The sequence below is a fragment of the Giraffa tippelskirchi genome, chromosome 8, assembly GCF_054371585.1.
Source record: "Giraffa tippelskirchi isolate mGirTip1 chromosome 8, T2T-mGirTip1v1.2.pri, whole genome shotgun sequence".
NCBI classification, from domain to species: Eukaryota; Metazoa; Chordata; class Mammalia; order Artiodactyla; family Giraffidae; genus Giraffa; species Giraffa tippelskirchi.
Genome location: NC_137282.1, coordinates 19,243,987 through 19,315,427, shown reverse-complemented (window position 1 = coordinate 19,315,427; position 71,441 = coordinate 19,243,987). Strand labels below are relative to the sequence as shown.

Genomic DNA, 71,441 nt, shown 5'->3' with positions numbered 1-71,441 from the left:
TTTAGTGATCAGAATCCTAAGTGGAGGGTAACAGGAAAGACAGAAAGGAAGGAAAGCTAGTTATAAGTGGATGAAGCTGAAAGAAGTCATAAGTCATTGGGTAGTAGTATTGTTCTCATAGCATTTCTGTTGCATTGTTTTATTGTAAAGAAGAATCAATTAAAAAAAAATGATGCTCAGGGCTTTTAATTTACTAAATCTCAAGCAGGATCAAATCTAGCTGACAGTAACCTGACTTTTAAAATGCAAACACTGAGCTCAGATTTATTAATTTTTATGTTATGAATATTTAAATAAGCCTATCCCAATGGAGTCATTTTACACAGAGCTAATGCACTTACATTTTTAATGAAATGAGTAGTCAACCATTAAAAATAGAATATTGATATGAATTGTTAGACTAATTGATTGAGGAAGAAAGTTATTGTGCAGGCAATCAGAGATTTTAGAAAAATGAATAGAAGTCAAACAACCCAATTATTGTTGACCCTTGGCCTTAAGGAAGACTCTATCCAACTTACCTTTTTAATAAATAATTGCCTTTCAAAATACCTAAAGAAAATTATCATTGCAAATCAAGCCTCAGGTAGGAAATCTGAGTCAAAAAATATATGATCTTCAGCAGCAGTGTTTAACTGCTTAGCTCCTGCTACAAAATATGGGAGAGGTGGTCTTCTTTGAAATGCAGTCCCCAAACTTGCTTTTTCCTGGATTCCACATAAACTCTAACAACTCAAACTGAAGGTGTCTCCTCTGAGTTTTAAGACACCCATGCTCTTATCAAGATGTGAACAAATGTAGTTTTTAAAGTCACTTCAAAAATGACTCCATTAAAGACCTTTTGAAGTCTTTTAAGTGGAAGAATTATAGTTTAAAGCAAACCCTGGCATTCTTTCTCCTAAGTATAATTTTCTGTGTTTGATCACCTTTAAGTGAGGCATACCTTTCTTTGAGTTGAAGGTTTAGGCTTAACTGACGAAGACTGCTTATTTCTCAAATTCCTTTAAGCAGCTGAGCCTATAAACGGATGAGCAGTTTTCCCTGCCAGGTTACATTTTTTGTGGGTCAATGAATTCTTAATTCTTATTCAGTTAGGAGTAAACTGATAAACAGAAACAGTGAAAAGAGCTACAACCCATTCAAGAGAAGATTGGGCTCAGGTTTCTCTCTGAATTCCTCTCAGGTAGCTGTTTGAAGAGCAAGATGCGTATTGAATAAACAAAACGGGAGACCTTAGTGTGTTGGCACCGGGTGATCAAAGAACAAGAAAGGAATGGAGGAGGTGAATTGCTGGCATTTTGTAGATGGGAAAGAGAAACTTGAGAAGTGCGTGAATTGAGGATATTGGAAAGAAAATAGTTAAAGTAACACACTAGGGAAGGGAAGTGGAGGGGATGGGGGAGGATATGGCAAGAGCCAGGTTTGGGAGAAGCAGAAACAGTGGACCAAGTGAGGAAGGAAAGTTCAAGAACTTGGCAAATAGTGTCATTTAGAGCAGTGCATCGCACACACACAAATCCCCCAGGGACTTTCTTAAAATGCAGATTCTGAGTCAGTCAGTCTGGGGCAAGCAGGCCATTCTGCATTTCTACACGTTCCCAGAAGATGCCAAGGGGGCTTTGCTCCAGACTGAGATTGGAGTACCAAGATTAGAGAGCCCCAGTTTCATCTCTTAGAACGTGAAGAATGTCGGTACCAATGAACGAATTATTTATTAAGTGCCTGTTATGTACCTAGCAATCTGCTAAGTGCTCTGAAGAGCAGAAAAGGAGATAAGAACCCCTTTGGGCAGGAGTTTAGAGTCTTAGAGAGGAGATAAGACATACAAACACAAAGCCACAGGAGTTAAACAGAGGAGACAGTGTATTAGAGAGCCGATGGGGGCCGGAAGGCTTCAGGAAGAGAGGGGGTCTGTCTAGGCTCCGTGTGGCTGAGACTGGCAGAGGAGTGGCCCGAAGCAGACATGAGCACAGAGGGGAGACTGTGGAAGGCGGGGGAAAGAACTGCAGAGACCTCTGCGGGGCCTTGGTATTCACTCCACTGCAACCCGGATGGTGACTATCTCCAGGGTTGAAAAAGCTAAGTGCTGCAGATGGATCTGTGTTCAGTTCAAAAGGCAGGTGTGTCTCCCAAGCCTCCAGCACATTACTGGACACAGTAAAGATCCCTCAGTAAGAGACTAACTTGTGGTCAGAGCACTCAGTGGACCACAGAGCACCTACCTTGCATGTACTAATATGCCCTGCCATAGGGATTTGGATTCCAAAGATGGGGGGAAAAGTGAATTCCCATTGTAACAGTGGGAGAAAAACATAAATAATTATGATAGCATGACAATCTATGGAAGATATTTCAGTTCAGTTCAGTTTCTCAGTTGTGTCCAACTCTTTGCGACCCCGTGGACTGCAGCACGCCAGGCCTCCCTGTCCATCACCAACTCCACAGTTTACTCAAACTCATGGAAGATATTTAGTTCCCTTTTTAAAAATTTTATTTAACTTAGATTAGGAAAGCATGTGTCATTTTTTAAAAATTTTTATTGGAGTATAATTGATTTACAGTGTTGTGTTACAATTTCAGGTGTATAGTTGAAGACGTTCTTTTCTTATTTGCTTTTACTTTACTGCTGATATTAGATTACATTTTCCTTCTTGCTATCTTCTCAGAAGAACAACCACGAGTTTTTGTTAGGGTTCAGACTCTCTGAGTTTTGAAGTCTTATGGGATCAAACCTCTCCTAACTTTGGGAGGATCTGACCCACTCTAGGTTAGGCTGGAGTTGCTAGAGAAAGAGGACTCTCTGTACCCACAAGTCACGTGGGTCACATACTGTAATGTGATGATAAACATGGGCATCTGGATAACTCAGCCAGGGCCAGGAGTGACAAGTGTGCCTGGAAAACAAGGGGAAGACTTCAGCCAGAAAGGAGAAAGGTCTGGGCTTGAAGGATAAAGAGGAAGCTGCCAGCAGCTCCAACAGATCGGTGGTGAAATCTCTATGTTATGAGAATGATGTGCCGTGGATTTTAGTTGACACCAGGACTCACGAGGGGCTGGGAGAAGAGGTGAGCACGGGACGGCAGGTGAGGAGAAGCTGAGAGGGATTCAGTGCCAAGCAGCAGATTAGATCTTATCCTTGTGGGACACTGGTGTTAGCCATGACTTTTCCATCTTGCTTGGGTAAGGTGTGATCGTACACACATCATACTGCAACTGGCTTTAGACCATGCTTAGGAAAACAATGATATATTTGCTTAAACTTCCATTAGAAATCTTTGTCCTTACTCAGCTGTTCCCTGAATTATGTAGAGATCAAAGAATAAACTGGGACAAGTGAACCACAGGTCAAGTGCTGTGCAATTTTTGTCAAGGAACAACTTCTCTGAGCCTCAGTTTCCCCTGCTGCACTAGGAGGAATGCTTGTTCTGGGACAACAACCTTAGGGATTCTCACAATGACAGTTCCTGTGTGCTTTCCACGTGCCAGTCACACGTATTAAAAATGTACGGTCATTTTGCAATAAATGTATATTAACTATAAATGTATATTTATATATTGTCAAATATATTTTTATAAATGTATATTCATATATTATAAAATGATACATTCAGTTCAGCTGCTCAGTCATGTCCAACTCTTTGTGACCCAATAGACCACAGCACTCCAGGCTTCCCTGTCCATCACCAACTCTTAGAGCCTGCTCAAACTCATGTCCATTGAGTCAGTGATGCCATCCAACCATCTCATCCTCTGTCATCCCCTTCTCCTCCCGTCTTCAATCTTTCCCAGCATCAGGGTCTTTTCCAGTGAGTCAGTTCTTCGAATTAAGTGGCCAAAGTATTGGAGTTTCAGCTTCAGCATCAATACTTCCAATGAATATTCAGGACTGATTTCCTTTAGGATGGACTGGTTGTATCTCCTTGCAGTCCAAGGGACTCTCAAAAGTCTTCTCCAACACCACAGTTCAAAAGCATCAATTCTTCGGTGCTCAGCTTTCTTTATGGTCCAACTCTCACATCTATACATGACTACTGGAAAAACCAAAGCTTTGACTAGATGGACATTTCTTGGCAAAGTAATGTCTCTGCTTTTTAATATGCTGTCTATGCTGGTCATAGCTTTTCTCCCAAGAACAAGCATCTTTTAATTTCATGGCTGCAGTCACCATCTGCAGTGATTTGGGAGCCCCCAAAAATAAAGTCTCTCACTGTTTCCATTGTTTCCCCATCTATTTGCCATGAAGTGATGGGACTGGATGCCATGATCTTAATTTTCTGAATGTTGAGTTTTAAGCCAATCATACATTGCAAAATGTATATATTGCAAAATGATTACCACCACAGCATTAGCTAACACCTTATGATATTGTGATTTATAAGAGAAATACGTATCTGATCATTCACATGACCAAATGTATATTTCTCATATATATTTGGTCTTCATTCACAGCGCCTGGCTAACGCTCCTAAAACCCTTGTAATTTTCTGCCACCACAATTGTGTTCACGCTAATGAAGGTGACTTTTAAATCCTACCCCAAAGTGAGGGCTAGTGGCCAGGAAAGCCAACCTTGTGATTACAGGGTTAGTAGTTACAGTCCCACCCCCTGATTTCTGGGGCTGGAGGTTGAATCAACTGTCATTGGCCAAAGATTTAGTCAATCATGACTGTGTAAGCCTCTGTAAACTTCCAAAGGACAGCTTTCTGACTCTTTCTCAGAGATCTTCCACACTGGAGAAGCAGAACACTTCTGTTTGCCTTTGTGCTGGGTCCCATGCTTCATGAAAACAGAAGGACCTCACCCTGTGTATCTTTTCATCTGACTGTTGATTCATACCCATTAATATCCTTTTTTAATAAATCAGCATTCTAGAGAATTCAAGGGTTTTCCTGAGCTCTGTGAGCCATTCTAGTAAAATTAATGCAACCCAAGGAGCAGGTTATGGGAACCTCTGATTCATATCCAGCCTATTAGAAGTAAGTACCCGGTTGTGTGATGGGCATCTGAAGTGGAGGGTGGTCCCATGGGACTGAGCCTTTTACCCGTGGAGTCTGATTTTATCTCCAGGCAAATAATGTCAGAATTAGGTTGAGTTCTCAGACACTTGGCTGGCATCTGAGGCTTGCTTGTGGGTGTGGGGAAGACCTCTACACAAGTTCAGATTGGGTCTGGGACCCCTTTTCCAACTCCATCCCATCAACTTTCTCATTTTATAAACGGGGCAGTTGAGTCCAAGAACACCTGGTGACTCTGTTCAGAATACAGAGCAAGTGACCCAGACTCCCAGCCCCTAGTCCAGTTCATTTCTATCATCCAGCACCACCCCCCAAAGCTTTGAAATAAATGTCTGAGTGCTTTAAATAGGCATCTGCAGTTTATTATTATAGTGGAAACTTTGAGTCTCCACTATTCCTCTACGTGATTCCAGCAGCAAGCCCAGTGCCAGCTGAAATCACACTGCTGACTCTCGGCCAGGGTAGTTCTGCACTAGTTGGATCCCAGATACTCTAGAACAGAATGGCAACCACTCCAGGAGCTGGACTTCTGGCAGAGTGCGTGTCCAGGACCTGTGGCGGGAATCCGCGTGGCCAGAATTCATGAAGGTGAAAGGGAGACGAGTGTCCCGTGAATGTAGCATTTTCAGAAACTGGGTTCAGCACACTGGTAGAGTGAGAATATTCTTAGTCCACTTCATGGAAATGGCTCACTTCTTCCCCCGCCTTGGGCATCCACCCCAAGGAGATGATTGCCCTTGGAGGCAGAACAGTGAAGAAAGGCTGGGGTCCATGAAGATACCAAGGGGCTCCAGTAAGCAGAACGAGTCTCCAGTGCACAAAATCCTATGAGGATGGAAATGATGGATGTGGTGATCATGGAGGGAAATTGGCTGGGGGCAGAATCGAGCTGAGGGCAAAGGGAGACCCCTTTGGGGAGACATGGGGACCCCTTTACTCCTTTCAGGGCAGTGGAGGTGCTTTAAGCTTTCTAAGTCAGGGACACATGCGGGATGGTGGTCTCAACATCAGACTCTAGTACTTTCTGCACTGAACGCTGCCCAGCCCTGTCTGGTTCCTGAAGGTATCCAGTTCATTCTAGTTCTATTGGTACCTGGGATCCCAAAGCACCTGGCAATGCCTGGGAGCAATGCCACGTTGGTGTAGATAGCAACACAGGTGGTGATCAAAATGACAAACTATCAGGGAGTGGGGAGGGGGAGGCTGAGGGGGAGCCTCTTCCAAGGTTGCAGGTACAGAGTGACCTGATGGTGACAGTAGAGGTCATCAGTGTTTGCAGGAAGATAAGCCTGGCTTCAGTTCAGTTCAGTTCAGTTCAGTCGCTCAGTCGTGTCTGACTCTTTGCGACCCCATGAACTGCAGCACACCAGGCCTCCCTGTCTATCACCAACTCCTGGAGTTTACTCAAACTCATGTCCATTGAGTCGGTGATGCCATCCAACCATCTCATCCTCTGTCGTCCCCTTCTCCTGCCTTCAATCTTTCAGAAGCAGAAGATATTAAGAAGCGGTGGCAAGAATACACAGAACTATACAAAAAAGATCTTCATGACCCAGATAATCACGATGGTATGATCACTCACCTAGAGCCAGACATCCTGGAATGCGAAGTCAAGCCTGGCTTCACAGAAGCCATTTTCCAAGGACTCCCTCAGGTGGAGTCCTGCCCTCTGCTTCTCACTGCCCAGGCATCTCAGCATTCTGGGGGCACAGCCTGTCTAGTAATGTCTTACAAGGGGGTGAAAGAAAAGAGAAGGGACACTTAAAACGAATTCCCAAGTCCTCCTTGGAGAAGCAGCGTGATAGGTTTTGTCCCTTTAAGTCTGTGTGAGGCTGGAGGCCCTCCCCGCTCCGCAGGCGCTCCTCTGCCAGGAGCTGGAGCCAAGTCAGGAGTGAAGGCCAGACTTGGCACGTTGACTGACGGCCCAGAGAAGCACGGAGCTATCTGATGCTTCCTGAGGGCGCCTGCGTGGACCCCTCATGAGAGGAAGGGCGGAACCGAGTCTGCCAGGCCCCCACCCTTGGAGAGCTCTCTGGTGTCTGACCCTGGGGGCTGCCCCACACAGCAGAAGGCAAAGTTAGTTCCTGCTAGCTCTGGCCGGATCAGCAATCCACTGGAGAAGACCCCAGTTTCTCTCTTCTCTCATTCGTGTTCAACACAGGCAAGTAAGCTAACACGATTCTAGCAAAATAGAACAGCTGAAAGAACTTGTTTCTACAAGGAACACAGATGAAGAGAATAGCTATTCACACCACCCCTTCCTTTCACTCCAGGACCTGTACGCTCAGAAAGAAGGCCTATTCTCCAGGGAAAGGAGAGGAGATGGGCAATGTTTTTTGTTGTTTGTTTCAGGGCACAAGAAAACTCAAGAAGCCTGATCCAACTATGAAATGTGAATTTTCTTACACCAATAAATCTCATTTTTCATTTGCCTACTCTCCAACCCAGAGAAAGAAGAATCCAAAAGCATCAGCTCTAGATAGCCTGTCTCTCCAAAGAAATGCAAAGAATGTTTAAAGGATGCAAGGTTTCCACCATAAGATGCTCTGAAAGTCAGAAGCAGGAAAAATGGAAAAGGATGAAGCAATCCTTAGTAAAAATCGCCTACCCAGACTGCTTCTTTATTCACTGAAGCCCTGGATGGTGGCTGAAACGTGAGAAGTAGTGAGCATTCATCTCTTTTTGTTCCCACCTTTGGCTTAACGGGTCTCCAGGGATTGAAGACTCAGGGATTAAAGTACAGGCAAATTCCCTCTAGAAATTCCACACAGAACGGGAAAAGCCAGTACATTCTGGAAGAATTTTCATCATGTCATCTGGGGTTACCTCCATGTTGCAAGTTTTTATGGAGTTTTCCTTTGCTTTTTATATATTTTTTTTCCAGATTGTTTGAAATTTTTCTTTATAATAAAACTGAACTATGTCATAATCAGGAACAAAGTAAAGCATACATGCAGCTGTGGTTTTCTCCTTCTTCCAGAGACCTCAGTAAAATAAAAACACAGGGATAAACTCAACAGTCAAGATAACTGGAAGAGACAGTGAAGGACAGACCCCAACACATTTTTAGAAGAAGGGAATAAAAGCCCATTCATGGATAATCAGATCTCAGAAGCCATATTGCAGAATGGGGATGGGGCTGGGGGATGGGGTGGCAGAGGAGAGAATTCCAATTTTCTGCAGATGCACCATCCAGTTGGTGGTACACTACAGGCTCCTCACCCACCTCTGAGTTTGGACCCTTGACAGCCAAGCAAAAATCAGAGCTCCCTCTTCTCCAGTTATTGGCATCCTTTCTGAGAAGTAGCACTTTTAGATGCTGGAGTAAACACCCCCCCAGTTTTTGACCCTTGAGAGCCTCCTAGCCAGACTCCTCTTTCTCGTCAACCAAAGTGACGCCTGCTTGTCAACAAGCCCCATAAAACAACCGCATGATGGCACTGTGAAAGGGTCATGAATGGAATCCATTTAATCCAAGAACCTAGCACACGCTTCCTGATTTGGGGACCATAGTATCGACAGAATATTGGCTCAGTACCTGCCTCAATGTGTATGGGAAAAAAATTGATTGATGTATTAATGCTTTCAGTTTATATTAACATAAAGTTGACTGGTTTCCCACCTTGAGAATCAGCCTGATAGAACACAGAAGACTTAAATATGGCTATAGGAAAAAATGTAATATGATCAACCTCAACAGTGTAAAAACAAATACCAGCTGTCAGAAAATGAGAAGAATATGGGGAGAAGAAGGGTGTAGTGCTCCTATCTTAATCTCATTTCGCTGGGGCTCAAGAGGCACCTTCTATGTCAATCGGTGCAGCCATTATGGAAAGTAGTATGGGGTTTCCACAAGAAATTAAAAATTCAACTGCTATATGATCCAGCCATCCCACTTCTGTGTGTATATGCAAAAGAAATGAAAAGAAGATCTCAAAGAGGGACCTGCTCTCCCATGTTCATTGCAGCATTTCTTTTTTTTTTTTTAACAAAAGCCAAGACAAGGAAACAAGCCAAGTGTCTACCAGTGGATGAAAGGATAAAGAAGATTTGGTGTATATATGCCAGAAATAGAACTCCTGCAAGTGACAAGAACATTTCAGTGGGTTAGTTTCGGGTGCTTGGGTAGTTTGATGGGCTATGATTTCCAATTTTCACTGCTAAGCTTTCAAATCTCATTAAAACAGCTCTTTGTTGCTATTTGCTGAGTTCAATCAGCAGAGATTCAGCAAATAAGCAGACACAGCAGGTTCCCTCTTGGCAAGTAAAATCAGGGACCTCCAAAGTAGACGACTGAGAAGGAAAAATGTGGTTTCAGAGCTAAAGCATGGTGAACACCTTCCTAAGGATTGTCTTCTGTCGATCTTAATTGATCTTTAATACGTGAATGGTCCTGGAAGAAAAAGAAGACTCTCTTCTCCCCGATGGTTGCAGTGTTTGCACTGGCAGCAGTCCGGGACGAGTGCATTGCCCAGGAGTTTGGAAATGTCTGTAAATGTCTGATGCAACCTGGTGTCCTGAAGAACATTAATTTAAAAAAAAAAAAGTTCTGGACTAGGAACTGTCTCTTTTAGATTTAGAACTGCCTTTAATCCCCTCGCTGGCCCTTACCTAGGTTTTTTAAAGTTTTTCTTAGCATCTGGCCAGAAGAATCATGAGAAAAACACTGCAATGGCTCCAAATTTATTGCATGTCTCCCAGGGGCAAGGGACTATGTTGGTGCTGAGTCAGATGGAGTCCTTTCTCAGGTGGCTCTCAATCTAAAGACAGAAGTGGGATGCGGCTCTGAGAACTATAACTCAAGGTCCAAAGAAAGAAGGACCCTGAGAAACGCAAGGCAGGGACAAGTCCTACAGAAAGAGCTAAAGATCCACGTGCTCCTTCTGATAAGACTTGCAGATTTGCAACGTGGATGTGTCTAAGAACCCCCGTGATAGTGACAGAGGGAGGTCAGTCAACTTTGGGGTGATCAGAGGAGTCGGGGACTTGTATGAGAATGCAGGGGGAGACTGGTCTTTAGGGTTGTTTTTTTTTTTAATTTTTTTTTATGTGGAAGGACCATTTTTAAAGTCTTTATAGAATTTGTTACAATACTGCTTCTGTTTTATGTTTTGGATTTTTGGCCTCGAGGCATGTGAGACCTTAACTCCCTGACCAGGGATTGAACCCACACCCCCTTCGTTGGATGGTGAAGTCATAACCACTGGACTGCCAGGGAAGGGTCTGGCTGTAGGCTTGAGTCATTATGGAAACAGGACCCGAGAGGACCAATCAAAGGCAGATGTAAAGAGAGCCAGCCCCTCAGTGCAGTGACCTCCCCTCCCTGAACTTGACCCCCTGCCTTTGGTCTTCATGTGTATCTCGAGTGTGCTCAGGCTCTAACTTGGTCAGCGGGGACACATTCTTGCCTGTCTTCATCCTGTCACCTTCTCTGTCTTCCCTCCTGAGCAGCCAGGTCTCTGCCTAGTAAGGACTCAATTACTCAGTGACCCACATGACCAGCTTGGTAATGGCTGCACAGATTTGCCTCTTAGCAACCTGTCTCTAAGAATGCGCCCTGTCTCTCCACAGGAGGCCAGCAGGAAGACGTTTGAGGGCTTGGACATGTAGTCCAGCCTCTGACCATTTGTGTCGAAACTTCCTAAATCCACCCCGACAGACAGCCTGCCCGCCCCCAGCCCCTCCTGCCTGTGAGTGACTCACAGACCCATCCCATGAGTGTCTCTACCTAGGTAGCATTCAAGAGGATTAAGGTCTGAATTAAGGGCACAAAGCCCCTCTTCTCTTCAGCCCCAGGGCGGCTGGGTTGGGTAGGGTGGGAGGGGGCTCCTAGCATCGGGGAGACCTGGCCCAGCATCAGCAAAGAGAACAAGCCACTACTCAGGCTGGCCGGCTGTTTACATCAGGGACACAGGCCCCACACCAGCTGCCCGGGTTTGCGGCTGCTGACAGGCCGGGGGGATAATGTGGGCATTCATCCCCCCAGCTGCTCTGCACAGCTTGCGCTTGGGGCGCAGAGGGGAGCGAACGGTGGGGAGAGGGAAAGCAGAAGGAGCAGGCATCCGACTGCAGGGCCCTGTCAGCTCCAAGCGGAGCCATGGGCTGCAGGGGAGGATGCATTCTCTTGCCTGACCTGCCAAAATCTCTAATGAGGCTAGTTAAACATTCCCAGCATTTCCAAATCATCTTCATGATAGTTTCCCCCAATGAGCTGCCTGCTAAGAAAGGGTGGACAGGCCCAGTACCCTCAAGCCAATTTGGATGCAGTTCAACCTCCTTTCCCCACCCCGTGAAGATGAGCTGGGTCAGTAATTCTGTGATTGCCTGATAAGAGTCCTGGGTGGAAAATGAGGAGAACTGGCCTCGGCACCATGACCATGACCTCGGTGTAGTTATGTAACTGTTCCAAGCTTCTGTGTCCTCACCGTTAAAATGGGCATGCTAACGGCTGCCCTACCTACTTCACAGGGTGGCTGTAAGGATGCAATGAAAGAACAGCCATAAATCATGCCATACATGACAGACCAAGAAGGCCTCGAGACCCGGGGTAGGCAAGCTTTTCTGCAAAGAACCAGGTGGTAAATATTCCTGACTTTGTATATCATGTAAGGCCTCTAGTGCACAGTCTTGTGTGTGTGTGTGTGTGTGTGTGTGTGTGGTTTTTTTTAAACAACCCTTTAAAAATGCAAAAATTATTCTCAGCTCCTGGCCTGCAGACACACACACAACAAACAAACAAAAATCCTGGTTTGCAAACCTCTGATCAAGACAAGCCGCAGATGAGGACTGGAAGCAGGATCAGCCTTCAGTGGCTGTGATAAATATAAATATAAATAAATATTAATAAACACATGAGGATAGTCTGTGAAAGTGATTGTCACTCAGTTGTCTCTAACTCTGCAACCCATGGTTGGTAGTCTGCCTGGCTCCTTTGTTCATGGAATTCTCCAAGCAAGAATACTGCAGTAGGTTGCCATTCCCTTCTCCAGGGGACCTTCCCAACCCAGGGATCAAACCCGGGTCTCCTGCATTGCAGGCAGATTCTTTACCATCTGACCCACCAGGGAAACCCTGACAAGTTTGTGAATATAAATAAATATACATCTAGGAGTTCTTAAACAAGATGGCCAATGGGCTTAGGTTCAATTTATTTCACTAATAGGGGCCACAAGTCAGAAAATACCATGAGGATGTATATTTATTTGATAGTCTGTGAATATAAATAAATAAATATCCTCATGGTATTTTCTGACTTGTTCAGTTCAGTCACTCAGTCGTGTCTGACTCTAAAGAACCAATCAAACTAAAGACAAGTTCTGTGTTACTTGGAAGAGTTGTAACCTCTGCAGCCCACGTTCCCACCTATGGAAACAATGAAGACATAACACTCGCCTTGCCCACCTCCCAGAGTCCTTGTTAAGGTAAAATAAAACAGCTTCCATCCATTTGTGTGTGTGTGTTAGCCACTTAGTCGTGTCCAACTCTATGGGACCCCATGGACAGTAACCCACCAGGTTTCTCTGTCCATGGGATTCTCCAGGCATGAATACTGGAGTGGATTGCCACGCCCTCCTCCAGTCCATCCATACAGTACTAATTTCTATGTAAGTTCTAAACTCCGGGGTAGTGTATTTTCATCTTTGGACCTTCCAAATTACTCAGGCCAGTGACTTAACACTTAGCTCAGTTCAGTTCAGTTGCTCAGTCGTGTCTGACTCTTTGAGACCTCATGGACTGCAGCATGCCAGGCTTCCCTGTTCATCCCCAACTCCCAGAACTTGCTCAGACTCATGTCCATCAAGTTGGTGATGCCATCCAACCATCTCATCCTCTGTTGTCCCCTTCTCCTCCTGCCTTTAATCTTTCCTAGCATCAGAGTCTTTTGTTCTTTACATCAAGTGGCCAAATTATTGGAGCTTCAGCTTCAGCATCACTTGTGGCCCCTATTATAAAATAACTTGAACCCCAGCCCATGGGTCATCTTGTTCAAGAGCTCCTGGAATATCTTGCCATTTACTGAGCTATTTGTTGTCTAGACTGGAGTATCCACGCTCATTGCTTAGTGGTCTTAAACTGGAGGCCAACCTTCAGCCTCAACTTGGCCCAAGATGTTCACTGGGTCCTCATGATGAGACCCAGAGCAGACCACCCTGCCTCCCCAAGCCAGTGCTGCCTGGGTGCAGCTCCTGCAGGATGAATGGGTTAAGACCTTTATTTGGGGATCACTACTGCCCAGGTAAGAGGCAATTAATGTTACTTGTGACAATGAGCACATAAACAGTACTTTGTTGACGATGGGTTTTTAAGTTGTGTTGTCATTTCTCCCACAATACCCTAATAAGGTAAGCTGGCTTTGTCATTGTCATCTACAAAGGGGAATATTGAAACATAGTATTCAAGGCACTAACGTCCACTTTTATGGGGCACTGGTTTCTGGCTCTTCCTCTCTCTGGTGAAGAGTCACATCCCTGTTTCTCCATGTATGTCTCTTTTTATGTTTCCTTGTCCTCACTCCTTGTTTGAAAATATTAGAAGAGGCTCAGAATAAAGCCAGGATGAAAACAGGAGGGAACAAAGAGTCTGTCTCATGGTCTGCACTTGGAAAGAATTTTCTAAAAGAGAAACGGCAGATCAGTACCATGATCTAGACTAGAATGATAAAAGCAGCCAGATTCAGATATACCCATACAAGAGGCAGCACTGATCTAGTAAATGTTGCTTTTGTTCATACTGTATGGAAATGTGATGAAATAAATGCAGCACTTTAGAACCAGATTCTTAGATAGAAGAACCTTCTTTTTTTTTTTTTTTACTTCTACTTCATACCTTCTTTCTTTTTTTTTACTTCTTTTTTTTTAATTGGAATATAATTGCATTACAGTTTGTTGTGCTAGTTTCTGCTGTACAATAACGTTAATCAGCAGTAAGAATACATATATCCCCTCCCTCTTGAGCTTCCCTCCCAGCCCCTCATCCCAACCCTCTAGGTCATCACATAGCACTGAGTTAAGTGCCCTGTGCTATGCAGCAGCTTCCCACTAGCTATCTGTGTTACACACGTGCTTGGTCACTCAGTCGTGTCCAACTCTTTGCGACCCCATGAACTGTAGCCTGCCAGACACTTCTGTCCATGGGGATTCTCCAGGCAAGAATACTGGAGTGGGTTGCCATGCCCTTCTCCAGGGGATCTTCCCAACCCAAGGATCGAACCCAGGTCTCTGGCATTGCAGGCAGATTCTTTACCAGCTGAGCTACCAGGGAAACCCCATGTGTTACACACAATAGTGTATAAATATCAGTGCTACTCTCTCAGTTTGTCCCACTCTATGTCGGTAAGTCCATTCTCTACACTTACATCTCTATTATTGCCCTGCAAATAGGTTCATCAGTACCATCTTTCTAGATTCCATATATATGTGTGTGTGTTAATATACCATTTTTTTTAACTCAACCATAAAAAGGAATGAAATTGAGTCAGTTGTAGTGATGTGAATGAACCTCATACCTTCTTTTGACAAGAAGGGCTGTGTGAGCCAGAAAGGGTGGGAGCTTTTCGGGAAGATGGCTGGTGTACAGAGCTGAGCCCGGCCCTGCAGATTCTGACTCCAGACCAGCCTGTTGTCTGCTACAGCCTGTGTTTCCCAAGGTGTCAGCTGCCACCATGGCCACATCCCTGCACGGCTATGGTTCATGTTTGTCATTTCATTGTTGTGGTCTTGAGAAATCTTTTCCCACTTCAGATGAAGAGCGCTGTCATTTCTAACTGGACGCAATGTTTTTCCTCTGAATGATTATTTCATTCTGTTAGTGCATAGAGCTAGAAGGTCAACACTACCATTCCACTGCACTGAGTGAAAGTTCTATTGTGGAGAGGAAAGTTCTAGTCTTTGAATTTAGACACCTCAGACACGGACCAAAGATCTTACAAATGTCTGACCCCAGTCACAAGAGGGAAAGCATGGAGGTTCAAGGTAAGTTTGGCATCCTCCTGGGAAAAACAACCCAAAGGACCCATCATAGAGATGGTGACCATTTGCACCATTTTCACATAGGAAGGAAAAAACTTTAGAAATGAAAACCTAGCTCAAGACCAAAGTAGTCCTCATGAAATCTTTTCCTGACTTGCAGGCCAAGTCATTTCCTTTCCCTATTCTCCTTTTGTGCAAACTTTGATGATAAATATGGCTCTCCAGGAGTTATTTACTTAAGTGTCTACCTCTTCCACTGGCTTGTAAGCTCCTGATCTGTTGGGGCTCTGATTACTTATTATTATGCCCTTAGCCTAGCCCCATGCCTGGCCATCGTAGTCACTAAGAAATATTGAGTGAATGAATGAATGACCTGGGACTAGGTCTTAGAAGGCCTTGGTTACCCAGCAAAATGATGCAATCTCAGCCATTGTCAGTGATGTCCACAGTGGGGTATGCAAAACGATCCATTGGAAGACAGGGAAAAAAACATTAGAACTGCTATTTGTGCTTGCCAAAAGATGAACAATGAAAATAAGCTTTCCTAATATTTTCTCTGAATCTAGAGTAGTAAATTGATATATACATTAAGAACGAGGGTATGCATTTAAAACATTCTAGGCTACTGTTACATACAATAAGAAGTCATTGAAAAATTCTGAACAGGGAAAGACCATGAAAAAAGGGAATGTGTAGGAGAATTGATCTTGTAGACTGGAGGGACAGAGGGCATGAATTGGTATGGAAAACACTACAGAGGTCTCTGCACATGAGATTAGAGACAAGTATAGGGGCCATAGGAATAGGTGGGGGGAAATCTACTAAAAAAACTACTTCCGTTATCATTATCTTCATTATTATCATTGCATCAGCAAGATGAAGTTTCATATTGGCCAACAATAAGCAGAAAGCCTTAGAGATTCTAAAATACAGTTGGAACCTGGGGCGGGGGTCGGGAGAGTGGGCAGACAGAACTCCAAGGTAGACATAGAAGGCTTGGCCCCAGGCTTGGAGTCTTGTAAGTGACACTTTAAATTTTTTTCTCCACTTGTTTGAAGGGGCAGCAAATAAGGACCGCCCATCAGGGCTGCTCAGTCCCCAACGTGGCTTCTTAATAAAGACTATTTATAGCCTCAGGTGGTTGCAGTAACATTTCGCAATTGCTGCGTGGGTGGGGAGGACGGCGGGTCTGGCGTGGCTGTGTGCTGACAGTCTCCTGGCTGCTTCCTGCTGGCTTAGGAAAGAACAGAAGAAGGTGTATTTGTTTGTCAGTTGAGCAACCAGCCATCACCTGGGCTATGCCTCACTCTGTTCCTTTAAATATTAACCATCTTTTAAAACATTTGGATTCCATGCCCAAGGCCAAGGGGGCCCCCAATAGAAAGGAGAGGAGAAAAGAGTAGAAGAAGAGAGGAAAGGGAGGAGGAGTAGGGTTTGCTGTATCAACAACTTATCTATCCCACAAACAGCAGTGGAGCATCCACCCTGACACAGGGTTGGAGAGCTAAGTAGAAACTGATTCCCATCCTAGAGACCCCCAGTCTAGCAGAGGATTCAGACGGGCAGACACAAGACGACAGGGAGAGGCTAAGCCCTGCCCTGCCCGGGGCCTTCTCAGCATCTCCCCGTTCCAGAGACGCTTCCATAGGAGAGAGAGAGGACAAGATCAGAGATGTACAAGTTTCCAGGGTCTATGTTCCCAGGGCAGTGATTTTAAAACTTCATTGAGCAAAAAGTGACTTGGAAGCGCTATTTAAAAAGCAACTCCTGGCTCAGCAGGACTATGTCAAGGGCTCTGGAACGGGGCCCCAGGACTCTGCATGGGTCCAGGTCTCTGAGTGAATTCAGATTGAGGCGGCCCCTGACCACAGAGGGGCGCTGCCCTTCCAGGGCAAAAGTCTGGGCCTGGTGCTGTGGGCCTCGGAGCGAGTCCCCCAGAGGGTGATGGAGGAATCTGGAAGAAAGGAATGGGAGCAGTAGAGATGGTTAAGGCAGCAAATGGAGAAAGAGAAAATCCAGCTTTTAAAAAAAAAATTTAACCTTTTCTTTTGTATTGAAGTATATCCGATTGACCGTTTCAGGTCAACAGCAAAGGGACTCAACCATACATACACGTGTCCCTTCTCCCCCAGACTCCCTTCCCATCCAGGCTGCCACATCACATTGAGCAGAGTTCCCTGTGCCCTACAGGAGGTCCTTGTTGGTTATCGATTTTAAACATAGCAGTGTGTACATGTTGATCCCCGGACCCAGTTTTCAAGAGAGAAAAGGACTGTCTCTCTAAGGAGAAATGAGCGAATGCTCCCAGGGGCCCTGGCACTGCTCAGCTGACTGATGTCCATGTGTTAGCCATGATTTTGCTGCTAAGTCGCTTCAGTTGTGTCTGACTCTGTGCGGCCCCATAGACGGCAGCCCACCAGGCTCCGCCGTCCCTGGGATTCTCCAGGCAAGAACACTGGAGTGGGTTGCCATTTCCTTCTCCGGTGCATGAAAGGGAAAAGTGAAAGTGAAGTTGCTCAGTCGTGTCCGACTCTTAGCAACCCCACGGACTGTAGCCTACCAGGCTCCTCTGTCCATGGGATTTTCCAGGCAAGAGTACTGGAGTGGGGTGCCATCGCCTTCTCCGAGCCATGATTTTAAGAAAGCACAAAGCATTGTAAAAGGAGCCAGCCCTGCTAGAGCCCTGGGTATCAACAGCACCCATGGAACCCAGTCTTCTCTTCGTCACACCTCTTGTCTTTCTTCCAGGTCTGTTAGCAGCCACATCTTCTCCTCTGCAGGTGCTGAGGCTGAATAAAGCTGGGGGCTATGGAAGGTGGTGAGAGGTGCGGTAGAGGGTGCGGTCCATGTTCTGGAGGAGGTACGCTGACTTGACACCGTCTTCAGTGACTTGCCTGGTTCTCGGGAGTTCTATCTAACTACACCCCGCCCTCTACAGCCCCAGGCTTGTCTACACCAGAGCAGTGTCCGGTGGGCTATCGGAGGTGGCCTCAGTGGACCAGGCTACAAGGAGGTTGAGCCCTGATGGCCACCAGCAGTTTCCGCTGGAGGGTACAGCCCTTGTTCCTCACCCTGGTGGCAGCAGGACTGTTCTCTTAGTGAAACTGGTTTTTGGCCCAAAGCTGAGCCCCTGGGGTATGGCCGGTGTGACCCAAGCACCATTTGGTTGTTTCTTGACTCCAGGCAGGTTGCTTCTGTTTATCCTGGCACAGTCCCTCAGTCAGCTGAGCTGTCCCAGGGCCCCTAGGACTATTGACTCACTTCTCCTTAAAGAGGCATTCCTTTTCTCTCTGGAAAACTCTATTTGGGGATGGACGTGGACGCCCTGCTGTATTTAAAACGGATAACCGACAAGGTCCTACTGTATAGAAACTTCCTCACTTCTCTCCACATGGCTGTCTCCTCCCTCATTCTCGAAGCTTCTGTGCTAGTACTAGCTTCCCAAGGCTCTTCCTTAATGGTCCCCTTTCCCACTGGTGGGGGTGGGGGGTGCTTATCATACCGACTCCTGTTCCCATGCACCCCACCCATCCAACTACAAGTTTCGGGGATCTTTCTCCTGGGAGTAACTGGACACAACGGTTGAGAACTCCCGCTGACCTGAGTCTGAAACACCACCACCTGCCAGCTCTGGGGCCTGGTCACTTCCCTGTTCTAAGTTTCAGTTCCCTTACCTATAAAATGGGCAAACAATGGTACTTACGATTAAGGTTAAATGAGCTAATAGTTAGTCCAGAGCCTGAAACACTGTAGCTCTCCATGAATGATTGCTCTTCTCCTTACTCCTATGGACACCCTCACTTTCACCCTCATCCCCATGGATTTAGAACAGAGCAGATGCTCAGTGAGTATTTACTGAATTTGCAGTAAAGATATGCAAATTCTCTCTGGATCTATTAATTAGAACATTTCAATAAGGACTGGGTAACTCAGTGTTTTTCTTTATTTTATCAGTGTTTTATGGTGTTTCCTCTATTTGAGGGTTTGTTCACTCTATTTGAGTGGAATTAATCTAGGCTCGGGCAGCTTTTTCTTAATCACTCTTCTTTTGCATCCATCGATTCATCGTGTTTTTCTCACTTCTGTTCTCATCCTATTTGCTGTCCACATGTCCAGGATGTGCAGCCATTTAAAAGCACTTTAAACTGAGTCTAAGTTCTCCAGATTTAGAGAGGAAAAAAGCTACAGAATTCTATAAAGTCTGTTAGAAAGTTTGAATTCCGCTTCCCCCACTGTTCCTTTTCCACTTTGTGAAATGAAATGGGAAGAACTAAGTAAACTCCAAAGTCCCTCTTAATTGCAATGGTCTGTGACCTCCTTCTGTGCACAGCTGGATATTTTAGGGTCAAAAAAATAAAGCAACTTCTGTGAACAAACATAGTTTCAATGACTAGTTTGACTCCCTGATATGGATAATCTCAGGAAGGGAATAGATACAATCTCTCTTTGCTGAGCTTCTTTCCTGTTTGCCTGGAGTCACTATTGGCCATGGGCATAGCTGAGCTAAATGTCTGGATGCTTTTTTTAAGTTCCCTTGAGGCCAGGGATTCTGAAGAAAGATAACAAGGGTGGACTGAGCTTAGAATGAACTAGGCTCTTTCAGCGATCTTAATCAAAAGATGGAAGGTTAAATATGAAGAAGAACCACCATAAAAGTAAGTGAAAAGTGGATCAACAACTTAAGAGAATTCCATCCCCATCCAGGAGAAGTTGAACACAAGCCTCATCGATACCAGGGAGGCTGATGGAGGGAGTGCACCCCACCTGACCCCTAACCAGGAGACCCCTGAGTCAAGGAGCCTCTTGCAGTGCAGAAGGAACACCCTCACCCCAGCAGGGAGGCCTAGGGACAGTCCATTGACCTGTCTCTTCCTCAGTCTCTTATCCAGCATGACTCACTTTGAATGCAGTCCTGAGCTACTGTTTCTCATCATCTTGTAATCCAGTCTCCTTTTGAAAAGCGTCTTCTAAAAATCTAATATGACTCTTTCCCTGGAGATTGCAACAGGCACCCACTAGGCCCAGGGCTGTTCCACCCTCATCTGGTGAGGCCAGTGCCAGCTCTGGGGCCTCCTTCTTGCCACTCTCCTTTGACTGCTGGTGAATGGTGATTGGTACACTTGTCTCAACACAGACCCAGAATCCCACAGTCAGAGACAGGTCCTAACTGAATCATCCCCTCAATTAATGCTTCGTAAGCATCGTCTACGTGCCATTCGGCCAGGCCCATGGGGTGTCATGATGGATGAACCAGGGCCCCTGCTTTTCAGAAGCTCCAGAAGGTACACGAACAATTCCAAGAGGATTGGCATTGTCTAAAATTAGGTACAGAGGAGAACTTCCCTGGCAGTCCAGTGGTTGAGATTTTGCCTTCCAGTGCAAGGGGTGCCATGAGTTCAATACCTTGTCAGGGAGCTAAAATTGCCTCGCAGCCAAAAAACCAAAATATAAGCAATGGAAGTAATATTGTAGTAAATTCAATAAAGACTTTTAAAATAGCTCACATCAAAAAAAAAAATTAAATTAAATTAAAAGTACAGAAGACTGGGGGATCCAGAAGAAGGAGTGACTAGGTCTGCCTTGGGGCACTGGCAAGGTTTTGCAGGTGGAGAAAGGAAAACACAGCCAGGAACAGATGGCAGAGTGAGTGTTGAGAGGCAGGGGTTGGAGGACCCTGTTTGGGAAGTGGTGGTGGTTGCAGGGGAGCGGGAACACCGTGCACAGGGCAGGAAAGGGATCAGAGAAGAGCTTGTAAAGCTGGGTCGCTGTCAAGTGTGAAGAGAAGCTAAGGTACTTGGACTCGATCCTGTTGGCAACAGTGTATTCACCAGATAACTTAGCAAGGAACTGAAAAATAATATGAGTCTTAGGTCTTCCAATATAAAATTACCTGTTCAGTCAGCATCCTCATCAAGTAATTAGAGGTTAAACTTGAGAAGGGATCAGTGGGGCAAGAACCTCCGAGGCAGCCATGGGCGTAGTCTTGACTGGTTGAAGCTGCTGTAGAAAGTGGGGATATAGTCACTCTAAATCTTCAGTTTTCTGATTTAACTCCCCCATAAACCAAACTTGTTTCACCTCGCTCCTCAAAGGGAGTTGGCTCGGCTTTCCTGTCACTGTATTCCTGTGAGAGATGATAAGTAATCAGGTTTCTGTCAAGGTGCTTCGGAACACACAAGATGTCCAATAAATACATTGAAATGTAGTACTGCGGCTTCCCTGGGTGGGGAGATGTTCAGAAATTCCAGCCAGCATACATCCCTACGTAGATAACCTCCTTGGAGAAAGTTGTCCCCTTGGAATTTTAACAGGCATCTTTGAGGCGGAAACATCCGGTAGCAAGAGGGGACGGGCATAGCCTATCAGATCAACCGAACCAAATTTGGTGACTGTGAATATTACCATTCTCGCTGTTCAAAATAATAATTGTAAGGCAGCAAAGATAAAGCGTGTTCTATAGGTCTCTAGCTTTCTGGCTTGTTTGGGGGAGGGGGGTCAATTAAACTGGGGTTTTTTTAACAGCAGAACACCTCGGAGCCTTGAATATGCTTCTGAGCGTGTGAATTCAGAGGAGGTTTTAGACACCGTGTCTCTCGAGTTCATTTGACTACCAGCTCCCTTCTATTTCTTGGTCCACATTGCCTGGAGCACTCCCCCTCCCCACCAAGACCCTCAAGAAACATTAGCAGCCACTCTCTGGCCCTGCTGTGTTTCAAGAGGAAAAGGCCAGTTTCGGGGGAAGTTGGAGGTGACCTGTGAGGCAGGAACTAGCAGCAGAAGCCCCAGCCGCAGCGGAGTCACCTACGACCATGAGCGTGTGCCTGGGCTGGAGCCTTTGGGGCTGACCTGAGCGGCTTCCCCTCTTGTTTTTGGCCATGACCTGCTCTGCCCTCCACCTGCCACAGCCTGCGTGACCACCTCCTAGTTACCAGCACTGGCCGGGAGCCACATCCCTAATCCTGACCATTCCTAGGCCTTGATATTTTTAGCCCTGGCGCAGAGTTTGTTACAAGAACTCAGCCAGCGGGACCCAGGGCTACCTCGTGAATATTCTCTCATGGCTGTTCACACTGGCTTATGAAATGTGACTCTCTCACCTCACATTTTAAAGTTACTATTCGGTTCTCTTGGTGAGGAGGGGACAGGAGGCTCTTTTAGGACTCCTTTTGCTCCATATTCTAATTCACAGAGTTAGTAATTATTTTTGTTGGTTTTGTTTGCGTTCTCCAGGGTTTGATCTGCATTGTCTTGTTTTCATCTCAGACGCTTCAGTTATCTTTACCTGGGGGCATAATTTGGTTTTGCTTCCATGTTTAGTGTTAATAAAATGTGGTTTTTTTTTAAAGTGACCTTTGCAGGGGGTCACGGTGAGTTCAGCGGCACTGAGCTGGAGGACTCGTCCCCTTTTTACCAGAAAGAACTCTGCTCTCCTGATTTGGCCCTTCTGGGTTGTCACCTGTGAGTCTCTGCCCCTCTAAAGATACTCCAGAATTCTCTTTGCAAAGCAAAGCTGATTTCTGAAACCTCAGGATCCATTTTAAAAATTAAATCCCAGCTCCTCCATGTGAATAAGGAAGTGGTCCGCTAGCTTCAAGCTTTTCTTTAATCAGTATTAGTTTTATTCAAGTCAAAAATGCTGGTGTTTCTGGCGATCCAGTAGTCAAGACTCAGTGCTCCTGATGCAGGGGGTATGAGTTCTATCCCTCGTCGGGGAACTAAAACCCCACATGCTTGCTGCGCAGCGTGGACAGGAAAAAGGGGGGGAGGGAGCCTCACAAGGAGTTCCCGGGTGGTCTAATGGTTAGGATCTGGCACTTTCACTTCAGAGGCTGGGTTCAATCCCTGGTCAAGGAACCATCCTACATGCCAGGCAATGCAGCCAAAATACAAATAAATAAATTAATTAAATAAAATAAGATTCTTATTGTTAAAAAATAAATGAAGTATTTTAAAAAAAATGTCCTCCTGCTGCCCCCTCCTTCCACTAAGTCTTGATTCCTTTTAAAGCCTCATTTTACTCAAAATAATACACTTTCTTCCATTCTCTTATTGTCTAGGACTATATTTCCATCTGTTTATGGGGAAAAAAAATCTCTCTGGAGGGCCTGTGAGCTTATTACACTCAGTCTGTCCTGAGATAAGGCCCACCACCCTCCCCAGCCCACCCCTGCCTCGCTGTTCTCAGACATCTGACAGCCTCTGCGCAGCTGAGCAAGCTTAGATTTCTCAGGCTCATGGCGTCTTCCTTCTTCCCCATTCCACCCATCTAATCTAGTTTAATTCACTTTTTTTTTCCAATTCTGAATCAGTAATTCCTCTTGCAGGAATGTCTTTCTCTTGCTCCTTTCTGCTGTTGTCATCTCTCATCCTCTCTTTTCTGAACAAGCTCCCTGGTGATCTTTATGAGAACAGCCCCTCCTCTGAATCCACCCTCTACTCTGCTGCAAGAAAGGCTTAATCAGCAATGAGTGCTCCCCTCCCCTCCCCTTCCTATCAAAACCCTCCCACTGGAATCTGGCCTCAGGCCCTCAGCAGTAAATGGAGAAGCAGCCACAGGAGCTCAGGTCTTCTAGAGAACAGTTGCCGGTCACTGTGTATCTGAACCAGGAGACTCTGACTGCTCCTTTACCTGCTCACCCAGAACTGCAGGGGCCTTCCAAAAAGGACCCACGTTCCCATGGATCTGGGGGCCCCTCCAGGCTCTCCCTCTTTCCTGGTTTCCCCACTTTCTGTTCTATGCTTCATATCAAAATCTTCCTGTTCTCCTAGCTCCCAGCTAGTTGTGGCCCAGTAGGACTCTCTGATGAGTTTTGAAGGTTCATTCTTGCCTCACCCCAGGTATCATGGTCTACTAGCCACAGACAAGCCCTATGCTTCCTGGTGACTGGGATGCTGCAAACCAGCCCACTGGTCGAGGGGGTCCAGATGGGATGCTCAACACCATCAGGTTTGAGAGATAAAGTTCACTGGCAACCTTTTGGAATCCATAACAAAGCTTTCTAGTTTGTCCATTCATTGATTCATTTAACAAATATTTATATACAGAAACTTATCAAGTGTCAGGTACCTTCATAGTGTTGAGGATCCAACAGTGAGGGTGTCAGACCAGGCACCTGCTCATGCAATCTCTATTCTGATGCTGGAGGGACAGGGAAATAGATCTGTCAGCTCATACACAGCATCAGGAACAGTCAATGGTTCCCAAAGTCTCAAGCTGTATGATATGCAAGTGACTAAGTAGGAATGGCTATTGAAGACAAGATCTTCAAGGAATTAACCTCTGAGTATTGACATGTGGCACTAGTGGTAAAGAACCTGCCTGCCAATGCAAGAGACATAAGAGAAGTGGGCCCCATAAAGGGGTCAGGAAGATCCCCTGGAGGAGGAAATGGCAACCCACTTCAGGATCTTTGCCTGCAGAATCCTACGGACAGAGGAGCCTGGCGGGCTATAGTCCATGGAGTAGCAAAGAGTCAGACACAACTGAGCAAGTAACACGTTCCTGGAGGAGAGGGGCAATGGGGATGTAGCGAGAGGGTCCTGGGATTCAGGGAGCCTGAAGATGTGAGCTCCAAGGCCATCCTATTGCAGCCCCAAGACAGAAGCAGTCATAGGTTGCAACAGGGGAGCCATGTTGTAGAAGCAAAAATATTCACATTTAACCCCGGCAGGCCCTGCACACACCCTACTATCATCTCAGTTCTACTCTCCTGTACAGTGGACATCCTGAAACAAAACACACGTCTGTTAAAATACATGCAAAAATGGCACCCTGATACTTATGCACAAGTGTCCAGTGTGCTAGTATAAATTCAAACTCCAGGCAAAATGACCTCCTTGACCTTTTTAATGGCCTAATCAGCAAATCTCCCTTGAGAAGGGCTTCCTCCTATCATGATTGTCTTTTTTCCTGCATAACTGTTTTTTCCTTGACTACTATGTAATGGTTAAAAAAAAAAAAAAAAAAAATGAAAGGAAGAAAAAGAAAAAAAGCAACCCTACGAAATAGAGGGCACTTTGAAATCACGAGGACCGCTCCGTTCTCTGTCAAGTCCTGCTACCCTGGCCAACAGTGAGGCTTTGGGATAAAGTTAGGCCTGTATGAAGGATGAATGGGCCCAGTCTATCTCCTGCAGAGCTCTGCTATGTGGATGGGGCCAGAGTCGTCACTTGGTTCATAAGCTTTAATAGAGCGTCTTTCATTCAAAGATCCCAGGACACTTCACAGCTGCTAAAATGATCCTAAGCAAATATTTGTAGCCACACAGTACAGGTGGGTCTGTGGAGGCACCGAGAAGAAAAAAGGACTGACCAAAGACCCCAAGAGTCAACTGCAGAGGCAGGTCCAGATTCCAGGACCTGGACCCATTCAGAGCGCTGTCTGCAGGCCCAGGCCTAGAAAGGACCACTGGGGCTTTGTGATGGAGATGAGACTTGACCAAACAAATTTGAGATCCACAGTAACAGCCAGATGTGAGCCCACCAGGTCCTAACCCTATGTCACTTGAGCACTTGTGCGTGGTGAGTTGGTGAACTGCTGCTATAAGTGGTTGGGAGCTTTAATAATTAAAGCCCTCTAATTAGATTGACAGCATCTGTCAGACTGAGCTCATGCACTAGCGTGTGTTCTGTGTTCCTGGCAAATTCACATTCAGCTTCAATTATCCTCATTTCCTGTGTGCTAGGGCCAAAAAGACCAATGTAAAAAACAATCACACGGCCATATTGCCAAGATCAGGGCAGACACAATACAATCCACTTGTGTAGGCTATAGGCTGGGATCCAAGTCAGGGGGGCAGAGAGAAGATGGAATGTTATGGTCTGAATGTTTAAGTCTCCCTGAAAATTCACAAGATGAATTCTTAACCCTTAAAGCTGATAGTATTAGTAGGTGGACTATCAGCTTTGGCTTCACTGGTGGCTCAGTGATAAAGAACCCACCTGCCAATGCAGGAGATGCAGGTTCAGTCCCTGGGTTGGGAAGATCCCGTAGAGGAGGAAATGGCCACCCACTCCAGAATTCTTGCCTGGAAAATCCGATGGAGAAGGGAGCTTGGCAGGCTACAGTCCATGCAGTCTTGAAAGAGTCAGACATGACTTAGTGACTAAACAACAACAATTAGTAGTTGGGGCTTAAGAGGAGGTGACCAGGTCCTGAGGGTGAAGCCCCCATGAATGAGATCAGCACCCTTATAAGAGACCCCAAGGAACTCCTTTGCTCCTTCTGCCATGTGAGGACACAATGGGAAGTCTGTGACCTGGAAGAGGGACCTCACTCGACATGCTGACATCATGACCTTAGACTTCCAGCCTCCAGAACTGTGAGCAAGAGATTTCTGCTCTTTGTAAGCCACCAGATCTGTAGTATTTCGTTATAGCCACCTGAAGGGACTAGGACAAAGACTGTACTTTGATATGGTCCTTTGGGATGGGTGCTGCCCCATTCTTGCCACTGCTGACCTGAAAATAAACAAAACTCCACAAAACATAGAGCCATGACCTAGGGGCTCCTTCTTTGAACTGGCCACACTGGGGTTGATTAGCTGAATGACAGACAAGGCAGGAAGGATTCAAGAGGAAGGATGGGAAAGAGAGAATGAATAAGGACTCCAAGACTCATGATGGGCTGCCTGACACTAACCGTACTTCTCACCTGATTTTCTCCCCAGAGATTGGTTTGTTCTGGAGCTTCTCTCAAGGGCAGGATCTCAGTTGAGATCCCCCTGGATAACAGGAGCTCAGAGGAGCTCAAAAACGTGTAGGCAACTGCCAGCATGGTTATGGAAGCTCAAAGGCCATTTTGGTACCAAATAGTGGTTATGAACTCAAATTCAGCCTCCTCCATTACTAGCTGTGGGATCTCGGGCAAGTCACATCATCTTACTGTGCCTCATTTCTCTGGGCACATGTAGTATGTGCCTGCCAGGACTCTGAAGGAAGAAATTGGTAGAGTGAAGCATTTAGAGCTTGGTTGACAGTACGAACCCAGCAAATGTCAGCCATTATTATTACTATGATGTAGCAAGCTCAGCATACCCCAGAACTTATTAGATTTCTGGTTCCTCTTCAATGCAGATCCAGTTCGCTCTTGGGTCCAATTTAACTTAGGAATCAGACACATAAGACTTAATTTCCCAATTAAAGGGCTTCAGCCAAAAGACCACATTTGTTGGTGGGTGAGGAAGGAAGCTGGGCTTTGCCGAGCAGTGCTCTTATCACTGATGTTTTGCTGGGCGTCAGCCAAGGCTGGCCCTGGGTACCCTGAGAGACAGGCCAAATTTGCTTACAGGGAGCTGCTCCCCTCTGGTGCCCACCTTCCCAGGCCCACCCAGGATCTATGACCCTGGAACCCCCCAGGGAATGGGCATGGGTGGCAGCCTTCCAGTATCAATCATCAGATTTGCTGTGAATCGGGGAGCAAGGGCCAGCCCAGTGGGGAGACCCGTGGCTTGAGGCCACAGTGGGAGAGGTGGCCAAGGAGAGAGCCAGAACCCAAGAGGGGTGGACCTCAGCGCAGGAGTTGTCTCAGCAGGTCTTGGGCAATGGAAAAGCATTTTGTATATGTAAAGGACCACCCAAATGTTAAGGGGCGCTATTCTATAACTGTTATGACTTTCCATTCAAAAACCACACTTGTTTAGTATCCATGCAACAGGTAACACAGCAAAGAAAGCCTGAGCTCTGGGTGTGCCCCGCCTCCGTGGCTGACACATGTGTGACCCCAGGGATGTATCAAAGCCCCCCTTTCAGAGTCTGACCTGTCCCTCTGTGAAGTCGCAGGAGAACAGAGTCTTTGATGAACAGACGATGACAACATAAAACGTCTGGCCCGTAGCAGAGAGAGTCAGCCGAGTCTGCGGTCCCCTCTCTCTGGTGAAGACACAAGGTACTTTTTCCACATAGAAATGGAACTTCCTAATGTTAGAAAACAAGACTGACCCCAGAGAAGGCGTCACTAGTAAGTGATTTTCACAGCATCTTTTTTTTTTCTTCAAGACCACACAGAGAGGGACTATTTATTTCAGCGTTGTTCAGACACCAGTGGGAGTTGCTCACAAAAAGTGGGGTCTAGGGATATTTTCCATATGTGGGGCGCTTTTGTTGACTATCCTGTCTCAATGGACTCCGCCCAGCAGGAACCTCCAGGTGTGTGTTGAAATGGCAGAAGGAGCTTGCTAGGGAAGCCCAGCGCGCTGGGAGCCTCAGTGCCAGGCTTTGCGTGTCGTCTGGAAGGCTTTCCCGGGCGATTAATGACCACAGCAGACAACCCCACTGGCCCAGGAAGGAGGAGGGGTGTCCGGGTACGGAGGGAGCACTGCTCTCACAGCCCCTGAACACAGCCAGCGCGCCCATGGCTTCTCACGTGTCCCCTAGCCTCCAGGCAGCTGGCCTGGGAGCTGAGAAGAGTGTTTGCAAAATCACCCACGCCCTAGAGGCCCAGGCAGGTGTTTGTCACATGTGGGGAAGGGAGTGTGCGGAGGTGGCATGGGTTTATTATTTCAAGATCAAACTGATTAGCTTCCCCTCTACAACCTGACCTACTTCAGTTGTACTAACGACACCACCTCCTGGACAGACCTACTCACTACAGACGACGTGGGGTTTTTTTTCCCCCCTGTCGGTGATCTCCGGGAAAATGAACTCTTCTCCAGACGTCCACAGCAACCGTCTAGGCCTGTGGGAATATGAGGGAAGTTGGGAGCTCCAGGAACTTCAGCACCAGCATTTCTATATTGTCTGGAAGTTTCCTGTGGTGGTCAGGGACCACAGAGGATGACCCAAGGAGGAGCAAAAGGAACAGCCCAGGGAAGAGCAGCCCAGGAAAAATATCCATAGGGAGTGTGAGCAGATGAGACCCACAGTCCCAGAGATTATGCATATATATATATGGGGGGGGGGGGTTCCCAGGTGACTCAGTAGTAAGGAATCCACCTGCCAGTGGAGGAGACATGGGTTTGATTCCTGAGTCAGGAAGATCTCCTGGAGAAGGAAGTGGTAACCCACTCCAGTATTCTTGCCTAGGAAATTCCATGGACAGAGGAGCCTGGTGGGCTACATTCCATGGGGTCGCAAAGAGTCAGACACGACTGAGTGAGCGACTAAAAACAACAACAAATAGATAGATACCTTAGGACTTGTAACTAATGTGAAGGAAGAGAATCAGTTGGTATCCTCATCTGATGAGTGAGGAGGTTGGTCTCAATGATCCTGATGTTTCCTTTCAGGATCAGCATTCTCTAATGCTCAATGAAAAAAACTATAAGAAGTTTGAATTAACTTTAGCAATCCTAGTTGAGTTGTTAAAACAACGACACAGAGAATCCCAAACAGTGGAAGATCAAAAAAGTATTTGTGTTTGATTCAGAAATGCAGATGGGCCATTCTTTGTGTCATATCAAAATATTGATTGTTTTGCAGAGAACTAAGCGGGTCCTGGGAAATGAATAATTCATGTTAATCGTAGTTTGCATTCTATGACCACTAATGGTGGTCAGCCAAGGATGGAGTGTGTGCTTGAGAGATATGGATCCATTCACTGGTTTGAAAATTATCTATTGAGGGTCCGCACCCAGCCCTCACCCTGGGAGAGTGGATATATTCTGCCTATGAATCTGTGCATGCTAAGTTGTTTCAGTTGTGTCTGACTCTTTGTGACCCTATGGACTGTAGCCTGCCAGGCTCCTCTGTCCATAGCATTCTCCAGGCAGGTTTACTGAAGTGGATTACCATGCCCTCCTCCAGAGGATCTTCCCGACCCAGGGATCGAACCCATGTCTCTTATGTCTCCTGCATTGACAGGCAGGTTCTTTACCACTAGCGCCACCTGGGAAACCCATTCTGCTCATGGGGGCATCCTAAAATGCAGATTCCAATTTAGTCAGTCTGGTGTGGAGCCCAGCATTTTTAAAAGGCTCCCAAGGGAAATCAGACACATGTGTGCAGTAAGATGGGTGTCTTATAAGATTTTCTGCTGGTTGTTGGAGGAGGGATCCAGATCTTAAAGGCGGTGCAGTTCAAAGGTTGGGGACAGTCAGAATGTTAGAAAGGAAAGCATAGGCATAGCTTTCTTAGAAGACAAGGGTCAGACTGTCTGAGAATAGAATGTTGCTGTCATTAAAATGTTTGTGGATAATTGAGAATGAACAGTTAGGGGAAAGGGAGGGAGGGTAAAGGAGTTCTCCAGGCAACAGGACCTGGGCATTGTGATGTCAGCAGGGTTATTAACATGCAGCCATGGTTCTGAAACACAGAGACTCTCATCTCAAGGCTCTGGCCTTTCCATCCTTCGAATTGAGGTTTGCCTTTGACTTAATGGAACAATTTTCTTCTGGTGCCACAACAGCCATTTCATTCCAAGATGAATTGCAATGGATTGCAATGTGAACTGATCTTTTTCCATTTCGTGTCCCAAACCGCAGCACAATTAGTTTCTAAATAAATGCCAGTGGCTTCTGGGGGAGGCTGTGATTGCCAGGCTGGAATAACAGTGGGCAGCCACAGAGCGGGTCCGCACTGGCTGGTTCCTACCAAGGCTAAGAAGTCCTGACGCCCCCATCCTACTTACATATCCTGAATGTCCTAAGAGGCATCCACGCTGGTGAGCCCTTATTGAACATTTTGGTTGCAAAGTGGTTTTGAGGACAGTAAGAAAATGGAATTTGTTTGGAAAGTCAACATATGTTCTAAGGTAAACACAGATCACCTCTGCCAAAAACAGTTGTGTCTGCTTCCCGGAACTCCTGATCCTGTGTCTTGACAGACTCCAACTGCATGAGGAGATGACTCCCATCAAGCCCCATGTGCTGACGTGAGTGAGGACAGATGTTACGGGCTGAAACGTGTCCCCAGCCTTCCAAATTCATACATCAAAGTCCTGACCCTCAGTCCCTCAGTATGTGACCTTGTTTAGAAATGGGGTCATTGCACATGTAATAAGATGAGAGATCATACTGAAGGAGTGCTCAGTCGCTCAGTTGTGTCCAACTCTTTGTGACCCCATGGACTGTAGCCCGCCAGGCTCCTCTATCCATGGGATTTCCCAGGCAAGAATCCTGGAGTGGGTTGCTATTTTCTCCTCCAGCATAGTAGAGGAGGGTGAACCCTAATCTAATCTGAGTGATGTCCTTAGAAAGGGGGAAATCTGTGAAGATGGAGGCACAGACTGAGCTGATGCTTCTATTAGCTTGGCCAAAAAGTTTGTTCGGGTTTTCTATTACAACAAAAACCCGAACAAACTTTTTGGTCAACTCAGTACAAACCAAGGTTGCCAGCAAACACCAGCAACCGGGGGAGAGACATGAACACATGTCCCCTCACAGACCTCAGCAGGACCCAACCCTGCCCACACCTTGACCTCTGGCTTCTAGTCTCTAGAACTGTGAGACACTACACTTCTATTGTTTAAGCCACTTGGTTTGGGGACTCTCTCAGAGCAGCCCTAGGATACTAATACAATAGACTGAAATAGAGTTAGGCACCCATAGTATTGAATATTTTTATGTATATGTCCTTGGAAAAATCATTTAACCTCTATAAAAAGTGAAAGTTGGAGCAAGTGGTTAATGAAATTCCTTGCATTCTGTGAAGGTGAAGCCTTCTGTGGTTCTCAGAGATTCTGATGTATCAATCAACCAAGGGTCATTTTGTTGATCACACCGGTCAAGTGAGGGCTGAGAAACGACACCCACATCCACAGGAGGCTGAGGACAGGTGGAGGAGATGGAGTTCAAACTACCAGGTAACCAGGCAGAACCTTAGCCCTGTGTGGCCTCAGATGCTAAACAGAGACTGGACCCTGCCTCGGAGGGCGGGGCCCCGGGAGCAGAGGGTAGTCTTGACAGGAGGCTAGGACAACCCCAAACAGCTGGCGGTGTCCCCCAGGCTCCTCCTCCTGCAGGCAGCGTGGTCTAGAAGCAGTGGGTAGGAGTCAGGCTGAGACTGCTGGCCTGAGTTTCCACCCCCCCAGGTAAGCAGTTAGCAAAGAAAGGTCAAGGAGGACCGATTCATTAACCAAGGCAGGCAGATCTCGTGACTATTCTGGAATATTTGTTGAAGGAGACTCTTGGTAAGTTGGTGGGTAGGAGCCCAGAGTCATCGTAACTTGGGTATGAAAGGAAATGTAACTTCACATTGCGGTCGCTGGTAGGTGGCATGTGGGCATTGGGGTGACATGTCCTGTGAACAGGACAGAGCAGGGGCCAGTCCATGCTGCTCAGTAGTGACTTCCCTAGTCAGGGCCCTGTGTCTTGTAAACTGTGAATTCATTGCATGAAAGAAGGACGATGAAGTAGGAATTTGTTCCAGGAATATGGGAAACAATTAGCCGATTTAGTCATTAGGGCCATGTTACCCTTCTAGACTCAACTTTAATTAGCTGCTGATTTGAATTAAGTAATTAATCACTACATTGATTCTATTTAGTGCATGTTGGCAAAGGATAATGTGTATGACAACAAAGGTTAGCTTAGCAATTTGAGAATTTGAGTAGGAGAGGCAGAGTTAAACATCCCCATGTTATCAGTCACCAAATCTCAACCAGCTCTCTGATATGTGTAAAGTTCTGTGCTGGATGCTTGTAATCAATGTTCAGGGTCATGTAGAAAGTGGCCAATGATTATTCTTCAAAATAGTGCAGTAAGCAGAACCCCCAAGCTCCCTGAACAGTCTCTGTTTTCTCTCTCTGTTTTTGTACATGTGGTTCTTCTCTTCCAGAAATGCCCCATCTTACAAAATCATTCCTCAAGGCTTCTCTCTCCAATGACTTTATCCACCTACTACCTCTGGATCTGCTGAGTGGGAGTACTTCCTCCTTTGCATACTCGTCACTCATCACCAGCGTCTTCCAGAACTCATATGCGATCTTGTATTCTAGTTCACCACCATTTGCCTCATCTCTTTTACTAAATTATATGTTCCCTGGTGTGGTGGGTTGAATAGTATCTACCCTCCAGAATTCCTGTCCATCTGAAACCTCAGAATGTGAACTGATTTGCCAAAAGGGTCTTTGCAGATATAATTCGTTAAGGATCTTGAGATGAGATTATGCTGGCTTTAAAGGAAGGCCCTAGATCCAATGACCGGTGTCTTTATAAGAGAAAGGAGAGGGAAATAATGGTCACAGCAAGACACAGAGCAAAGATGACCTGGGAAGACGGAGGCAGAGATCAGTCACAAGCCAAGGAAAGCCAGGAGCCACCAGAAGCTGAAGTCCTCAAAGGCAAGGAAGACTCAACCTCCCCTTGGACTTTTGGAGTAAAGATGCTGACACCTTCCTTCTAGACTTCTGGTCTCCAGCACTGTGAGAGAAGAAATTTCCATTGTTTGAAAGCACCACGTTTGTGGTAATTTGCTATGGCAGCCCAGGGAATTAATATACCTGAGTATAAGGTGATGATGCACAGGTAATTCATTTGCATGATGGGTACCACGTTATTATTCTATTATGAGTCACAAGTGAAAGTGAAAGGTGCTCAGTTGTGTCCGACTCTTTGTGACCCCATGGATTATACAGTCTATGGAATTCTCCAGGCCAGAATACTAGAGTGAATAGCTGTTCCCTTCTCCAGGGGATGTTCCCAACCCAGGGATCGAACCCAGGTCTCCCACATTTCGGGCTGATCCTTTAACAGCTGAGCCACAAGGGAAGCCCTTTATTAGTCACAAACCATGGGCAAATCACTATTTCAATTGGTGTTGATAATAAATTATTACATCAACTGCTCTAGACTTCTATAGTAATGCTTTCCCTGCCGAGGTCCCTCAAGAATAGGAAAAAACAAAAGCCCAGCAAGATTTCAGACCGGAACCTGTCAGCACAGGGCTATTCCTTTGACATCTTGCCTCAATGTCATTTCCTGGCATTGCGAGTTATTTAACGCTTACATGGTGATATCTGATCTTTCCTTCTACTGTTCCCCAGTGGCCACCAGAGCTCTCTCATTCAAACACAAGCTGGTGTGAAACCAAAGAGAAGGCAGTGACACCACACCACACAGCTGTGCTTTCTAGTATTTGCCCAAATGGCTTCCTAGGGTAACAGCGATCACTAAAGCGCTCTGTTTTGAGTAAGCAACCTCTGTTTTAAGCACAGATGGCTCTGAGCATTGTGGGCCTCTAAGTGATTCTAGAATGGCACATCTCTTCTCAGCCTGGGCATTCCAGTGTGGGAGTGTGCACTCACCAGCACGGATTACTGGTGTTTTGTTGGCAAGGCCAAGGCAGTTGCTCTCAGGGTGGGCTGGGGATGCAGCCACGATGCAGACCTCTGCGCTTAAGGCAGAGAGTTACATGTATTGCTTCCTGGAAAACTGGACTCAATAGCTGAATCTGGGTCTGTTGCCCAGTGCCACGCTGTCCTCAGTCTGGAGGGAAGCAGTGTGCTCCATCATGGGCATTATCAGGTCTTTGGTGGTCCTTATTTCAAAAAAATCCTGTGCTTTGGAGTTTGAGAGGAGAGCAGAAATAGTCTATCCCTTTAAATGAATTATCTCAGACACATGGCTCTGCAGCAATGTATCTATATTGATGTGTGTAGTGTGCCTGGTTCCATCTCCACCCACCTATCTCCTCTTGACCTCTTACAGCAGAGCAACTCAGGAGAAAGGAAGAGATTGATGAAGGAACCAGCTCTCCCATATCAAGTCCCTGAGACCTCTTGAGTGTCTACTGCCAGAAAGAGAAGCTAAGGCAAAAACGACAACTCTGGGTGAAGGCAGGCAACCCCAGCTGAGTAGGGGAATCATTCTAAAACCCAGCCCTGTCCATGTTATCTTGGGGGTCGGGATGGGGATTGGCACTCAGTTGCAGTGGCAGATGGAAGTCCAAGGGGACTCCCCTACTTTTGGTGCTCACTCAAAGGAACACCCCGCTTGGTGAGTCACCCAGTGCCTCCTGCCTCTGCAGGGGCCATATCATAAGTGGTATGTCTCACTGGGTGGTAAGATTCATGCCAACTGATGAAATCACCACCCAGAGTTGTTAAAAGACTATTGATGTCAAGCTGTTAGTGGCCACATTCCCATTGTCCAATCCAATTAAAATTAGCCTTTATTCTCACACATGGAAACTCAAAGGGTGTCCATAGGAGTACTTCTCATCGTATGACTCACTCACAAGCAGTGGTCTCTGAGGGCTCTGCAGATGACCACTGACTGATTTCTCATAGAACGGGGAGACTGGCTCATCTTTCTGTATCTTCAAAAGCTTTCTTACCCCAGGATCGTCCCCACGGACATGTACATCTGACTTGACACAGCTCATCTTCAAAACAAAAACAAACAAATGGCCCCTTGACCTACATTCCCACAAAACCATGGTGCACGGCTCTGTTTCTCCTTAGAGCGCATGCGTGCTTGTGTGCTAAGTCACTTCAGTCGCGTCCGACTCTTTTCGACCCCATGGACTGTAACCTGCCAGGCTCCTCTGTCCATTGGGATTCTCCAGGCAAGCATACTAGAGTGAGTTGTCATGCCCTCCTCCCAGGGGATCTCCTTGACCCAGGGATTGAACCGTCGCCTCTTATGTCTCCCACATTGGCAGGCAGCATCTTGGGTTACTCTTTTAAGAACTCAGTTTTGAGAGCTTGTTATAACTTTTAGAATCCTCTATCCCCCACATCTTGTCTCAGAGAGAGAGGAGAGTGAGATTGCATGTTGCGTAGCAGTGAGGTACACGAGATCACAAAACCAGGCAAAGGCCAGCTCTGAGCCACCTGGCATAGGAGACAAGCTTGTCAGGGGCACACTCCTTGTCTCCTTGCTGCTCGTGACCATGAGGGTGGGAGAGCAATGGGAACTGCAACACTGCTTGTTGAAGACAACATGAGTAGACTGGTCCCCCCTTCTAGTATACTTTTTCATGTTAAATTATCAATTCTATAAGTATTGCTTGCTTTTCTTTTTTTGTAATTCTTTCCGGGCTACAGAATTAACCCACTTTCATTATAGAAATATAGGAAGGTATAAAGAAAGCTAAAAATACTTGTAACCCTCCTATCTTGAGTTTCTGCTGCATATATTTTAGTGTGTTTCCTTCTTATCCTTTTCCCATGCATATACCATATAAATAGGTATGGTTATATCTTTCTTTGAATAATGAGAATCACGGTCCCACTTTGCTATTTGATTTTTATATTTGACAATGTATTATTATGAGTATATCTCCATGCCATTCAACATTTTTCAAAGCAGTCATATATAGATAAACAAAAAAAACTTTCTCTAGGGAGAAAGGGTAGTTAGGGAGTTTAGGATGGACATGTACACACTGCTGTATTTAAAATAGATAGCCAGCAAGTACCTACTAAGGAGCACAGGGAACTCTGCTCAATGTTATGCGGCAACCTGGATGGGAGGGGAGTTTGGGGGAGAATGGATACATTGTATATGTATGGCTGAGTCCGTTTGCTGTCCATCTGAAACTGTCACAACATTGTTTATTTGCTATATCCAATAGAAAATAAAAAGTTAAAACAAATCCTTCACCCCTCCTGCAAGATGTATAGGCTGTAACTAAAATTATTATTTAGAGGAAATGTTATGGTTTTAAATTATTATATTAAGAAAGAAGAAAGGCTAAAAATTCATGAGTTAAACATTAATTTAAGAAGTCAAGAGGGGTAGCAGAGTTAACAAAGATCCAAACAGGAAACTAAAGTCATGAAGGCAGGAATGTTTCAGGTCTGCCTGTTGTATCTTTTTTCATTCTGTACTTGGGATCCCTTGATCCTTATATTTTAGATGTGTCTCTTCTAAAAGAGCATTTAACTAGATATTTTAAATCTAGTCTGACATCTTTGACTTTTAACTGAGGCATTTAGTCTATTTTCATTTCAGTGTCATCACTGAAATGTTTTATCCAGATCAATTTTGTGTTTTGTAATTATCCTACTTTCTCTATAGCTCTTGTTTTTTTTTTTTTTTTTGCTTCTTTTGGACTCATCTCTTTTCATTTTTTTCTAGTACTTTGAAAGCAATATACCTAATTCCCTTCTCCTAAAGCTTATCCTAGAATATTAATAAGCAAACTTATCATATTCTAAATGTAATTAATGTTTCCCTCCTTCCATACATTACAAAAATTTTAAAACACTTTAATCCTATTACCCCTTCCAATTTACATACTCTTGTTGCTGCGTATTATATTTCTATCTTTCTTTTATCCACAGACGTTTATTGTCATTGTTTTCTGCAGTGTTTTTTGGATCTACTCCTATTTTTGCCACTTTCTGGGCCTATTATGCCATCTTTCATCTCGGTCTTTCTACTGAGATTATTTCCTCTTCCTCAGCCAAGCCTTTAGAATTTCCTTTAATCACAGTTTATTTTTCCTTACCTCAAAATGTTTTACTTGACTCTTATTTTTGAAAGATATCTTCACTGCACATATACTTTTGGGTTGGTGGTTGTTTTCTCTCAGCATATTAAAAATATTTTCCACTATCATCTTGCTTCTGTGATGGCTCTTATGAAATCAGCTGCAAATGTGTCATTTCTTTGTAAGTAACCTATCTATCTTCTTTGCCTGATTTTTAGGCCCTCTCTGGCTTTAGCGTTCTAAGGTTTTATTATTGTATATATGGGCATGCATTTCTTTCTCTTTTTTCTTCTTTTAAAAATCCTGCTGGGTTCCTAGGGATGCCTGTATCTGAGGACTGGGGTCTTTCATCACTTTTGATTAGTTCTTTTTTCTCTCTGAACTGTGTAAAAAGTAAACTGCTGGTCTGCCTTCCAGTTTTCTAATTCTTTCTTCAGCTATGCTAATCTTCTCTTAAACCACCCATTGAGGCTTACAAAAAATGTTTAGTTATGACATTTTTCATTTCTAGAAGTTCTAGTTGGATCTTTTCTCAAATCTGCTTGATAGCTTTTATATATTTTTTGTTCCTCACTTATATACTTATAGGACATGTAGTGGGCTGAATTGTGTCCCTTCAAAATTCATATACTGAGATTCTAAATGCCAGTACCGCAGCATGTGACTGTATTTGGAGATAGGGCTTTTAAAGAGGTAATTAAAGTTAAAGGAGGTCATTGGGATGGGTCCTAATCCAAATTGACTTTTATGAAGAGATATGGTATCCTTTTAAGAACAGATTAAGACACAGGACAGACACACAAAAAGAAAAGACACTGTGAGGACAAAGAGAGAAGACACCCATCTGCAAGCCACCCAGAGACACCTCAGGAAGAATCACCCCAGCCAATACCTTGACCTTGATCTTGGACTTATAGCCTCTAGAACCATGAGAAAGTAAATCTCCATTCTTTAAGCCACACAGTCTGTGGAACATAGTTATGGCGGCACTAGCAAACTCACACAGACCCCTGTAGCTTCTGTTTCCTTTGAATCAAGTTAAAAATACCTGTTTTATATTCCTTGGCTGATAAATCAATATCTGAAACTTTTGGAAGCTGCATCTCTGGTCTGTTTTTTCAGCTGTATTATGCTTCAGTTCAGTTCAGTTCAGTTCAGTCGCTCAGTCGTATCTGACTCTTTGCGACCCCATGAACCACAGCACACCAGGCCTCCCTGTCCATCACCAACTCCCAGAGTTTACCCAAACTCATGTCCATTGAGTCGATGATGCCATCCAACCATCTCATCCTCTGTTGTCCCCTTCTCCTCCTGCCTTCAATCTTTCCCAACATCAGAGTCTTTTCAAATGAGTCAGCTCTTCGCATCAGGTGGCCAAAGTATTGGAGTTTCAGCTTCAACATCAGTCCTTCCAATGAACACCCAGGACTGATTTCCTTTAGGATGGACTGGTTGGATCTCCTTGCAGTCCAAGGAACTCTCAAGAGTCTTCTCCAACACCAAAAGCATCAATTCTTTGGCTCTCAGCTTTCTTTATAGTCCAACTCTCATATCCGTACGTGACTACTGGAAAAACCATAGCCTTGACTAGACGGACCTTTGTTGACAAAGTAATATCTCTGCTTTTTAATATGCTGTCTAGGTTGGTCATAACTTTCCTTCCAAGGAGTAAGCGTCTTTTAATTTCATGGCTGCAATCACCATCTTCAGTGATTTTCGAGCCCCAAAAAATAAAGTCAGCCAGTGTTTCCACTGTTTCCCCATCTATTTGCCATGAAGTGATGGGACTGGATGCCATGATCTTAGTTTTCTGAATGTTGAGCTTCAAGCCAATTTTTTCACTCTCCTCTTTCACTTTCATCAAGAGGCTCTTTAGTTCTTCACTTTCTGCCATAAGGGTGGTGTCATCTGCATATTTGAGGTTATTGATATTTCTCCCAGCAATCTTGATTTCAGCTTGTGCTTCCTCCAGCCCAGCGTTTCTCATGATGTACTCTGCGTATAAGTTAAATAAATAGGGTGACAATATACAGCCTTGACGTACTCCTTTTCCTATTTGGAACCAGTCTGTTCCATGTCCAGTTCTAACTGTTGCTTCCTGACTTGCATACAGGTTTCTCAAGAGGCAGGTCAGGTGGTCTGGTATTCCCATCTCTTTCAGAATTTTCCACAGTTTATTGTGATCCACACAGTCAAACGCTTTGACATAGTCAATAAAGCAGAAATAAATGTTTTTCTGGAACTCTCTATTATGCTTAGGGAGCTGCCATCATTGTGAATTTCGTGATCTGTGCTGATGAGCTCATATTTTTCAAAAGCTTCATTTGTGGCAATTCTATGAGGCAAATCTGAGAGGATTCGCTTTTTCCATAGTGCCATGAGCCCAGGACCACTTCCAGCTCAGCAGCTCTCTATATTAATTCTCCAGTTGAACTTTTGGGACTATCCACATAATGTGGATTGAGGTTGGAAAATTATACAATGGCCTTGTGCTTATGAATAATCAAGGCAGAGATTTTGTTCCTCTACCCAAGTACTGAGGTTGGATAAAGGCAGTTTGCCTTGCTGTCAGAGTGATGGTGGAGAAGGACAGCAAATATCCAGTTCATGTCTCTTCACTGTGTGAAGCTCTTCTACCAGATCCCATACTTTGGGAGGTCCCGAGGTTCTTCCTTTCTTTCCTTTTTTTGGCCGCACAAACTGTGCAGCATGCAGGACCTTAGTTCCCCAACCAGGAATCAAATCCATGCCCCCAGCCATGGAGGCTCAGAGTCATAACCATCGGATATCGAGGGTAGTCCCCGTAGACTTCTTCTTCATGTGACCTGACCACTGAAGTTTGACAAACGCCCTTAGGATGAAAGTCAGCTTTAGGGTTGCAAAGATAGTTCCAGACGGAGAGGTTGTTCTTAGCCTGGAACCTTTGTCTCTTCTCTAAAAAGATAAGGCTAGCTTGTGCTGGGAAAATTTAATGCTGCTGTCACCTCTATCTGCTGCTTTCCTGACCAGCTCAGTGAATCTTGCCTCTTATTAAGAGCTGGGTCTAAAAGGCAAGCATTTTCTGGAAGTCAGTTCTAGCTTGTCCGGCCATTGTTGTCAAGTCCTGGTCAGTGCACTGACTGTCCTGTGCATGAGCCCCCCTCCCCTCCCCTTCTCCACATACACAATCACAGAGTGCTTTAGAGAGCCTGGATTCTCACCACCACCTCGCCAATCAATTTTTCTCCATTTCCTACCTGCTTCTTTGAAAAAAAAAGTCAATAAAAGAGCCATCTGTCTTGGGCGATATCTTGGTGACACTGTCTTCTTTCAGAAAGGGCTAGCAAGAGAGGCTGAATTCAAAGACAAAGTGAAAGTGAAAGTCACTCAGTGGTGTCTGACTCTTTGCGACCCCCGTGGACTGTATACTCCCTGGAATTCTCCAGGCTAGAATACTGGAGCAGGTAGCCTTTCCCTTCTCCAGGCGATCTTCCGAACCCAGGGATTGAATCCAGGTCTCCCACATTGCAGGCGGATTCTTTACCAGCTGAGCCACCAGGGAAGCCCAAGAATACTGGAGTGGGTAGCCTATCCCTTCTCCAGCAGATCTTCCCAACCCAGGAATTGAACTGGGGTCTCCTGCATTGCAGGTGGATTCTTTACCAGCTGAGCTTATCAGGGAATTCAAAGACACAACATCCCCAAAACTGTATGGAGACAGGGTTAAGGTTCTTGCATCTGCTGCATCCACTCAAGGAGAGCCTGCCAACTCTTATTCCAAGAGGATTTTTTTGGGGGGGGGGGGTGCATTGCACAGCATGAGGGATCTTAGTTTCCTGATCAGGGATCAAATCTGTGCCCTCTGTGTTGGAATCATGGAGTCTTAACCACTGGACCACCAGGGAAGCCCCAGAGGGAATTTTTTTTTATTATTTTATTTTAAAAGCTTAAGCCAGTGTATGATTTGGGTCTCTGACTGGAAGGCTTTTTGAATCATCATAACACAAGGCAAGTGACTGAAGAGTGTCTACACACTCACTTGGCACTGCCTTTGGTTTCCCCGAGTGCAGAGTTGGACTCAGTCTCCAAGTTCTGTCTGGAAGCTCAGGGCATCCAGCATAGGATGACAGAGGCCATTGACACAGAGCAAAAATCTGCCTGAGAAACACTCTACTTCATCTTACAATTCTCCAGTTGTAGCTAAAACCTCCAGTATGATTTATGATTAGTTCCTTTTTAATGAAAAACATATTTTATTTCTTAAAAGAATGCATTTTACTAAATAGGTAGTAGGCTGATAGTTATAAACTTCTTCCACATCTTAATGCATGTGTTTTCCATCTTCATTGCTGGTCAGATAGCCATAACCACCTTCCCCTCAGGGATCAAGAAAGGGCTTGCTGTTACACTAGAGGAAATAATTTATGAGTTTTTAAGTGCATGTGACTTATTAATTTGCTCCCTAAATGCTAAAATACCATATTTATGATTAGTTTTTGAGTCTCTTTCTTTGGGTTGATCTTGTTTGAGGAGCCATAGGAACTGCGTGACCCCAGGACCATGGGTCCCTCTTACTTTGGGCCTCATGGTGGACCAATTTGTGCAAGTTAAAGAAAAAAAAAGTTCAGACAATGGGCTTATTGACATGCCTTCTGACCTTTCTCATTAGCTGTTGTTGCCAGGCCCCTGTAGAGGGCCTCGGGCAATAACAAGAGAAGCTAAGCACATTTTCAGATTCAAAGTCAGGTCTGCAAAGAGCTGGGTGTGTGGACTTTCTCCTTGGGCAAGGGCAAGACTTGGCCCTCTCGAGTCATTACCAGCCCTGCCTCGCACTTTCAACAGGATAAATCAGCCCAATAAACTCTGCTGTTTGATGGAAGGTAAAAGGCATAAAGGTGAATACTATTTAGGAGAAGAAAGATCAGTTAATGCTTGCGAAATGCCTAAGTCAAAAGAATTCTTTTTCTATTCATGAATGTGGTCACTTGGAGATTAAGTTTAAGTTTTCTATGAGTCTCATGGGTCCAAAAAGCTTTTCAAGTATTTGTCAACAGATTAACTACTGATATATATGATTTAAAAAGTGGGGGAATAAAATTCTGGAACATACAGGAACTAATATGTATAACCCCCAAACCATCCTGAAGAATATTTGGCACTGATTGAACTAGAGTGGGGCCTCCCTGGTATCTCAGCAGTAAAGAATCAGCCTGCAATGCAGGAGATGCAGGTTTGATCCCTGGGTCAGGAATATCCCCTAGAGGAGGGCACAGCAACCCACTCCAGTATTCTTGCCTGGGGATCCCCATGAACAGAGGAGGGGAGCCTGGTGAGCTATAGTCCATGGGGTCGCAAAAGAGTCGAGCAAGACACGACTGAGCACGCATGCATGAACTAGAGTGGCAAGAACAGGGATGCCAACAACCAGAGCAGTGCTTGGCACGTGATAAATGTTGACTGAATGTATGAAGCATCAACTCTCCAGATCTAAGCAGGACGCTAACGTCTCCGAAAGTAAGTGAAAGAATTCTATAAAACCCAACCTGGGGTGCTATACTTGGAACAATTAAATTCCCAGAGAGGACATAGGGGAAAGAGGGACCATTTTCTGTAGTGATATTCTGAAGTTTGTTGTTTCAGAATGGCAGGAGATATACGGATAACATGGGATGGAATCCTTGAACCAGCCACCTGTGTGTTCTGAGACCTCCCTCCCTCAGCCCCTCTTACTGCAGAAGAGAGGAAAGCCCAAAACTTAAAGTAGGTAGATATTCTGAGCAGAGAGTCCAGCCCATTTGTGCAGAAAACCTAGACAATAGTAATTATGAATAAATTTAAAAGCTGTGCTTCATAACCTAAGGATATGATTAAAGCAATGCTCAGAGGAAAATTATCAGGTTTAAGCACTTAGCATTAATAAATAAAAAGTAATCACAATAATGCATTGATTATTCAACTCAAGATGTCTGAAAAAGAGCCCAAGGTAATTACAGAAAGGAAGGCACAAGGAAAACATAATGTTGAGAGTGGAAATGAATAAATTCAAAAAAAAAGGTATTTGGTAGAAAAATGAATCCAAAGCTTAATGCATTTAACTGAAATAGATAAACCATTATCCATTAGCTATTTTGGAGGGTGGATACCCCACCCTCCAAAAAATTGAGGGACAAAATACAAATCCATAAAATTAGAGAGGAGAATGAGGAGATAGCACAAAGATGGAGGAAATTTTGAAAAAAAAAATGATGCTCAATTATAAGCAAACACATATAAAAACCTAAGGAGTTACTATTAACATATATGAAGTTGAAAAGTTGTCTAGATGCCAGATCCATATAAAACCACAAGTGGATTATTTAAATCTTTAAGAAGTAGGTCATTCTAACACTTTAAAGTCCTTTCTAGAGTAAGCAAAATACATGCTTCCAATGCCTTCGTATAAAGCCAGTATAACACTGATGCCAAAATTTGACACTGATGGTATATCATGCACACAGAACTCACAGATAGCAGATGAGTTCTGCTAATACATCTCATGCAAGAATCTTAAATAAAATATTGATGCATTAGTTAGGATTTTCTTTTTTGCATGACATACTTTCTAATAGCTCCTTGACCAGAGAGGAAAAAATAGCTCTAATAGAAAAGAAAGAATTTAAATACTTCAATGATACAGAAAGGCATTATGGGAAAACTGACTTTCGATCATGACCTTTGACTCCAAGATCGGTGTTAGAACCAACAGGTGAAAGAATAATAAATCAGAATCGAGAGGTGGACTGAAGTTAGAGATTGCTCACAAACCCAGAATTACGCTCTGCTTTCTCCAATCAGAAGTTTCTTTGGAACAAAGTGAATGTTCTGGTTGGGTAAGTTCTTCCAAGAGGAGGCTGTGAGCCTGTGACCCTGTTTCCTCTTCCTGTTGTGTGATGGGGCAGCCTGGTGGTTGAGAGAGGCAGGGTGAGTAGAGGAGAGGGAGGGAGACGGGTCTATTCTCCGGAAGAATAAAGATGGAGTTTGTGCAGGGGAAGTGGATTGACAGCAAAGAGACAACCTGTGACACCCTCGGGAGGCGTCCCGAGCAGCATCAGCCATCAGGAAACGCCATCGTGGCTGGTGGTTGCTGACAAGACCTTCACTAGTAAGAGATTAGAGCTGAAGTCCTTTAGCCGACTCCGTGCAAGCTTAGCCGACTGTGCTCTGTTTAATCCTCTTAGGCAAACAAGCCCTTCTCACCAGGCCTTGGACAGCGGCTCATGCCAATTCTGGCCTCAAATGCCGGCCAGCTTTGGAAATTAGACCGGTCTTCTGCGAGCCCTGGGGAGGGAAGTACAAGCGCTGGTTTGTGAGGTGTGGAAAGCCAATCTGCTTATGGCACAAGGCTTCCGAATAACCGCAGCCAAGTGCAGAGAGGAAAAAACAGCGTCCAAGGTAACCAGGGTGGAGCCAAGAAAGAACGAGGCTCCCACCCAGCCTTGACTCTGCCTCTCCGGGCTGGCCTGGCCCCTGAGGGGACGTAAGGAGAAGTGGTCTGGGCGCAGGACCTGTGAGATCGGAGATTGAAACTGGCCTTTTGAGAGAACAGGACCAAAGCCAGAAACTCCCAGAGACACTCGAGATGGCTTGTTTTCCCAGAGGGAGGCCCAGGTCAACCTCCTGAGCCACTGTGAGCTGCTGTTACATTGTCACATTTCAGGAATGGATGGAAAGTGAGTCCGGGTCTGAGACAAGATTTTCAGTTGACAGGGTATGTGAAGATCTTCCTCAGAGTAATTTCTTGCCTAACTGGCTAGAAAAAGAAGGGACAGGGCCTCCTTGGTTGTCTAGTGGCTAACAATCCGCTTGCCAATGCAGGGACACGGGTTCAATCCCTGGTCCAGGAAGATTCCACATGCCGTGGAGCAACTAAGCCCATAGGCCACAACTACTGAGCCCCTGCTCTGCAACAAGAGAAGCCACCAAAATGAGAAGCCTGCGCAGCAGAATGAAGGCACAGCACAGCCCAAAATAAATCAATAGATAAATCTTTAAAAAAAAAAAAAAAAAAAGAAGGGACCAAGTTCAGCTTTTAATTGGGTTTAAGATCTCAAAGTCCGGGTTGGTCTATTTGGTTTGATGGACAGGGAGGCCTGGCGTGCTGCAGTCCATGGGCTCACAAAGAGTTGGGCATGACCGAGCGACTGAACTGAACTGATGCATTTATCACCCAATATATTTAAGGGTCTTTGTTTTGGACTTGCCACCAGGTACAGTGTAAAGCAGTGTTCCCTCAAATAAATACAATGCCTCAACTGGTGTTTAAAGTATGGAGCAGCCACATTAAGGGGTAAAGGGATGTGCACTGTGAGTGATAGCAATATGTCATCGTAGGTTCATCAATTGTAATAAATGCCCCATGGAACTGCAGAGCTTTGACAGTGGGGAAGCTTCGGGTGTAGGGACAGAGAGCATGGATGAGAACTCTGTATTTTCTGCTCAGTTTTGTTGTGAAGTGAAATCTGCTCTGAAAAATAAAGTCTATTTTTTTAAAAAATAAAATAAAAAAGAAATTAATTTTAATAATATATTTAATGCAACCAAAATATTATCACTTTGACACGCAATTAGTATAAGCATACAAACAAGATTGCTGACATTCTATTTTCATATTAAGTCTTAGAATTCAGCACATCTCAACTCAGAGTAGCCACTTTGAAGTTCTCGGTAGTCTCGGGGTGGGGGGAGTGGCTACCTTGTTAGATGATGAACGTAGAGGGTTGTATCATAGGGTCCCTGGGAGCTTACAAATGGGCACCCTTATCCCGTATTCAGTGCAGTGCAGGGGGTAGGATAGAGACACTTACCTGTTTGGACCCCATTGGAAAGAGATGGGAACTTCTCTAGAGTTTGGAACCAGCTACTAGTACTAGGTGGGTTTCACAAAGTTCTCGCCTCTTCTCAAGTTCTAGTTAACTAACAACTTGACTACCCAACCAAACCAATCAGAGCTAGTCCACGATGGCTCCATAAATCAGATTCCACAAGACCAGTTCACATACCTCTTCTTAGTGTATTTGCAAGGTCTCCATTCTGCCCAGATTTAGGGAGATGAAACAAGGTAGGCAAGAATGAAAGTGGCCTCTGATGACCCCTGAAGCTTTACTTAGCATCAGGATTAGTGCGCACTGTTAACTAGGACCAGGGCCAGTGGAAGGACTGGTTCACACACACCGCTCTTGCCACTTCTGGAGGGAGGTTTGGCCTGAACCTCCACAGTTTAGGGGTGCAGTTTTTTAAAGCACCCCTGCCTTCACATGCAGCCAGTCCCCTCCCCGCTTCCCCCTCCCCGAGGCAGCTGCAGCCGGTACACCTCAGCCAGTGCTGGCTGGGATGCCTGGTCTGTGTATTCCTCTGGCCTGGCCTCTCTTTACCCTCCAGACCCCTGATCCCCAGGCTCTAATCCCTGGTTTACCCCTCAGCTTCTCAAATCCACATCTAGAGCCCTTCAGAGACTCTTGTCTGGTTCTCTGACCTTAACTTCTTGCTCAGATCTGCTTTCCTGATGCTGCCATCATCTCAGCCTGGGCAGAAGTTCCTCTCTGCCACCAGGACCCCAGGCATGTGCAGGCATTCCTGCCCCCTGCCCCTGGCGTTAGAGAGCCATTTGGGTGCGGTGAAGTCCAAGGCAGCCCCTGGTAGAAGGGCCAAGGGTGGGTCTCACAGCCTGGGCCGCGGCCGGCCTCTCTGCTCCCACCATCCTGCTCTATCTCCGTGTCTGAGCTACTGTGCTCATTTCAGAATGCTCCGTTTCTACACGGGGCAAATTCTCAAAATCCAGTGCCTAAAATGTGTTGTTTTTTTCTCTCTCGCTCCCTTTTTCTCCCTCAGTATTAATACAGCGCAAACACATGCCACACAGAATTTTTCTTTTTATGGGAGCTGAATACCACATCAGACTGATGCCTGATGACTTCCCTCGCAACTTCGGGTCTCTGCGGAGGCGAGGGGTTGAGGGAGACTCATGTGTGCACACGGAGAAAGCAATGGCACCCCACTCCAGTACTCTTGCCTGGAAAATCCCATGGACGGAGGAGCCTGGTAGGCTGCAGTCCATGGGATCGCTAAGAGTAGGACACGACTGAGCGACTTCACTTTCACTTTTCTCTTTCGTGCACTAGAGAAGGAAATGGCACCCTACTCCAGTATTCTTGCCTGGAGAATCCCAGGGACGGTGGAGCCTGGTGGGCTGCCATCTATGGGGTCGCACAGAGTCGGACACGACTGAAGCGACTTAGCAGCAACAGCAGCATGTGTGCACAGGCACGAACCCGGTTGTTCAGATAAACCTGTGCGCTGGGCGGGGTGTGTTCTCTGAAGATTTCCTGAGCATGCACTTTAGGGGAAGCTAAGGAGTTCGACTATTGCCTGCATTCCCTAAAAATCCACTGCCTTTGGTCTCTGTTTTTGCTCGGCACCAACTAAAGAAACATTTAAAAATAGAAACCTTGAGACATTTCTGTTGTTCTGAAATCAGATCACGAAGGCTGAAATGTCCCAGCTGTCCACTAGGGGGAGACTCTAACGCAGCCCAGGAGCCCCGAGGAACTATCATGGAAGAGACCGAACTGAAAAGAAATGGGATTTTTGTGGGAAACACAATTCTTTTCTATATGTTGGCTTTGATGTGATTTTGTGGTTAGATTTAAGTTGGGTGCTGAGTGGATGTTACAGCCCTATTTTTTTTTAATCTGAAAAGCTTAAATACTTTCTCTGCAGCACAGGGCTTCCCCCTCTCTCCCTTATCAAAGGATACACACAATCATCTCTTCTCTCTGAGCTGGGTACCCCACACGGTCAAAAAAGTGGGTGAACCCATTCCTCTAAGCGTTGGCCAGCTCGGTGTCAACCTCACCAGAGCCCAGGGTCTGCCCAGGCTCTCTGGAAACTGAGCTTCTCATTCAGTCTGACCAGCAGTGTACAGCAAAGACTACTCAACGCCAAGTCTACTTGGTACATTTATCACCTTTCCTGTATGAAAAATGGTTAAGAAAAAATGGGGTCAGCCTTGCTTTTCGATTTTTTTTTTTTTTTTTACTGATTGAAAACCAGTGAGTAAAATGTACTTGCGTCTAGGGCATTGATGTGGGAATGCTCTGTTCCAATGGTGGGATGACCATCACTCTGGAGCCAGAGGATGCGTTTGAGTCCATGCAAGGTCTCTTACCTATTGGTCCAAGGTTCTCAGTCTAACATCACTTCTCAGGCTTCAATTTCCATCAATTAAATAGGATAATAATGCCCGTGTCCTAAGATGTTTAGGGGAATGGAGAAAGATAGGCAGGGGAAAGACACAGAAGAGCAATCAGCACATAGTTGGTCCTCAGGTTATTACTTCTCTCCTTTGGTCATAAAGCCTCTTTGCTGTCTCATCAGTTTTAAAGATAATCTCTATTATTTTTTCTCATATTGCTGAGTGGCCTGTTCTCTTGACCCATGTGGAGAGATGGAGAGTGGGCAACTCAAAAAGAGAAAACCATTTCATAGGAACTGAGAACAGGATGTCGTTGTATCAAAATGGATTAAAACCACTTCCCAAACCGGGTGGTCAACAGCCTGCTGCCTCTGCCAGAGTCCCAGCTGCATTTCTGCCCGTCTCTTGCTTGCCTGGGTAGTCTCCAGAACCCAGTGCCATCCCCACCAGGAGGGCCTTTGTCTTCTCTTGATTGAGGCTCTTTGACCTCATCCCAAGATGACAGATGTCACAGTGCTTTGGTAGATGGTAGTAAACTGAGGCTCTGCTTCCACAGAACTAAATTTTAATTCTACACATTTCTTTGGAAGCTCCCAAGATTTGACAAATGATTCTGTGAGCGTCTACATCCCACATTTCTCTACCCTCGGGGCTGACTTACTGGTACCTGGCTGCAAAATCCCAACTACAAGATAGATTTCAGCTCAAGATTTATTTCCCTCTGCCTTCTTGGCTTCCCAGCTGGTACAGGACATGCATTCCAATGGAAACACCATGCCAAGCATGGTTGGGCTGCATATCACTTTATTGCCTTGGTTCAGCTACATTTTGGAAGGCGGCTATGCTCACCGCTATACCACCAATGCTTCATTTTGGAAAAATCAGGCTTTTGCGGGCTGGTCTGGGAACTTTGCCATTATGTATCAGTTTGTAGCTCTGGGAGGTGAGCCCCAAATTCTAAGTGACTGGTGTACCAACTTACTTTCAGAATTTACTTTCTCGTACATTGAGAATAGCTGGTTCTTTTGGGAATGTCTGGAACCGGAACTGTGATTCAGATGATGAAGGGTATTTCTAAATGACAAGAGGGCCCACAGGAAATCTGTTTGCAAGAGGGGCGGAAGCGCCTCAGGAAGACAAGCAAGACGCCCTTTGGTTCTTACAGCAAGAGTCAAGGTCAGAGAGCCAGGTAAGTGTGAGCCGTGAACACCGTCCTTCAGGTCAGCCTGTGGACCAATGCCCACGTCTCAGAGCAAAAGAGAAACAAAAACCAGAGAGCCTGTAATTATTTCAAAATAAATAAAAATGATTTAGAATATCTGAAAAAGGGTTTTCACCATGAGACCCTATGTTCCTGGGGCACTGGGCAGAAGCAGTGTTCTACAGCACACGTGGACGGAAATAACACGTCAAAGAAACTGGGTCCTGGACCAACCATCTTTTCCTCCATCGTCATGACATCCCGGCCTCAGACCTGACCTGCCAGTCTTCGCCTCCCTCCATGGCCACGCCTGCCCTGAAGTCCTGTCTCACAGAGTTGGTTGTATTGGAGAGCATTTTCTAGAAAAGTTGTATCCCGGTTTGTTTCTGATTCTCCCTCTTCTCAGCCTGTCCTGTGAAGTTTCTGCTCCACTGTGCATCGGTCGGTGACAGCACCTGCCTCGTCCACAGCACCTGATGGGACACCACACGGGTGGCAGGTCAGGGTAGTGACAGCCAAGAGCCTGGAGGAGATATTCTTTGCTGTGAAAAGCGAATGCTCTCGGAAGGTATTGTCGCATGAGCAGAATGGATCTGGAAGAAAGAAGTCATTGTTTCTCACGCAGCTGATCTGCAGCGTGTGCACACTTGGGTTGATATCTGTATCTCCACTGACGCACAGCCTAGATCAGCGGTTCTTCGATTTCAGTGGCAGCAAGACTCACCCAAGGAAGCCCTGTTAATGCTAAGTTACTTCAGAGTGTAGGGGAAGGGCTTCCCCAGGTAATACTGAGGCAGGAGTTTATGGGAGCTCACTTTCTACTACCATGTCACTTTTTAAAAAAATCAGGTTAGGGTTTCCGTAGTGGCTCCATGCAAAAGACATGGGTTCGATCCCTGGTCCTGGAAGATCCCACGTGCCATGGAGCAGCTAAGCCTGTGCACAACTACTGAAGCCCAGGAACCCTAGAGCTCTGCCCCAAGAGAAGGCACCACAGTGAGAAGCCCTTGCACCACTAGAGAAAAGCTCGTGTGGCAATGAAGACCCAGCACAGCCATAAATTTAAAAAAAAAAAATTGTTTAAAAATCATGTTATTGAGAACCTTGTAATTTGCAATTTACATTACATGAAATATAGCAGAGTGTTCATGTCAATTGCAAGCTCTCTAACTACCCCTCCCCCACTGCCCTTCCTTCCTGGTAACCATAAGTTCAAAGAAACATCTCTAATCATAACTGCTTTACAGATAAAATGGCACCTTTAGGTATTACAGCTTCTGGGACTGCTCAGCGATGCAGGGCGCTGGATGCACAGGACAGCCAGTTTATTAAGTCAGGTCAGGCTGACACAACAGAGCTCCACAAACGGGGAGGCTTCAACGACAGAAATTTATTTTCTCGAAGTTCTGGTGGCTAGGAGTTTAGTGTTAAACTGTTCATAGGGTTGCTTCCTTCTGAGGGCAGTAAGATATTAAAAAAAAAAAATCTGCCAAGTAAATTCGTGCCGGGTCGTTGTTGCTGTGCATGACTTTGCCCTAGCTTCAGTGAGCGGGGCCTGCTCTCTAGTTGTGATGTGGGGGCTTCTCACTGCAGTGGCTTCTCTTGTTGCAGAGCATGGGCTCTAGGGTCAGTGGGCTCAGTAGTTGCAGCTCCTGGGCTCTGGAGCACAGGCTCAGTAGTTGCAGCGCATGAGTAAATTTTAAAGATCTTATTGGCTTTATTTGGGGCATCTCTGATGGCTGAGACGGTAAAGAATCTGCCTGCAATGCAGGAGATGCAGGTTCGATCCCTGGGTAGGGAAGATCCCCTGGAGAAGAGAATGGCGATCCACTCCAGTATTCTTGCCTGGCAAATTCCATGGACAGAAGAGCCTGGCGGGCTACAATCCATGGGGGCGCATAGAGTCAGACATGACTGAGCAACTAACACGTGGCTTTTTTCGACAGCTCCTGAATTGGGCAGCATCCAATTGAGCAGATAGAAAGGAGCTCTGAGGAGCTGTATAAAATGGTACAAGCAAAGGGGAGCAGGAACAAGGAAGCTGTACTAGGCAAAAAAGCAGGTTATTGCAAAGTTACTTTCCTTTAGGGGACAGAAGGGGTCCATCAGGCAGATGACTTAACTAGTGCTGATGAAGTGATGCCTGATTGACTGGTTTAAGATGACATTTCTGGGAGAGCTAAAACCATAACTAAGTTAAGTCTTGGTTTGATGATTGATGTAGGGCTTAGCAAAAGTGACTCCATATTGGACCTGTTGTCTTGTTTTTAACAGAGGACAGAGCTGTCCTATGTTTCTTTCCTAGCTTCTGATGGTTTGTTGGCAGTCTTTGGTTCTCCTTGTGACTGGTTGGCTTTTCCCTGTGTCTTCAGATCATTACCCTCTCTGTGGGTCTGTCTCTGTGTCCAGCTTCCCTCCTTTTATAAGTACACTAGTTGTGTTGGATTAGGGGCCCATTTTATTCCAGTATGACCTCATCTTAACAAATTGCTCTTGCGATGACCCCGCTTCCAAATAAAGCTACAATCTGAGATAGTGAGGGTTAGGGCTTCCGTGTATGAATTTGGGAGGGACACAGTTCAATCCACACCAACCGTGATTACATAAAAACACTGTGGTTTAGGTCAAGGGCTGGAACTTGCTGAGCTTGCAGTTCTGCATGCCTATCGCAGAATCACATCTGCCCTCAATCGCCCCATACGTAGCCTCCATCCCATACCCTCGAGTGGTACCCCATGGATAGAAACCCACCAGAAATATTTTGAGGCAAGCATCCGTTCTATAATTTATATTCCAATCCCTGTCAATAGCCATGCCTTCCCACGGCTGTTTGCTCCTTTCCATATGTCATACCCTTTGCTCTTCTAAAGCTACAGATAAAAAGATTTCAGACCAGGCAACATCTTCAGGGTGTCTGTACCATCTGTGGAATCGCATCCCAAATGAACAGTGAAAGGAAACACTTTAAAGGTCTTATTTCAATAAGCTTTTCATTCTGAACATACTGGAAGAGGGATTTAAAAAAAAAAATCTTGCCCTTTACTTGCTTTCATTTTCACTATGAATAAAGAATGTGTCCTTACCTCAGGGCAGGATGCTTTCCTTCAGTGTACAGCGGCTAGAAATACAACACTGAGACAGTCGTAAATCCTTAGTGCAGGTGATAGACAGAAGGCATTCACGACCTGTGAGGATGAAAATCTTCCACAGCCATCAAGTGTTGCTTTCGGTATTCCTGTGGCCGCCTCGTGGTTTGAATGATGAGGAAGGCCTTGGAAACAGCCAGCAGGCTTCAGCGGGGAGGTGGGTGACTCAGCTGCCGTAGGTAATTTCCAGCTAGAAATTACAAGTAGAAAATGTGAGCTGAACTGAACATTCTCAACTAAAAAACATCTTCCTGGAATATTAAAATAACGTGATCTAAACCCAATACAGAGACAGCAGAATTATAAATCTCTGGATTGGTGTGGTTCAATCGCTAAGTAGTGTCTGACTCTTGTAACCCCATGGACTACGGAACCCCACAGAGGGCCACCAGGCTCCCAGGCTCCTCTGTCCATGGGATTCTCCAGGCAGGAATGCTGGAGTGGGTTGCCATTTCCTTCTCCAGGGGATCTTCCCCAACCCAGGGATCAAACCAAGTCTCCTGCACTGCAGGTGGATTCTTTATCACTTAGCCACTAGGGAAGCCCCTGGATTGGTGGAATATACTTTAAAAATGTGTCTATGTCTGCAATTTTGAGGGACTGTTTGAGGAGACAGGATGAGTAATGGATACAAGGTGTGACCTTTCTCCAAGATAGAAGCCACGCCTGTGTGTGACCATTTGATAGGCATCCCATGGGTAATAAACAGGGGATCTTTCCAGCCTCTTTCAACCTTGTGGTTCTGTTAGTCTCTGAACTCTGGGTGGCGAAAACATTCATAGGCCCAAATACTGCAAAGCGAGGTGAGTTTGGGCCACAAATCCAAAAGCCTTTATTTATTTCAGCTCTGTATTAAAGTATTCAGTTCTGGTCATACACACCGAGGAAACCAGAATTGAAAGAGACGCGTGTACCCCAAAGTTCATCACAGCACTGTTTACAATAGCCAGGACATGGAAGCAACCTAGATGTCCATCAGCAGACGAATGGATAAGGAAGCTGTGGTACATATACACAATGGAATATTACTCAGCCATTAAAAAAATACATTTGAATCGGTTCTATTGAGATGGATGAAACTGGAGCCCATTATACAGAGTGAAGTAAGCCAGAAAGAAAAACACCAATACAGTATACTAATGCGTATATATGGAATTTGAAAGATGGTAACGATAACCCTATATGCGAGACAGAATAAGAGACACAGATGCATAGAACAGTCTTATGGACTCTGAGGGAGAAGGTGAAGGTGGGACGTTCTGGGAGAATAGCATTGAAACATGTATATTATCATATGTGAAACAGAACACCATTCCATGTTCGATGCATGAGACAAATGCTCAGGGCCGGGGCAATGGGATGACCCAGAGGGATGGGATGGGGAGGGAGGTGGGAGGGGGGTCCAGGAAGGGGAACACATGTAAACCCATGGCTGATTCATGTCAATGTATGGCAAAAACTACTACAATATTGTAACGTCATTAGCCCCCAACTAAAATAAATAAATTTATTTTAAAAAAATAAATAAATAAAGTATTCAGTTCTGGAAAGGGGGAGGAAAAGAGGGAGTTGGCATTCAAAACAAATGCACTGAGTACCCACACGCAATGGTAATTAGCTAGCTATCATTTCCATAAGAAAAGTAGGACAGTCTACCCCAGAGGCAAACTCTTAGGCCCATCTTCCGGTGGATAAAAGGGATTCAAGCCATTCCAATACTTAAGCATTTAAGTCTTAGGAGTTAGTGAAGTTTCATTTGCTCTCAAATGCCCCAGAATTAGACTGAGCAAAAATATCTGCATGGTTCCTAGGACAAGAGACAGCTTTGGTCACTGCTCCCAGGATAAGTCAAACCTACAGAAGGAACAGAAGGTCACTGAGGCATTTGCAATCAAAAGAGGAAACAAGATGGCAACTGTTTGTTAATCACCACCACCCCCCCAGCGCCCCCCCCCCCAGCCCCGCAATGGAATGGGCTTCCCCCATGGCTCAGCGGTAAAGAATCTACCTGCAATGGAGGAGACACAGGAGACGTGGGTTCGGTCTTTGTGTGGGGAAGATTCCCTGGAGAAGGGCATGGCAAACCACTCCAGTATTCTTGCCTGGAAAATCCCATGACAGAAGAGCCTGGTGGGCTACAGTCCATGGGGTCACAAAGAGTCAGACACGACTGAGCACAGAGAACAGTGAGTGGACTAGTCTATGGATTAGCCAGTCCATTTTCTTCAAAAAACTGTGGTAAAATATACGTACCACAAATTGACCAGTAAAATTTTAACTATATTAAGTGTATAATTCAGTGGCATTGACTACATTCAACAATACTGTGCAACCCATTACGATCCTGCATTTCTGAAACTGTCACCATCCCAAATAGAAACTCTCCACTTCCTCTTTAAAGCGAAAGAAATAAGTGTGCAGACTGTCTTCTCTTTCCTCTCTGACTCGAAGCCCTACTGCAGTCCTGCAGTGCTTTCTATGGAGAAACAGCAATGCTGAGAACAGGCTGCCGACCACCAGAACTGCATGACTGTCCTTGGTAAGATTCCGTGACCTACATGGGACCAGGGATCCGGCTGCACCACGCTGATGGCGAGAACACACTCAGACCCTCGGCCAGGGTTTTTCCAGGAACTCTGCCTGCTCCACATGGCCCACTCGTTATGTGCTGAGATAAGCGCTCAATTAATTTTAACGATGTCATAAACTCCATAATCAGAAAATGAAATGGACTGGTCTGCTTTCACTCTTAGGGGTTAATGACAATGGACACACGGTAAACAAATAGTGTTAAGGCTGAAAAATGACTCTTGGTCATCTGTCAGACTGGGCTCTTAAAGTTCCAATAGCTTTGTTTATTTAGGAGGCAGCAGTAAATCTCTGGAATGGAATGACCAGAGCAAGAGGGCCAGCGCATGGAGCTCCCTGGTTCTGTTAGAGGAAGCACACTGACTGAAACCGCCCACCCTGGCCAGGCACCATAGTAACCATTTGCATGAGTGGTTTTAGAACAGGAGGTCCTGGTAAGGAACACAGAACTAACAAGCCTCCACCAACCAGAAGAGTTCGGGAAAGGTCAAAAGGAGACACCACGGGTCTGACCACCTCCCAGAATCCTTCTCTCTGGCATCCATCTTGGCTGAACAAGGCGTGCACCACCAGGAAGGACTCTGAGTCAGATGATTGGCTAAAGACAACCCGGAAACTAATCCCGGCACCATAAATCCCGAGACTGTGAGCCACGTGGCAGAGCTGCTCTTCTGGGTTCCCTTATCCTCCTGCTCTCCACCCAGGCACCCTTGTCACCACATGTCTCTCCTCGGACAATTCATTTCTGAGTGTTAGACAAGAGCCCAGTTTCAGGCCCTGGAAGGGGTCCTCCTTCCTGCAATAGTTCTTGCTTCTCTTTAGCACTTGAGCTGTCCCATCCCCATCCCTGGGAATGGCTAACACCGCTTCTGCCCCTGGGGTGAGGAAAGGTCACGGGCAACAAGGCTTCTTTGAGTCATTCAGGTCTCTTTCTAGAATACAAGGTCAGTTCTAACGAGACACCAGTTCTATCAGTGCCTCTGCCTCCTCGGATCATCTCCCCTTCAGGTACTCAAGGCTACGTGATTACACTTGCGTGTTTTGTATTGGGTGGCTTCTCAGCTGCGATAACAACCTGTTTCTTTCATCTCTAGGAGATAAACTGAGTGGCTGGGGCTTGTGAGTTACAGCCCTCATTACTAATGGTGAAATTCTAAAAGAACCAGTGAGCTAAAACCCCCAAACTTGCCTATTGACCGGTTTTTAAGTGCTCCCTTTCCCAAGAAACAGCTTCTGAAGGCCAAAACTTGGGACTGCCAGTGGTAAGAACCAGCAGAGTCAGTAAGCTGGAATCTTGAGACTATGGAACCAGTAACTGGACACAATATTCTGAATAATAGAATTCCAAAAGTGGAAACAACTCTAAGGGTTTTTTTAGACTAGTAAGCCTCCAACAATTCATGCTGGTTAAAATATAGATCCCTAGGCCCTTTCCTAACCTGTTCATTCAGAAACTTCTTGGAGGTGGTATCTAGAAATCTGTATTTTTTCACAGCATCCCAGGTTATTCTGATGCTGTATCTGTTATAGGAAACAGTGGTCGCATTCATCATGCCTCCTACAGAAGATGCATCTGAAAAAGCCATGAGACAATCTCCTCTTTGTTCTGGACTTGCACTCCTATAAACACAGCCCAAGATGGCATTGAATCACAGTGGAGAATCATTACTGAGCTTGGAGTCAGCGAATATTCTCTTTGCTCCTGAATCATCACCATCATATTTATTCTTGAATCTGGAAAGACAGAAGGCAGGGATGAGATTTGAAAAACTGGAAGCATAATTTAAGCCTAATTAGTGTCCTTTCTTATGTCCATCTTTCATTGTTAAAGTCCATGGTTTCCATCTCATCACATGTGCTGTGCTGTGCTAAGTCATTCAGTCGTGTCTGACTCTCTGCGACCCCATGGACTGTAGCCCACCAAGCTGCTCTGTCCGTCGGATTCTCCAGGCGAGAATACTGGAGTGAGTTGCTGTGCCCTCCTCCAGGGGATCTTCCCATTTCAGGGATCTAACCCAGGTCTCCTGCATTGCATGCAGATTCTTGACCATCTGAGCCACCAGGGAAGCCCATCTCATCATGGGTATCAAATTACAACACAAACAGCAAGAAAACCTGTTCTATTGCATAGCTCACATTTCAATTCAATAGATATTTAATTGTCAGATAATTCAGCAAATGATTAAAGTACTAGGCTCTTCATATATCAAATCTGTAACTCAAATATTGGGTTGACCAAAAAGTTCATTTGGATTTTTCCCATCAGATCTTATGGAAAAATCTGAGCGAAAATTTTGGCCAATCCAATGCAAGGTGAAATTGATATTTGCCACAAGAGAGATGAAAAATGTTAAGCAAGTTCAAAGAAGGTGAAGATCACGTCTTGTTGAGGGGGGGCCAAGGACACAGAAGGGTCATTTGGGGACAGGTCCCATTTGAACTGGAGCTTAAAGTACTATACACACAGATGGGTGAAGGAAGGCACAGCAGGCATAGAAAAGGTTGTCAGGTAATGAATGTAGAAAACATGTGTGTTGAGGGTGTGAGTGGTCATAGAATAGTCAATTTTAAGGCTAAAAAAAAGTGGGTTAGGCTAGTGCATGGGGGTCCTTTGGACTAAAGAATTTGGATAACATTTTCCAGAAGTGGGGAGTCAAGGAGTGGTCATGGGGGAGCAGGCTGAAGCCAGGAGAGACTGCAGTCAAGTGTTTCTATCAAGAGATGTGTGCTCAGTCATGTCTGACTCTGCGGCCCCGTGGATAGTAGCCCGTCAGGGTCTTCTATCCATGGAATTCTCTAGGTCAGAATACTGTAGTGGGGTGCCATTTCCTACTCCAGGGGATAATCAAGAGATAGGAGGTACTAAAATATTTACAAGTCCAAAAATTTGAAAACAACCTGTATTAGTTTCCTAAGGTTGCTCCAATAAATTACCACAAATGGCGTGGCTTAAAACAACAGACATGTATTCTCTTGGAGTTCTAGAGGGTAGATATCCAAAATCTGTCTCTCTGAGCCCAAATCAAGGTGGCTCTACAGGAGAATTTGTTTGCTTGTCTTTTCCAGCTTCTAGAGCTGCATTCCTTGCGTTTCTTGGCTTCTGGCTTCTTCTGAAACATGCATGTGCCATTTTTATAATTAAAAACGATGAGAGAAGTTAATGTGGGCCAGAAATAATGCAGTGAAGATGAATGGGGAGGGCGTGATGTGAGATGAATCACAGAGATGAGGTCTCTAAGACTGGTTAACCCATCAGATCTCAGAAACAATGGAGGAAAAACCGCTCCCTGGCAGCAAGCCTGGGTGACAGAAAGCCTGGGCTGCCTGCAGACATCTGTGGGGGAGGAGCCAGTCTGGGGACGAGGAGGCATCTTTCAGATGTGTTTGTCCTTTCAGGCGAGCCCACAAGTACTTGGCTTTTCTGCTGTGTGACATGAAACTTCCAGAATTTCCATCGAATCGGTCCGTAGGAGGAAAACTTCTTTTAAAGAATGAAGACCCTTCAGCAGTTATGCTCTTCCACTTCAAAGGCTCCTGACCTTTGAGCCCTAACCTTGGAGCCTGGCTCTAATGAGATGAGGCAACACATTTGTTCTGCCTGCTCTTCAGGCCTGGCAGCACTGAAATCCCCTGGGAAGTTCTGTTGGGTTCTGCTGGGAGGCAGAGTGGGGAAAGAATGCTTGGTTGGCAGTGGCCTTAGTGAGATGGGACCAAGGATCTTCTTCACTGCAGAGGAAGAGCTTCCACTGTCCCTCTCCAGTCCCCAGACTGGATTGGAACCTCTGCTCACCTCCGACGGCCCCTCTTGCAACAACAGTGGTTGAGAAAGTGAGAGATCTTCCTGGGTAGTGAACTTATGGATGTTCTGGGAGGTGTACACAGAGACAGAAGCACCTGTGCTGGGGCCCCTTTCAGACCTTCCCCTCCATGTCTCTTCATCTTGTTGTTCATAAGAAAGTGGTAATTGGAAGGACAGCGCTTTCCTGGATTTTGTGAGTTGCTCCACCAAATGAACACAGCTAAAGGTGTATGGGAAGCTTTGAATTTGTAGGCAAGTCAGAGGGAAGAGAGGGTGGCCTGAGGACCCAGCTGTGACTGGGAGCTAAAGCAAGGGCAGTCTTTTGGGGAACCTCACCTTTCAACTTGTGAGATCTGATGCTCATTCCAGGCAGTTAGTGTCAGAACTGAGTCGAATTGGAGGACACAGTTGGTGTTGAAGAATCAATGTCAGAACTCAGTGCTGTATCCAGCTCTTGGGGTGCTCCATTTCAAAATCAATGGCAGAAGAAATAGCCTCTGATGGACCAGACAAGAAGGAACGTAGCAGTGTGGACCAAGCCCAGAGGATCTGGCCATGCAGTTTCTAGTACTGTTTCTGCCACTGCTCTAGATGAATACCTCAACCTTTCTAGGGTCCTCACCTAGAAAGTGAGGCAACTTAGATCCACATCACAATCAAGTGAGACACTTGAAAAATGCACACTCTCCCAGCCCTGCCTTTCAGAATTAGCATCTGAGAAGTGGGAGTAAGCCCAGGGATCAGAGTTTGTTCAAAGCTCCCCCTCGCCCCAGCCCAGGTAATTCTGTTGCAATGAATGGGTAATTGACCCAGTCAGGGTTTCCCAAGTTCCTTGATGATGAGTACAGCTTGGGCCTCACTGTAAATCCACAAAATTAGACTTTTTACTGGTGGGATCTGGCAATTAGTATTTTAAAGAATGTTCTACATGGATTGTAGCATCACAGGAGTTTGTGAAGTAAGACCTAGAGAAGTCGCTCTAAAAGTGTGGCGCTGGGACCAGCAACACCTACATCATCCAGGAATTTGTTAGAAATGCAAAGTGTCAGACTTCCTCACAGACCTCCTGCATCAGAAACTCCAGGGGTGGAGTCCAGGGATCTCAGATTGAATAAGCCCTCCAGAGGCTTCCGACACATGCCCAGTTGGAAAAAAACCACTGACCTAGAGAGCTGCTAAGGGTTCAGTTGTTGTTCAGCCACTCAGTCATGTCCAACTCTTTGTGACCTCGTGGACTGCAGCATGCCAGGCTTCCCTGTCCTACACTGTCTCCTGGAGTTTGCTTGAACTCATTTCCATTGAATTGATAATGCCATATGACCATTTAATCCTCTACCGCCCCCTTCTCCTCCTGCTCTCAATCCTTCCCAGCATCAGGGTCTTAAGGGTCCAGACAACACTGATAATTTCAGTCTAAATCTTGCATGGGCAATTTTATTCCATCTCTACTAAGGAGCCAATAAAAGATAAACCCCTATAGTCAATCCTGAGACCTTACTCTCCACTGAGACTGACTGGGTAACTTGTATACACTATCCCCAAGCCAAAAGTCAGGATGGAACCCTTTCTACTATTAATTGCAAAAGAACCAGCTTTCCAAAGAAAAAAAGAATCCACTCTCTTCATGGGATCTCCTCATTGTAAAAGCTGCTTGGACACTATGTTATCCCCTTGACAGGTAAAAATATTTTCAGACTTATCTGATCTGAGACTGACAGACTCTTTAAAGCTCATTGACTCATGTTATTGGAAGAACATGGAACAGAGCATCTAGTCTAATCCCATTTTATTGGTTAAAAAAAATGTAGGGGCCCAGAGATGGTTCATAATTTGTAACAGAAATGGTAACACAGTTTGTAAAGAAAGCTGGACTCAGACCTTCAGACTCATCTCACTGACCGGCATCGCTTAGGCTTGGACGGAACAAGTGCTTGGCCTTCTCCAGCAGTCTCCAACCTTTTTGGCACCAGGGACCAGCTTCATGGAAGACAATTTTTCCATAGACTGGAGAGGGGGGGAATGGTTTGGGGATGACTCAAACAGATTACAATTGTTGTGTACTTTATTTCTATTGTTATAAATAAAGATCTGATCATCAGGTATTAGATCCCAGAGGTTGGAGACCCCGTCTCTACAAGCCCAGTGTAGCTGCCAGGGTCACCCATATCCGTTCAGGGAACTCAGGGTCTCTAGGAATGGTGCGGACTTGGATTCCTGTTGGCATAGAGGAGGCAAGTAAGGGGAACATGGAGACGTGTTTTCTAGACAGTTACATGCTACATTAATAATAGTTCTTGATACAGAGGTTCCCCCGTGTACCAGGTAGATCTTGTCCTCAAAACAATTCCATAAAGGGGGCACAATTATCCCAGTTTTATCCACGAGGAAATGATATACAGAGAGGCCAAGTACATGAGCAAGTCCAAATAGTGGACAATGAGTGGAGGCAGGATTAAAACCCTCAACTCTGAATCCTGAGCCCTTCCCATGAAGCCCTACTGCTTCCTGATGAATTGCTTTTGAACTGGTGGTGTGATTTCTTTCAGTATCTGAATCAGTGACTCCTAACCCTCACTGCAGGTTAAAATCGTGGGAATCTTTAAAAAGTATGAATGGCTGCTGCTCTCCCACCCACTTCCATTAAATCAGAACCTCTGGAAGTGGAACCAGAATTATTCGTGTTTTTTTTTTAAAGCCCCCCCCCATAATGATAATTGCTGATGGGCTATAAACCACTTCTCTAAATGTTTCATCTGCTTCAAAATAATTTAGATTACCAGGAATAGACACCATTCTTTAAACAAGTGGTGGAAATTTAATTAATTAAATTACTCAAACCTATGATTGAATTATACTTAGGAGATAGATAAAGAAAGGAAATGGGAGAAAGGAGGAAAGCTGGGTTCGTAAAGAGTTTATTTATTTGTGTGCAGGCAGGCAAACTGTTGCTCATCTTGGGGATCCCCACTGGTACACCCACACCCCAAGCACCCCAAGATTCCCTGGAACACAGTGTTATCCTAGTGTTTGAAAATGTAAACATGTTTAAAAGTAATTAAAGCAAATTGGAAGTTAATTATTCTCAACATTATTTTATCGGAGAGAAAGCTCTCTTTAAATTTAACAAGTCTTCTATTTAAAGCATTTTGGGTCATGTTCCTAGGTTAAAGGTAGAAGACAGTAATCTCATAGTAACTCCTTGAGTCTTATCCAAAAGAAGTCTTAATTAAGAGCATATTCATCACGGTTAAAAATAAATCTTGAACAAAAGTTTTTCTTTAAGGCAGTCTAAACCTCCCACTCTTTAATTAAGGCTTCTTGTAGGATCCATGCCCCTAGAAATTCTAATCCTTTTGACTTTTTAAAAGTTTATATCCAACGAAACTGGGAGTAATCAACCTTCTCTTTTTAAGTATGTGAATACTCAGGCAGTGACTAACCCCAGAGAGCCTCCACCTGTTGCCACCCCTCACCTCCTTCTTCACATGGAAAACACATTGAATCGGATGGCAAAACCCAACCACTAACTGCAATCTCAGAAAACTGCTATGTGCCTTTAAACTCTTTTAAAACTGAACCCAAAACTGGTTTATAGACTACATGCATGTGCTAAGTCACTTCAGCTGTGTCTAACTCTTTGCAACCCTATGGACCGTAGCCCACCAGGCTCCTCTGTCCATGGGATTCTCTAGCCAAGAATTCTGGAGTAGGTTGTCATGCCCTCCTCCACGGGATTTTCCTGACCCAGGGATCGAACCCACGTCTCTTATGTCTCCTGCATTGGCAGGCTGGTTCTTTACCACTAGCGCCACCTGGGAAGCCCCTTAGAGGCTACATATGTACATTTTTTTTTTTGCCTGAAAATTTTCATACCTATTTACTTACACATTTATTTGATCTTGAGACTTCAGTAATAGAGTTTCTTATGACTGGAGTAAATTTTTTTTTTTCTATAAAGACCTTCTCTACAAGTTTCTGAAACATTATTCTATCTCTCCAGGTCAGAGGAAAATGTTCAAACTTCTGCAATTTAGAGAGAAAGGTGCTGGAAAAAAATATTTGCGATAGACTTGGATTTCTTAGCCTGGAGGAAACTGGCTTCAGAGTAACTCATTAGAGTCCAAATGTATACCAAGATGACTCTATGGAAGGGGGTAACCAGCTATTTTGCACATTCACTGAGAAAAGAACAAAAGAAGCCTAGTTAAATTGCCAGAGGAGGGATTTAGAGGGATCGATAAGTGGAGGGCCTTTGCTTCTGAAACAGATGAAAGAGCAAGGACTTTTTCTTTTTTTTTTTTTTAAGCCTTAAAGAAAAAGCAACATACTCCCTTGCATAGTGTTAGTTATTCTTGAAGGGAGGAGAATTCATTGAGACCTTTTCACGGAACAGTGACAGAATCCAACAACTAGCTCCTTTTTTAAAAGACGACATCATTGGTTCATGTAAATAGAAGTCCAAGGGTTGGACTCCAGCCCTTGCTGGATTTAGGGGTTTGAACAGTAAGATGGGCACCCTGTCTCTTTTCATCTCCCACTCTGCTTGGCTTTATGCCCTGAAAGATTTCCTTCTTGTGACAGCAAGATGGCTGCAGGCAGCTTTGAGCTTATTCTGCCCTTAAAGCTCCTTTTCCAATATCTGCTTCAGTAAAGGATTCTGATTAGCCTTGATTCTGCCCCTGGGCCACTTACTGGTTCCAGAATAATTGAGTCTGTCAGGCTGGGTTACATGCCTGTCTTGCAGAGGCAGTGAGACCCCTCAATTGGCAGAACCCACAGGTCATATGGAGTGCAGGAAAGAGAGTTCCAAAAACAAAGAGACAGGACAGACGGAGAAATAACATGGTTACTGCAGAGATCATCGGGGAAGCATTCTTATCTCCTGCAATCACCTGAGGACAACTATGAACCGAGATTTTAACAAACTATCCTGATGTCCCAAACCCAAAGCTAAAAAATTTTTTTTTTTTTTTTTTTGCAGGAGCCTAAAATTTAAGCTTGTGGTATCTTTCACTATTTTTGTGTTCTACTTTTGGATTTTTTAAGTGGGAGGGGTTGGCTAGAGGCAAAATAATAAGTTCCTGATAAACAAGTTAGAAGAGGAAGCCGTGTAACTTTCCTTAATCTTTGGATCACTATTAACCAATCAGAACTTGATGTGGTTTGAGTTTATGGGCCATGACCTTCCACTGTCACCGTGTCACAGGGGCCAGATAATGGCCCACCAATGGGATGCTGGCCTTCTTTCTCAGAGTCTAGACTGCAAACTTTCCCTGACTTCAGAGCACAGGGAGTTCAAGGCTTCCCACTTCTGAAGCTCTAAGGAAATTGAGTGACCTTGCTCCCAGGGCCCAAAGAAGACAATCACAATTGCTGACAGTACATTTGCCAAAGTTTGGGTTGTTTGGTCTTTACTTAAACCCTGTGTATTATTCAGGGTCCTAGGAGGAAACAGAACTCATTGCAGATGGTTTGAATGAAGAGATTTTATGAAGAGCTATCTACAGATACATGAGCAGGATTAAGGAAACAAACCAGAGAACAAAAATATCCAGAGACTGGCAATGTTGAAAGCCATTATCATCCCTAAGGCAGAGAGACAAGGAGGAAATGGAGGTACCAGAGCCAATGAGAGCTGAAGACAGAGAAGGGGCCACCCGGTGGGAGTCATGGAAGGGGTGAACCATTTGCTGCCTCTCTGATACCCTAGTACTGTCCCCTTGGGCCAAATCCACCTGCAGCCAATCAGCAAAGGGCCCCAGGGATTGAGTCCATAGGGGTCACTGTCCCGGGGCAGAGAAGGGAAAGAATGAACTGGAAAAACTGGGTCTGGCTTCCCAACAAGGGATGTGACATCTCAGAAAACTCAAGCTTGGTCAAGTCTATCTTCTAAAATTCTAGAGAAAGTGTAACTCTAATCCCATGATGCACTGAGTCTCTCAGTGGCCCTAAGAAACTTTTGTTCTAAAAGCTCTGAGAATTGTTTCTTCCAAATTTTATCCCAGGCAGGCATGCAGTGACATCCATAATAGGATACTGCAACCATTATACCTGGGCTTCCCTGAGAATTAATGCTCAGGAACAGATTCAAATTAACTATCTGGCTATACGATGGCAGGATTAACCTTTAAAGTGGATGCAACGACCATGATTTACATAATCTATTTAATCATTTTCAATAGAGTTAATATTTAGAATGCAAGTGGGGAGACGTAAATTACATCTTACGGCTTTTTGCGAATACCAGGCTCAGCTCACAAAAGAATAAAATTAACATTATCAAAGGTATAGAACATATCAGGTGCCCAGAGCAATAAATTAGATTACAGGGATAATTAACAACCCTTCCAGAATCTTCTTGTAATATGAATTCATCCAGAAAGTAAATAAACAGTGACACACACAAGGAGCAGATTTTATTCATCACTCTCCTCTTGGATCCAAATAGAGATAGTCCAATCTGATAGGACCTTAGGAGATATTTGACAGGTGTGTGCAATAAATAGTGATGCCATTTGTTTAGGATCTGGGGGGGATATATCTAGAACAGAAGGAGCAGGCTGAAATGAAGCAAATAAAATTTAATTTGAATCTGGCTACCTTTCTTATCTGATCATTTCCTTCATTTAAGTTCCATTCCGGGCAAGAACATGTGTGTTTCCTTCTGCTTTCTAAAGAAACAAAGGCCATGAGACTTCCGTGGCAGTCCAGAGGTTAAGACACTGTGCTTCCAATGCAAAGGGCTTGGTTTGATCCCTGATTGGGGAACTAAGATCCCACATGCTCCATGGTGCAGCCAATAACAATAATAAACAGTGAAGAAACAATGGACTAAGAACTAAGCAACTGGGATGGTCTGTCCTCTGTTGCTAAGACATCTAGTGCCTCAGAGCCATTCTTTGAGGAATCCGGAGAGTTCTTGGGGAGAGTGTTTACGGAGAGATGCTTTATTCAAAGCAAATCTCCTACAGAGAAAGACAAATACTACATGATATCCCTTGTATGGGGAATCTTAAAAAATACAACAAACTAGTGAATATAACAAAAAGAGGTAGAATATAACAAAGAGAGGTAGAATCTAGAGTACAGTGGAGGACGCAGGGGCCTGGGAGTCCAAAGAACCAGGTACCAGCCCGCCCGTTCCTCACTAGAGGGTTCCAAGCAAACTCACACTACACCTCCGGTGTCCAAGAGCCTCATCTGAAGTAAAAGAACCATATCACATACCAGTTAAGCATAGGTATAGCCTTAGTCCAGCCTGTGTTTTGAGTTTAAGACCTGCTGTCTGCATGACTCTGAGCAGGACATTTAAATTTTCATCCTCAGTTTTCTTATCTGTAAAATGGAGAGATTAGTAGAGCCTACCTCATAGGATTAAGATGACTAAATAAAATAAATGTATAAAGCACTTAGCACACAGAGCCTGGCACATAGTAAGAGTTTGATAAAAATTGTTTCTTATTTCTTAAAAAATCACTTTTCTGTTCATTTATTTATGGTTGCGCTGGATTTTTGCTGTGGTGCTCAGGCTTCTCATTGCAGTGGCTTCTCTTGTTGTGGAACACAGGCTCTTCTCTTGCTGTGGAGCACAAGCTTTAGTAGCTGTGGCATCTGGCCTTACCTGCTCTACGGCATGTGGGATCTTAGTTCCTGGACCAGGGATTGAACCCGTGTCCCCTGCATTGACAGGCAGACTTTTAGCCACTAGACCACCAGGGTCTTGGTTCTTATTACACATAAAATAGCTCTATAATCTCTCCAGCTATATTGTTCTGTAATAGTAGTCTTATAGCATAAAGAGAAAACGCATAGTTGAACAATATTACAAATGATGAGTCTGTAAGCTGCGATGATTCATGAAAACATACAAAACCATCATCTAAAGAAGAAGAAAGAAGTTGGGAATAGTTGTCCTCGGTGTAAATTTGCTGGGGGGAAAAAAAACGAGGTAAATACTGACAAGTAATGGAAGGACATCATCATTGAAATAGTTGAAATGCCATCTTATCCTTTTCTCTAAAATTGTTTGAGAGTTCAATACAGAGTTAATAAGAAGCTGAAACTCCATGAAAGGTGGTTTCACGTCTCTTCTTTTTCTATGAAATTGTCCTGGATGTGTAGAGATTACCATTTAGGGTTACAGTCAGTGCTCCAGGGCCCTTGGATAACTGTCCTGCCAAGGCGATGGATCTAGTTGTTTTGTGGCTCATCTGTAGCTTCATACAAAAAGCTTTTTCAAAATAGAAAGATAGTCCAATCTCTCCTAGTGAAGCTGGCTGAACATCTCTTCTCAGAAAATGTTCCTATTAGCTTTTCTTCAACTCAGCCTCCAGCATTTTAGGAAAAGCCTACAAAGATAGTCTAATCCATAAACTACACAGACACACTCTTTATCAAACTTAGACTTTTTACGTCTTGAGCTTTAGTGGGAAGAGAGGATTTAAATAGCTTTGGAGCATGAGAAATCACAAGGGAGATCCTGAAGGTCTCTGGTTACTGGGATAGTTATAGAAATAAGAACAGGAGTCCGGTCATTGAGCATTTTCTAAATGCCATGTGCCATGCTAAGCACTTCACACATTGATATTATTTGATTCTCACAACAGCTCTATGAAGTAAGTAGTAATATCATCCCCAGTTTACAGATGAAGACATGGAAGCTTAGAAAATTTCAGTAACCTGTTTAAGGTTACATTGTTAGTAAACATCAGAGATAGGATCTGAATCACTTTTGACTCAGTTCCAAAGCACATGATTCCACCAGTTACTTCTTAAGGTCTGTCTGTTGACCGATCACTCACCTTGACAGTCTTCCCCAAACTACTGTGGGGTCTCCTCTTCTTTAGGAATAAGGCATCTTACTGCATGTGGCTTCAGGAGACTCTTTCCCAGAGTGGGTACTTCTGTTAGCCAGTAATTGGCCTGTTTTATGCCCAGCGTTGTGCTAAGCTGAAAAACCCTTTGAACTTTCAGACTAATTATTTTCTAAAGAAAATGTACTGGAGCAGAATTCATCGATGGAGGAAGTTGTAAAAAATTAAAAGTCCATCCTTAGTAAGAGACTCCTTTAAAAGTAAGCTAGAGGGCAAAAAAAAAAAAAAATCATCTAACGCAAAATCTGTTTGTGTGTCTGCAAAAGGGGAATGGAAGAGAAATGTTGCCCATTTATCCCACAAAATGCCAACAGAGAAGATGAGCAAGATCAAGGCAAGAGAAAACTATATTTATTCCCCCAAAGAAGAGCGTTTGAAGAGACTCATCGGCTCGACATTAGCAATTCTCCCAAACATTTATACAAGAATTCTAGAAGACAAGAAAAGGACAAATCAAACGGGCGCCCAGCGTTTGAAACTATTGCATTAACCAGTTCTGTAGTAAGTCATCGACTGTGGATACGGGGTCACTCGCCTCCCCTGTACCTGGCTTCCTCGTCTTCCACCTCTAAGTATGAAAATACAGCCTGGGTATCAACTACATCAAGGAAACTGCATTACAAGTGGGCACCTTCCAGTCAATGAGCAGGAACCAAAATGGAAATAGCCTACTTCTCAGTCAATATAGTCAGTCTCTAAAGAGAGAATGCAGTTTCTTTCTGTAAATGGCTAGGAAGGGTGAGGGTTGATTTCTCTTTCTCTTTTCAAGGGTGAGTTCTCCTGTGGTCATCACAGAACAGAGCATAATATCAAATTGGAGGAAAGATCTTTTTGTTTCTCTATGTTGGTAATAGATGTTTCTTTCAGATCAGGGAGTTGGAGGGAGGAGAATGAGTTTGCCAATTAAGCATGAGGGAGGAATAAATTTCATCTCATGCAGCTTTAAAATGGGTTACCCAGTGCTGCAGAGTTATGTCTCTGCCAGTTTCTTCAGGAAGATTCCTGACCTTAAGATAAGCCTTGTCAGAGCCAAGAAACTATTCCTTTTCTGTATAGAATACACCAGTTCCCAGGCTAAAAGTTCTGTCCTCCACAGCACTGTGTGAGGCAATCGAGTTTGGCTCTCTGATCTTGAACTCTGAACATGTGCAGACCTGAATTCAAGCCCTCGATTTCTTCTCAGCTTCAAGATCTTCTGTGATTCAGGGAGAGAGAAGAGAGGTGTCAAGAAACTATTGTTTACATGATAAATTACAGATCTTTGGGAACCATTGTCAAGGTTTGAGGAAAGGAAAGAGGCTTCTCACACCAGTCCTCTAAAGGCTTTATTATATATTTGAGAGAGAAATTCACCAAGTTTTTCTGACATGTTGTCTCTTCTTTTGTAAAATGGAATTAACCTCTTCTGCAGAACCTCTACTAGAAGAGGAGTTTCCTGTGCACACAGATAGTGTCCCTGAAAAGTAGGCTGTCAAATTTTTGAGCAGTGCCTGGCACAGAGAAAATGCAGAAAAAATGTCATTATTGAATGAATGAGTAAATGAAAGAAGGAATACACCAATGGATTGATAGGAAAAAAAATATGAAAATTTTTGAAGTCCTCTACACTAGTTGTAAGCACTCTTCTCCAAAGGAAATAAACTATTGGCACTTCCTTTGGCATAGTTCAAAGTCTATAAAGCATCTCAACCTTTGATTCAGAGCTCTTTGAATTATCAGTTTTTTAAATTCTGTTTCATCTTTGGCAAACCGATGCTAATTCAAACATGGCTTTTCCTCTAAAGACTGTGTGACTCATCAAACAGCCTTCACCTAAGCTCTGTCTCATCTCCTGACTGGTCTCCAGGTAGCCAAAGGTGTTTTCGTTTGTGACAGCTCAGTGGGAGGTTTTATGAAGTTGCTGCCTCCCCTGAGCTGCACTTCTAGAAAGCAATTCCCCTCGAAATGTTAGTGGGAAGTGGTACTCTTAGCTGAAAATACTAATGAAATTTGAGGTCCTGGTCTCAGGTTCGGTTTCCCCAGAAGGCAAGTCACCAGAATCTAACTGGCTTCTCACGTATGAGACATGCCATCTGCATTCACCCTCCTTGTCACTTTCCCCAGGAGCTGTTAGCACCCAGCCCATTCTGACAACGGGCCAAGCCGGCTCTGTGGGTAAGCCCAGGTCTTGTTGTTTTCAGTTGCTAAATCGTGTTCGACTCTTTAAAACCCCATGGGCTGCAGCATGCCAGGTTTCCCTTTCCTTCACTATCTCCCAGAGTTTGCTCAATTTCATGTCCATTGAGTCGGTGATGCCATCCAACCATCTCATCCTCTGCTGCCCCTTTCTCCTTTTGTCCTCAGTCTTTCCCAGCATCAGGGTCTTTTCCAATGAGTCGTCTCTTGGCATCAGGCGGCCAAAATATTGGAGCTTCAGCATCAGTCCTTCCAATGAATATTCAGGACTGATTTCCTTTAGGATTGACTGGTTTGATCAGCTCGTGGTCCAAAGGACTCTCAAGAGTCTTCTCCAGCACCACAATTCAAAAGCATTAATTCTTTAGCGCTCAGCCTTCTTTATGGTCCAACTCTCACGTCTGTACCTGACTACTGGAAAAACTATAGCTTTGACTATATGGACTTTTGTCAGAAAAGTGATGTCTCTGCTTTTTAAGACACTATCTAGGTTTGTCATAGCTATCCTTCCAAAGAACAAGTGTCTTTTAATTCCATGGCTGCAGTCACCATCTGCAGTGATTTTGGAGCCCAAGAAAATAGAATCTGTCACTGCTCCTACATTTTCCCCTTCTATTTGCCATGAAGTGATGGGACCAGATGCCACAGACACAAACACATAAAAGCTACCCAGTAATCCAAGCCAGACCATTTAAGGGCCACCTGAGTGAGCTAGAGTTGCCAAGACTGACAGGGCCGTAGGAACAGAGTCTTCAGGAAGATTTTGTGGAGAAGGTGGGCCTTGAATCAAGTAGAGGCCATGTCTGTAACTGACCCGGCACTGAGCTAGCAGGACTCTTCCCAGGTTCTGGGAAAAGTCAGCAGGCCACTAGGACCTTGGGTTTTCCTTTCTTGACAACATTTTTATCCCTCATACAGTCCTTGGAAGGATCCAATTAAATAGTGGATGTGGAAATTATTTGAAAATTCTAAACTATTATTATTGTTATTTTGGAAAAATACGGCCTGAAAAGCTGGTCAGGCACAAATCAGGAAGGACATTGAAGTCTGGCTAAGAGCTGGTTAAACTTGAACTTCATAAGCCAGAAAAGGCAACGAACTGCCCTTGGGCTCTTCCCCACCTGCAGCTGCTCCTTCCCTCTACCACCCACC

At 44.9% G+C, this 71,441-nt stretch overlaps 4 long non-coding RNA genes across 5 annotated transcripts; 2 read left to right on the top strand and 2 right to left on the bottom strand.

Annotated features, from left to right (window-relative positions):
- Window positions 1-5,355: 5,355 nt before the first annotated feature.
- LOC145517773 (uncharacterized) lies at window positions 5,356-26,222 on the bottom strand. Of its 2 annotated transcripts, XR_014062317.1 has the most exons (5): window positions 26,011-26,222; window positions 24,051-24,122; window positions 20,874-20,983; window positions 6,598-6,742; window positions 5,356-5,840 (listed from the first exon to the last, which is right to left on the bottom strand). It is a non-coding gene; the product is annotated as an uncharacterized LOC145517773 (long non-coding RNA). The 2 variants fall into 2 exon arrangements; XR_014062318.1 differs by lacking the exons at window positions 20,874-20,983; window positions 24,051-24,122; window positions 26,011-26,222 and adding exons at window positions 11,773-11,827; window positions 14,521-17,609.
- Window positions 26,223-27,814: 1,592 nt separating this feature from the next.
- Window positions 27,815-65,837, top strand: LOC145517772 (uncharacterized). The gene is made up of 2 exons (XR_014062316.1): window positions 27,815-27,941; window positions 63,242-65,837. It is a non-coding gene; the product is annotated as an uncharacterized LOC145517772 (long non-coding RNA).
- LOC145517771 (uncharacterized) lies at window positions 30,189-35,054 on the top strand. The gene is made up of 4 exons (XR_014062315.1): window positions 30,189-30,791; window positions 31,571-31,721; window positions 32,696-33,384; window positions 34,567-35,054. It is a non-coding gene; the product is annotated as an uncharacterized LOC145517771 (long non-coding RNA).
- On the bottom strand, window positions 49,795-55,946 carry LOC145517775 (uncharacterized). The gene is made up of 4 exons (XR_014062320.1): window positions 55,911-55,946; window positions 54,862-54,955; window positions 52,791-53,043; window positions 49,795-50,300 (listed from the first exon to the last, which is right to left on the bottom strand). It is a non-coding gene; the product is annotated as an uncharacterized LOC145517775 (long non-coding RNA).
- Window positions 65,838-71,441: the final 5,604 nt, after the last annotated feature.